The sequence below is a fragment of the Capsicum annuum genome, chromosome 12 (assembly GCF_002878395.1).
Source record: "Capsicum annuum cultivar UCD-10X-F1 chromosome 12, UCD10Xv1.1, whole genome shotgun sequence".
NCBI classification, from domain to species: domain Eukaryota; kingdom Viridiplantae; phylum Streptophyta; class Magnoliopsida; order Solanales; family Solanaceae; genus Capsicum; species Capsicum annuum.
In genome coordinates, this window is record NC_061122.1 from 2,441,195 (window position 1) to 2,512,376 (window position 71,182).

Consider the following 71,182-nt stretch of genomic DNA (forward strand, 5'->3'; position numbering starts at 1 on the left):
AAGACTATACTAATGTGGTCTACTCTCAAGAGAGAGGATTTTCAAGTTTTTCAATCTTTCATCATTCAAAACTAGTAAAAATAAGACTAAAGGGGCCTATTTATAATATATTACAAATGAAGATAAAAAGACCACTTTGCCCTTAATGAGAGGGGCTGCCATGGTGTGTAAATACACCATATGTAATTTATAAAATACCCTTAATGAAGAGGAAGCCAAGGTATGTTATAACTTGAATGAATGACGCCTTTTCAATGCTCTCAAAAACCGAGTATGGTTCATACTTCAAGGCTTGTGGTTCTCGGGTTAGCATCAATGTAGGCAACCAAGCAACCTTCCACACAAGAGATTGCTTTAAGTCATGCTCAAAATGATCCTTCCTTGCGTATCCTTGTGCTCTCAGGGTGACCAAGTCTTGAGCCTTTAGGTGTTGGCCTTCAAAGATGTCATCAAAAGCTAAGGTGGCCATTTGACTCGTATCATCCTCCCCATCTTGAAAAGGATTCGACCTCGAATCCAAACCTTGTAAAACTAAAGAAAGAACACACAAATACAAACTCCTCATGAAATGAGGGTTAGGGTTAGCACGACAAATCACCTCAACATTCCAAGGTTGCACATATTTAGAATATAACCAAGGATCCTTTGAACTAAATATTAAATAATTAATGAAAAATGCACAAAGAATTTGGTTATGGAATTTACCAAAAGTGATACTTTGCTTTTCATGCAAACCAAGCAACAAGTTGGGTGCACCATCATCATAAAATCTATATTTGGCACCGGGGTCAAACGGGAAGAGTAGCCATAGACACGGGTCTAGACAACACTCCCCTTTCCCGTGGTCTCTACCCAAACTAAATGGTGTACTCTCTACAATAGCATACATATTATCCAAAGCAAATAGAAAGTAAAGAAAGGTATCACTCAAGTCAACTTCTACTAAGGTGCCCTCATATGTGTACTCACTACTAGTTTCACAATCATCACCATGAGTACTCTCAACAATAAAATCACACAAAGTAGAAGGATAAGTAGTTTCCAAGACTACACATCCCTTACCCTTAAGAGTACTTTCATCTTCCAAGAAGTGATTTCCATCTTTAGTAGAAATGTTGTCACACCATAGTGGGTTAGCATATCGGCTATAGCTTCTAAGGCAAGCTACACCATTATTTTCACCACTAGGTTCATTAGAAGTGGTTATATCATCTTCAAACAAGACATTATACCTAAAGAGAGCATGATCTATTTCACGGGAAGATTCGGAACGTGTGAATTCATCACTCTCTAAAAGATCAATATCAAGTTTCAAAGAGATCTCAAGTGCAAGATTATCCCAAGAATAGCTCTCGAGTTCACTCCTATTCCTTTGATCAACATTTTCAACATCATCACACACTTGAGGTTCATTAATTACAATACACATCCTCAAGTGGTGGGTAATTTTCACACATAAGTTGATCAACACAAATTTCAGAAGATAATGTACTTTCATTCAACATAATGGTTTCAACACTAGGTGGACATAAATCGATCTTACAAGAAGAGTCGATTCGGTCATCAATAGGTCAACTAGTGTATCCACACTCACAATATGTACATCATCATCAAGTGGCAAAGAAACAATAGACTCACATGTAGGCAAGCTACAGCTCACACTCAATGGGCTACTAGCCACACAATTATCATTCACTTGTACAAAAGTGTAAGAGTTAGCCATTTTACCTTGAAGTCCTTGAGTAGATTCTTCTTTGTCATGGTGTGAAAGTCCTCCAAAAGCTTGGGCAACAACTTACTTTTGGCATTGTTCGTCTTCGCTTGCCATGTTGGTACCTACACAAATGTCCTTAAAAATAGAAGGACAACCAATGTTAGCACAGTTTGGTGGTAATCCCTTCACTTCGCTCCACACAACCTCTTCTTTTTCCACTCTCGGATTACCACCTTGCACTCCCTTACTCCTCTCAATCTTTTGTCTCTCATAATTATTTGGATTGGAGTAGGTAGGCATTTCTCTTCGTGGCTTGGGCAGCAAGTAAGTCATGAGGCGATTCCCCCATTGGTCTCTTACAACATTTGGCCAATTTTGTACGTTTGGAACTCTATGTTGTGCAAACTAATCGGCACCTAAGTATACATGACCGTATGTCAATGGAAGAATATCGCACCACCTCCTCATGGTATTCAAATTGGGAGAAGATAACCTTGACCCTCTCGGTAACCTTAAACTCGTCCAAGAAGTATGGAACAAGTAAAGGCTCACGAAACAACCCCAAGTAGTCAACTATGGATGGAACGATATAGTTACTATAGTACCTATCATTTAATACAAGAGGCAACCCGGTATCCCATAAATGGTCACCTTTCCGGAGTGTACACTCCTTCTCGGATCAACATTATAAAGTACACGAGTACCCTTCGGTTTTGGAGATGCATACCCTCTTCTTCTCATTGGACAACCTCCACTAGAGCTAGTATAACCATTCACACTACATCGATCTTGATAAGAAGTACTACAAGGTGGAGAATATGAATCTTCACACTCCTCACGTGTACTCTCATCATAGCTCTCATAAGCTTTGCGAACGAAAGGGTTATACCTAACACCAAATCTAGGTTCGGAGTGAGAATTGTAAGACTCCTCACATGCCCCAACGTCATCATAAGATCCATCATAAGGTCCTACATCATCTCCAAGTTCCCCATAAGTACTAGGCACTTCATTCACCTCATTTTCTTCCTCAAAACCGTAACTCTCAAATCTGCCCAAGTTTTGATCATGGCTATTTTCATAGCCTCCGCAACCTCCCTCAACTTCGTAGCCATAAAACCCCTCACTACAATCATAGTCTCCCATGTTGTAGTCACAATAATCCCCGGCTATCGAAGACATGTTCTCCTTATATTACCTTTTAAATCTACAAAATGAACAAACAAGATTAGTAGTAAAAGCTCCTCACCAACACTCGTATTCACTCACTTTTGTGATCCTCACAATTTGGAGCGGCGAATATTGAAAGTTGCTTATACTCCGGTAGTCAATAAGATGTCAATTCTACTTGGCGGCCGGAATAGATTCTTGTTTGATCGACTCAAGACACAAAATAAAATCTACTTAAGAACTTGAAACAAAGAAGTTATGACGAGTTAAAAATGAGAAAAGCACATAAATAACGAAGACACGAAAGAAACGGACTCAACAACTAATCTACAACTAAGTAGGTGATTACTAGTTTGTAATTAGTATTAGAACCAACAACGAAACTAAGGGACAATAAAAATGAAACTAAGAATCTAAAATTTTGAGCTCGAAAATATTGCGTGAACAGTAGCAGTGATGACGTGGCAGCCACGTATTAGTTCGATTTTATCAAGTGGTTATTCTCAAATGTTCAAGTCTTGGACAAAAATTAATTTGGATTGGTGGAATTTGTTTTAGGAGGGAAAATAAGTCTTGGGGCCTTTTTCAATTTTCAAGAGTTGACTTTTTCTTGTACTTCTCCTTAAAACATGGGTCCTTAAATCATGGAAAAGTGGTTGAGAAGTGATATAAAGTCTTTTGGTGGTTGGGGGTCTTTCAAGACTAACAAGTACATACACCTTTTTCCTTCACCTTTTAGGATCTAATATTCACTTTATGTTCTAACAATATATGAAGGAAGGTGAAGAACTTCAAGAACAACAACAACCACACCAAGAACAATAACAACAATCTTCAAGAACAACAAAAATTCCAATGGACAACTCCAATCCACAATAACAATATCTCCAACACTTGGCCAAGACAACTACAACTTCAACAAAATGGTTCTCAAGCCACCAAGTAACAACAATATCACGTGGTCAAGTTTAGAACATCAAGGAGAAACCACACGGCCAAAACAGTCCACCATAACAATGGTCAACAACAATGAGCCAATCTTATGTTCACAACAACAACTTTCAACAAGTTCAAGCTCAAGTTTAGATCTAGACTCAAAGTGTTAGTGGACAAGAAAACTAACACTAGAAACAACAACAAACAAGAACACTACTAGATCTAGTCACACAACAAACAAATCTCAGCAATGACACAACAAGAACACAATTTTGGCCAAGAACACAAACACGGACAGATTGTTATTTTTCTAGAATTTTCAGTTTTTAACACTTTTTTTTTTATTTTCTAACAAGCAAGCCCAAGATTGATCTTGTAGGAACAAGATCAAGCCATGCTCTGATACCAAATGATACGGGAAACAAAGCTAGAAACTGAAATTATAACTAAAGAGAGGAGATGAAGATGAAACAAGACACGGATTCAACACAAACACAAAGGAAATTGCATAAAAAATAAAGATAGATAGTGAGACCAAAATTATTACAAGATTAAGAACCAAGTATATTTCAACACTAACCCCTAATGAATGTAATAATCAAAACCACACTCTTACGGTAACCGCCAAGGTAATCGACTCACCTCAAGATCCACCGTTTCTAAGCAAAGAACAATATTGGCTTTTCCAAGCCCTATACTAAGGATGACTTTTCCAAGTCCTAACTAAGACTATACTAATGTGGTCTACTCTCAAGAGAGAGGATTTTCAAGTGTTTCAATCTTTCATCATTCAAAACTAGTGAAAATAAGACTAAAGGGGCCTCAAGAGAGAGGATTTTCAAGTGTTTCAATCTTTCATCATTCAAAACTAGTGAAAATAAGACTAAAGGGGCCTATTTATAATATACTATAAATGAAGATAAAAAGACCACTTTGCCCTTAATGAGAGGGGCTGCCATGGTGTGTAAATACACCATATGTAATGTATAAAATACCCTTAATGAAGGGGCAGCCAAGGTATGTTATAACTTGAATGAATGGCGCCTTTTCAATGCTCTCAAAAACCGAGTATGGTTCATACTTCAAGGCTTGTGGTTTTCGGGTTAGCATCAATGTAGGCAACCAAGCAACCTTCCACACACGAGATTGCTTTAAGTCATGCTCAAAATGATCCTTCCTTGCGTATCCTTGTGCTCTCGGGGTGACCAAATCTTGAGCCTTTAGGTGTTGGCCTTCAAAGATGTCATCAAAAGCTAAGGTGGTCATTTGACTCGTATCAGCTTCTATGCAGAAAATACCTAATTAACTAAAAGAGGAGTACTTACGTCTTTCCAGAAGTCAAAGAATCACCCCCAAGCACCCTGAAATTATCGAGACGCTCTTTCAAAGACAGCAACCATGTACAGGACAGATTTTTCTTTCCCACTACTCAAATTGTAGGCAGCACAACCTAATGTAAACCATTGAAGAGAAAAACAAATGTCAGAAGATGTTATCTTTATAAGAAAAATACTAAATTGCAAAATCAGTCGAATGAAGTGTTTTCTCCACTGAATTCATGGACATAATCTTGCATCTAGTAAGCAGTAGATTATTAATCATTTATGAGTCAAATACAAACAAAAAATGTTTAGCTAGCAAGTTCATGTCAAGAGTTACTTAAATTTTCTACTATATTTCTTTTTCTTCGATATAAATAACATTTCAATAAGTAAGTTATTCAATCTGTTACATTTTGTTCACTCCTCATTTACTCTTCATTTTCTGTTGCTTCCATGTGAAAGCTAATTAGGTGGTTAATTTGAGTCTTCCAATTTTTTTTCTTTTATTTTTTCATACAAAAGAAGCCTCTCTACTTCTTCGGAGATAGTGGTATGGACTGCGTACATTTTACCCTCCCCAGACCTCACTTTGTGAGAATACACTGGGCCTGTTGTTGTTGTTATACAAAAGAAGCTATAGTCACAAAAAAATCAGTCAATATACCACAACAGCATCTGGTGTAGGGTACATGTACACATTCAACTCCCGCAATCCACCAACATCTACTTGCTGATGCAAGACATAAAACTGTTGGGGATGCCCTTTGGATCTTCCTCAAGCTTGTTGGGAAAGACATAAGTCTTGGTATTTCTTTCTTTTTTTCCAACATATATTGAAAAAAAATATGAAAATACCACCATATAGATGCATCTAAAGGAATAATAGTAGCTGGAGAAGAAATCTGCGTACTTTCTTTTAGAATATAACTTCTTCAAGTAATTTTTTTATCCCCATGTCACCTGCCACCAGAAGCAAAATAAGATGAAAACATGAAGCAAGTGAAAAGTCAAATCTTTGTTTTCTGTGGTTCTTTGTGTTGCAATTTGTATACAACATTACTATTTTAGGGAAACATCTCTCACAACACAAATTTAAGGTTGTATACAAATTGTAATGTTGTATACACAAACATTACATCTCTCACAACACAAATTTAACATTAATAAATGTAGTCACAGCTGCTGCACAAGCACAAACACAAATTGTAATGTTAATTATACAACCTGGAATCAGTAAACTACGTCTCTCACAACACAATTAAAGTATGTAAGATCAGTGTTCAGGGCCAATCAAATTGCCCTTTGCCGACAGGTTAGGATTTATGATTAAATAGATCTAGTTGCAAAATTAAAGAGAAAATTATAAGAAAAAAGGGGAACAAAGGGCATTAAAATATATGTGCAAATGAGACATGATCCATCACATGCATGTAAAATATATCTTACAAGAGATTATGTGAAAGAGCAAAAGAACTAAAATTAAAGCAAAAACGCACAAACATTCAAAGGAATCGAGAAGTAATGGGCATAAAATCAGTGAAAGAAAGAAAAAAAAAGAGGAAAACATACCAGTAATAACAACAATGATACTGAATCTGCTAATTTTTCTAGTGCGTTGGCCTCTACAAATTAAATCACTATATTTAAAAGAACTCCAGCCATAGCTAACAAAAGCAGTGCAGAAAATGGCATGATGAAACACTAACAACAACATATTAGTGTATTCCCATAAATAAACTAAATTAAAAAAGAAAATCAGAAAATGAGGAGGATGAGAAGAACCTACCCTGAGTGTGTAGAATCACCTATTAGAGAAAATGGAAGAAGAAGCATTGAGGGACAGATAGTAAAAGCATCATTGATTAAACGATCGACCTTAAAAATCTGCATCAGCATTAATTTATACTCTTTCAATTTCAATAAAGTAAAGTAAAATATAGTATAGGAGGTACTTATTTTAAAAGTTTATAGCAATGAATTTGAATATTACTCCAATTCAGACCATGCTATGGTTAGAATTGTAGTGGCTAAAATTTGACAAAATATCACAAACGATCAACACGTACTACAAGCACTTATTGCAAACATGTGTTGGTAAATATCATACTCCCTTCGTCCCATTTTATGTCCTTCGTCCCATTTTATGCATCGCCTTGTGATTGAATATGGAGTTTAAGAATAGGTATTCTCATTTTATTATCTTTTTTTATTAAGCAGATCCATTAAAAATAAAGTGAGGATGTTGTCATTTAATATTTACCAAATAAAAAAAAATGATAATTTTTTAGATGAATTAAAAATGAAATAACGATACATAAAATGAGACAGAGGGAATATCATTGTTCTCCATCCCTCCGCCTAGGGTCTTCCACCGAATTTAATAAACTGTGAGAATAATTTCATACTCTCGTTCGAATTTATTTATCACTATTAATTTAATTTTTATAAATAAAATAAAGTCAAATTACCTATTACTTTTCCATTTCTTTTTATATGTTCTTTTATATTTTCGTGAGTTAATTTAACTAAATTTTAAAGTTAAATTATATTAGATTAATTAAACTTTTAAAACTCCATTTCTGGAAATGTGCTGTCTAGATTTCCTAGGAATGAATTGCATTTCTAAAATTGGGTTAAGCAATAAAAGAAGACCCTTTAGATAAAAGAGATAATATATAAATAAGACCCTAAACTTGACATTAAATTATCTTTGATCTTAAACTTTGATAGTGCACAAATAGGACCTTTAGTTATTCAAAACCTAAACAAATATGACCTCCAATTTAGCAATTTCATGCGTGAGTCTCACTCGGACCAACGTGGAAAGGTAATCCAATTACACGGTACCACATCGTTAAAAGGGCTGGCTTGGAGGAAGGTCATATTTGTGCAGTTCTGAATAGTTAAAGGTCATATTTGTTCACTGTCAAAGTTTTATTTTTTTGTGTTAAAACGACGTTGTTTTTATTATTATTATTATTTATTTCTATTGCAGCAGCACCGCACCTAGCTTTTTTCTAATTAAAAAAAAATAACAGCCACTAGCATGGATCGAACCTACGTAGTAGGCTGAAGCAAGCGCCCCAGATAAGCAAATAACATCACTGGGCTATCTAAGTGTCTTGTTTCATGTGGTTCAACATTAATATCCGTACATAAATATATATTTTCTACCTTATATATATACAACATCATTTTTTTACCGAGGGGGGTCGGGTGAACCCCATGGCAACCACGTAGGTTCGTCCCTGCGTTAATTTAATAACGTTAATCTAATAACATTTTAATTACATTAATTTGATATCGTTAATATAATATACTACTACTACTATCTTTAATGACATTAATTTAATAACGTTTTATTAAAACTATAATTTTTTTATTATTAGTATAGTTTTATATTTAATTTAATATTTAAATAAGTAATATTTAGATTTATTATATAACTTAAATTCGCCCTCTGCTTTATAATATATATACATACCCATGCGATTTTTTTCGTATGAGGCTGATCTACCTAATTAATAAATCTTCAATATTGCTCTTGTTCCGCAATGACAAAAGAAATTAGATGCCATTTTCATCTTTGAGCCGAAAATAATGAAAAAATAATAGTAAAAAGTCATTTAAAGGTCACATTTGTGCAGTTTTAAATAGTTAAAGGTTATATTTGTGCACTGTCAAAGTTTAGGGTCATATTTACGTATTATACCCTTAGATTTTTAGCTGGATGCATCCATTTTTGCGTGTTGAATACGCGTTTTGCCACGTAAGATCGAAGGTCATATTTGTGCAGTTTTAAATAGTTAAAGGTTATATTTGTGCACAGTCAAAGTTTAAGGTCAAAGTTATAATTTGGTGTCAAGTTTAGGGTCATATTTATGTATTATCTCTTAGATAAAAGTTGACCTATTTAATCCAAAGGGACACACTTTGGGTTGCATTGATGCTTGGTGGATTAATGACTGGCACTAGGGGTGTGCATCGGTCGGTTCGGTTCGGTTTTATGTGTTATTGGTTCGATTTATCGATTTTCGATTTTTAAATATGTAAAACCAATAACCAACCAATAAGATATTTTCTTATCGGTTTCGGTTTATCGGTTTTTGGTCCTTAACGGTTTGGTTTTCGATTTAACCAATAAGAAAATACTTATAAAATATAAATAGTAACAACTAACATAAAAAAAAAATGAAACCTTAATTACCGCCAAAACCTACGCAATGCATTTTAGTTTACAAGAATTTTCATACTTGAACTGAAAGTTAGTCAGGAAAAAAATTGAATCCTAATTGTTGGAAGCTATAAATGCTTGAAGTTTTTTATTACGATAATAGCCGAACTTTATATTGTGCCTTTGTTGTCCTGAATAGGTTAATACTTTATGAATCACTGAATTATGAATTAGTAGTGCATATAATCTATATACATACACATATCTATATAGAGAGAGACAGAGAGAAATTTAAATATATAACATAAATAGGGATAAAACAATAACTTAGTGTATTTTGGTTATCGGTTTAACCGATAACCCAATAAGCTAAAACCAATATCGAATCGTTTACCCAATAAAAATTTTTATAAAATCAATAAAAAACCGTTAACCCGATAACTCAATACCAATAACCCGATAACATTTTTATCAGTTCGATTTATCAATCGATTCAGTTTTTGCACAACCTGGCACCCCATGCTTCACATTACTAGTACATTGATTTGACAAGTCCAACAATAATCCTACACTCAACTCCACTCCTTATTATTCCACTCAGCCTGAAGCAGAATCAATAGCTTTGTTCCATACCATGTAGCAACCTTTCTTTTCTATAATTCAAGATTCATAAACTCAATAGGCTACTCCCTATTCAATACTAATATTTATCCACTATTAACGTGACACACAAATTAAGAAGCAATGAATAAACGAAATGTCTTAAACAATACAACAAATGATGAATGGTAAATACTTTCCCCATCCCAAATTATTCATCCCAAATTGAGATGGCATATCGATTAAAAAAAATAACTAATAACATGCCTAGTTTACCATAGTACTGTTATTAAATGATGTTTACATTTTAATTTGAAGAAAAAATAATTAATTCAACGGGTAAAACATGAAAAAAAAATTTATGTCTTCTTAATTAATGAACAAAGATAAATAAAATGGGACATTAAATTAAAAAATTTAAGACGAAGAAAGTATTTAACAGCAAAAATAAAATGGGTAAAAAATATTTTAAGTTATCTATTAATTTTTCAATAAAAAAATGAACAAATAAAGGTAGACAAAGGGAGTAATAGCTGTCGTTTTAACAAATTAAAATAGAATTAGTTGTTTGTTTCCAATGTTACCATTAGTTTTACTCTCTAGTTAATGGTTTTCTTGAGGGTGTGGAAATCACAAATGTGACAAAAACGAGGTCGGATGGTTCCTTTTACTAGAGAATACGACGAACCCCTTTCCATGATGCAGTTTGGTCAAACAAGATTTCAAGAGAAATGACAAGAAATAAACCAAAGTATTGAAAGTGACAAGCAGAAATGTAAATGGCGGAATTATCCGTCGTCGTCCAAAAAGTCTTACTTATACCTCAGAAAAGAGTTAACAAGTTGAGTTTATCACAGGAAGGAATATTTAACAAGTACATGGTAAATGCTGAACTAGAAAAAACATGAAAGACACCAAGGTCATACATCAAAAAGTATTACACGAATTCCTTTTAAACTAAAATGGATTGCCCGTATTTGCCCCATAAATACGCCTGAAATAGGTCTGTGATATACTGCGATGCAAGGAAGCTCGAGTCGGGCCGCATGCTCTTTTGATTGTAGTCGGGTATCGGGGTTTCAAAACAACTATCTTCTGTCGCCAGAACCAGGGGCGGAGTCCTCTTAGCTCAAGGTAGTCGGGTCCAACAACCTTTGGTTAATAAACTCCCTCGAAAGTGGTCCCTCACGTACAGAGGCCGACCTCAACTCACTGAAAGACCTCTTTTGCCCCAGACCTCACCCACAATTTTTACAAGTCTGAAATTGAAAAGGCTAATTTTGGAGTAAAAATGTCTAAATATTCTATACAACAAATGTCTGATTTTTGGAGTAAAAATGTATAATATATTTTCCAAAATATATTATACATTGGACCCAGGCTGCCTCTTGTATTTTACTTTTGGAGGCTGTTGGGAAGGGGAAGGAAACTTGTTGGAGACAAAAAAGAGAAGTCTGAAGGAAAAATGAAATGTCTTGCCTTGCTGTAGTTAAATAGGTACTTTTTCGCTTTATGTCGATACTGGAAAGAGAAGGTTTAGGTTTTCGAATATTTTTACTTCTTCTGTGTTATGGAAGTTCATCCGATCTCTTTGGTTGCTTTTGTTAGTAAAGTCAGTTTGATCTATTCCCTTTTTGGATTATTATCTTGACTACACTCCTTTTGCAAAGAAATGTTACATTTTCTTATGTCTTCTGTATTATTAATATGAGTATGTTATAATGAGTCTTCCAAGTTACAAGGAAACAACACATACTGCTAATTTTTAGCCGTCTTTGTTCTTGTGATTTATTCAACCTAGAGGGCTTCCTGTGCAGGCATGCTTTGTGTGTTCTTTGTCCTGTTTGTGTACTCTTTCGATGAAATCCCCTGGCGGTATTACTAGTGATATGATAAAATGATGGATAGTGTTACTGGGAGTTTGTTGAAGACATTGAAGAAGTAGTGAACTCAAACAGAAAACAAAGTAGACTTGGTTCCAGCTTTCAGTTATAACTGTTCGAATAGTTAGTTACGAAGTAGTTAACGACTAGTTGAGTTAGTTAGGCATATCACAAGCTAGTATATATACATAAAAATGTACATTGTTCTATTCATTCAATACAAGCATTTACTCTTCTCTCTCATCTTCTTCTCTCAGTTCTCTTCTTTCTCTTCTTCTACAAACACTATCAAACTCTGTACTTCCTCCATTGTTGAATAAACAAGAACCTTACTGCTATCTTGTATAATTACATGGTATCAGAGACATTACTCACTAGAATACTAGTAGAGCAGGGTCGATTCTAGTAGATTGAATCAAGATCAAGAAGTCTACAATCAAGGATTGTAGAGCTACTGCAATGGATAATCAAATTGTTCCTGTGAATATGGCTGAAACAAGCAGAGGTACTCCCAATTCATTGGATTACAATCATCCCCTCTTTCTCAGCCCTTCTGATGTAAGTGGCATACAAATCATCTCTTTTCAATTGACAGGAATTGAGAATTTTTCAATCTGGTTTAGATCCATGCGTATAGCCTTACTGGGGAGAAATAAGTTGGGCATAATAGATGGAACATGCTCTAAAGATAAGTTCTCAAATGAGTTGAGTTGTCACTGGGAAAGAGTCAATGCAATTGTACTTTCTTGGATCATGAATTCAGTTTCTGAAGAGTTACTTGGTGGAATCATATATGCATCTGTAGCTAGTGCAGTTTGGAATGAGCTATCTAAAAGGTTTAACAAAGTTGATGGGGCAAGAACCTTTAATCTACACAAAGATATAGCCACATTGTCTCAAGGAACTGCCTCAGTGTCTGTGTATTCTCGAAACTAAAGGATTTATGAGAAGAATTTGAGGCTCTTGTGCCTGCACCTGGGTGTGAATGTGAGAAATCAAAAGAATATATACTATATCTGCAGAAACTGAAACTGTTTCAGTTTCTTATGGGTCTGAATGAGACCTACACACAAGAAAGAAGTCAAATCTTACTTATAACCCCTCTCCCAAATGTGAACCAAGCCTATGCAATAATCATAAGTGATGAAAGTCAAAAATCTATTGCAAGTTAGGCTGGAATCTTGGGAATGAATCCTTCAGTTAATGCCAAGAACCTTGAGATAGCCATGTATGCGAGAAATGGTCCAGGTGAAAACAACAATCAGAAGTTCAAGAAAAATTTTAATCTGCAATATGATTTCTGCAAACTAAAGGGGCACACTAAGGAAAACTGCTAAAAGATAGCAGGCTATCCTCAAGATTACAAGGCCAAGAAGAAGTTCAAATATGAAGGGAACAACACAGCTTACAATGTGTCTTCAATGGATCAGGGTGGCTCTCATTCTATGCAGAAGTGGTCTACTAAGAATGCAGGACAGTCTCTAGTGTCTGATAGCCAGCTAGAGCAGTTGAGTCAGATGGGAAATGCTGCATTCACCAAGGAACAATATGGTCAAATCTTGCAAATGATCAACAAAAACAACTCTATCAACACACCTTGTGAGTCTGCAAATGTAACAAGTGCAGGTATTTCTGCTTGTCTAGCCTCTTTTGATTCTCAGATATGGATTATAGATACTGGTGCTACTAACCATATTGTTGGAAACTCGGACCTGTTACTTAAGAAGAGTGTTACAGAGTTGGAAAAACCAAAGAAGGTATATCTACCAAATGGTGACACTACAATGGTCACTCATGTGGGAACTAGTTATCTGTCAGAAGGAAATAACATCACAGATGTCTATCACATCCCACAGTTTACATGTAGCCTTCTATCAGTATCACAAGTAACTAAGGAGTGGAATTGCTCAGTGAATTTTTTTCCTGATTTCTGTGTTTTCCAGGATCTTTGTACTGGAAAGGTGAGGGGGATTGGTAAGCTTGATGGAGGACTATATATGCTTAGAGATCAGTCAAGGAAAGAGGTTGCAATAGCAACTAAAGCATCTAGTAAACCAGCTGTGGAAAGAACTCAAACTGAAGTACAACTTTGGCATCAAAGGTTGGGACATGCATCAACCAGTGTGCTGAAAAGAGTTATATCTCAAGAAGTTCAAGTAATAGAAGACAGAATAAAGCAATGTAGTATTTATCCTAGTGCTAAACAAACTAGGTTGCCTTTTCTGTCTACTAACAGTCAAAGTACATGTCGTTTTGTCTTGTACACATGGATGTTTGGGGACCTTACAAAGTAACAACTATGAATGGAAATAGATATTTTCTAACAGTGGTTGATGATTTTTCAAGGTACACTTGGATATTTCTGTTAAAACTTAAGTCTGATGTGTGTGTTTAGATTCAACACTTTCTTGTATATGTCAAAACTCAGTTTGACAAGGTTATCAAAGTAGTGAGGACTGATAATGGTACTGAGTTTGCCAACTCAATATGTAAAGAGTTGTTCCAGGAATATGTCATAGTTCATCAAACTACATATCCATATTTTCCTCAGCAAAATGGTGTTGCTGAGAGAAATCACAGACACATACTAGAAGTGACAAGAGCTAGCAGATTTCAGGCTGAAATTCCAATAAGGTTCTGGGGTTATTGTGTTCTAACTGCAGTATGTATCATCAATAGGTTGCCTAGTCCAGTCATTCAGCTTGTGGGTCCTTATGAAAAGTTGTATAAGCAACCAAATCATGATAATCTCAGAGTAATGGGATGCCTGTGTTATGCCAAAGTACTAAATGAACATGATAAGCTCATGTCTAGAACAAGGACATGCATCATGATGGGGTACTCTAGTACTCAGAAGGGATATGTTCTATATGATTTATCTACTAATATTTTTTTTGTATGTAGAGATGTGTCATTCAGGGAAGATATATTTCCTTTTAAGGAACTCAAGAAGCAGCCTCAGGCACCTCAACATGTTTTCCCTTTAGAAGATCAGTAACCAGTAACTACTGAGGTCATGCAGATTCCTATACAAGTCTCATCCTAAAGGACTATTACCTCAAACAGTCAGCAAGAGCAGCTACCACCAAAGGAACCTACTCTCAGACAGTCCATAATAAAGGTATACCAAAGGAGGTCAAGTAAAAGTCAAGGGGCTACTCAACAAGAGCAACAACTCCAGAGCATTCCTGCCACTACACAAGCTGCATCTCAACCAGTTGCATCTTAGGATCAAACAAGTCAACAAGAGAAAGAAAGTCATCTGCATGGATGAATGACTTTGTTTCTAAAAACACAAAGAAGGTATCTCATGCTCTTGCAAATCATGTGTCTTATGATAGACTTTCTCAGTCATACAAGAGCTATGTGATGAACACTTCATGTGTTACTGAACCTACAAGCTACTCTGAAGCCTGCAAAGACCCTAGATGGTTGGAAGCAATGAATAATGAAATAGAAACATTGAATTCTAACAACACCTGAAAGGTTGTTACCTTGCCTGAAGGAAAGAAGGCTATTGGTTGCAGATGGATATATAAAGTGAAGTATAAGGCCTCAGGTGAAGTTGAGAGGTTTAAAGCAAGACTAGTAAGTAGCAAAGGGTTATGGACAAAGAGAAGGCATTGATTACCAAGAAACATTTTCTCCAGTAGTAAAAATGAAGATAGTAAGAACTGTACTTGCAGCAGCAGCTAAAAATCATTGGTGTGTCCAACAAATGAATGTCTACAATGCTTTCCTAAATGGTGATCTTTATGATAAAGTGTACATGGATCTACCTCAAGGATTTGCTAGTGAGGGGGAGAATGCAGTATGTAGACTACTCAAATCCTTATATGGTCTTAAACAAGCACCAAGGCAATGAAACACCAAGCTATCAGAGGTTTTGGTAAGATCTCACTTCATTCAGAGTCAATATGATCCATCCTTGTATATCAGGAAGACAACAGAAGGCATCATTCTTGTACTAGTATATGTTGATGACATGTTGATCACAGGAGATAGTGTAAAGCTGATAGAAGAGACCAAGACAATTCTACACCAAAACTTCAAGATGAAGGATCTAGGTGAGCTGAGATACTTCTTAGGAATAGAATTTGCAAGGTCTGACAAAGGAATACTGATGCATTAGAGAAAATATGCTTTAGAGTTACTATCTGAGCTAGGCTTAACAGCAGCCAAGCCTGCAGCTACGCCTATGGACTACAACACCAAGCTAACATCTAGACAGTTTGATGAGCATGTTAAGCATAGACAGACTACTGAGGATCCACCAGCAAACCAAGGTGCTTATCAAAAATTGATTGGAAAGCTGTTGTACCTAACCATGACAAGGCCAGACATAGCCTTTTGTGTTCAAACACTAAGTCAGTTTCTTCAAGATCCTAAAAGATCACACATGGAGGCAGCACTCAGAGTAGTAAAGTATGTATGTGAAAGGACAACCTGGTCAAGGTGTGTTGTTGTCTAGTGGTTTAGATAATAAAGTAAGTGCCTACTGTGATGCAGACTGGGCAGCTTGTCCTCAAACTAGAAGGTCTGTAACTGGTTATTTTGTGAAGATTGGAGAGTCAGTAGTATCTTGGAAATTAAAGAAACAAAACACTGTCTCTAAGAGCTCAGCTTAGGCAGAGTTCAAAAGTCTGGCAGCAGTGACAGCTGAACTGTTATGGATTCTAGGTCTGATGAAGGAAATTGGAAGTGAAGCAATACTACTTGTGGATGTGTTCAGTGATAGCAAGTCTGCACTACAAATAGCTGCTAATCCAATATATCATGAAAGGACAAAGCATATTGATATTGATTGTTTCTTTATAAGGGAAAAAATAGTCCAAGGAATGATCCAGACACACTACATTGCTACTCAAGATCAACCTGCAGACATGCTGACTAAAGGACTGACAAGAGCTCAACAAACTCATCTAAATACCAAGCTAGGAATCTGTGACATCTTCACACCTTCCTATCTTGAGGGGGAGTGTTGAAGACATTGAAAAAGTAGTGAACTCAAATAGAAAACAAAGTAGACTTTGTTCCAGCTTTCAGTTATAACTATTCTAATAGTTAGTTACAAAGTAGTTAACAGCTAGTTGAGTTAGTTAGGCATATCACAAGCTAGTATATATACATAAAAAATGTACATTGTTCTATTCATTCAATACAAGCATTTACTCTTCTCTCTCATCTTCTTCTTCTCTTTGTTCTCTTCTTTCCCTTCTTCTATAAACACTATCAAACTCTGTACTTCCTCCATTGTTGAATAAACAAGAAGCTTACTGCTATCTTGTATAATCATAGAGTTTAACACTTATATAATGCCTTGATTTTTACTTCTTGAAGGTTTTTCTTTGGGTTACTACTAATTTGTTGAACTTCGTCGTAGTGAGATGACATATGTCAATCTCTTACTGGACCTGGAGCATTATACAGGTTACACTGGTCCCTCAGCCAGGCGAATATGGGATGTTGTATATTTAGAGGATTATCCAAAATGTGAGTTAATGATCCTTTCAATTTGTCTTTGTAGAATTACATTCCGAAGGAGACCATTGAAATGAGAAATAGACTTCTTAAGTTAGGATATTAAATTGTTGAAGTCTGCTGGTACTCATGCAAATTACTTTTTGTCGTGCTGTATTGTTTTTGCGAGCTATTCTTATGTTTTCAAATCCATTATCACTGTGAACACAGAAGTTACAATTCTGTGTGTAGATGCATCTGGTGAGATTTTCCAGGAGAAAAAGGTTTTATACAAGCTAATATCTGGTCTAGGCTCTTCAATCTCAATGCACATAGCTGCTGATTACTTGCTTGATAAAACTACAAATCTAGTTAGTTTGTATCTAATATGCAGCATGTTTCTCTTACTACTTGCCAAAAAGTGGCTAAACGATACTAGCAAAAGCCTACAACAGCAAGGCTGAACCTGTTGCATTTATAAAATTCTTTATGAAGTGTGAACTATTATTTTTTGGAGCACTTTAACAGGGAAACTGACTGCTTTTTAGCAATTTCAGTGGGGTACCAATCCAGATCTGATGTATGATTGTGTTCTACAGTATCCTGACTGTGTCAGAAACTTGTACTTTACTTTTCTCTTTATTCTCCACGCTGTTACAAAAGTGAGTTCACACTCATACACCTATATTTTGGTAACTCCCATAATGTTAACATTGTATGCATTTATTTATTGGGTCATCTACACCCTTCTTGACGTGCTATACAGGCAAAAGATTACTTGGAGCAGGCTGAGTATGATACTGGTAATCCTGAGGAAGACCTTAAAGTAGAATCCCTTATACAACAACTATTATACAACCAGAAACTGCAAGCTGCATGTCCAGTTCCGTTTGATGAAGCTAAACTATGGAAAGGCCAAAGTGGACCTGAGCTAAAAAAGCAGATTCAAAAGCAATTCAGGAATGTCAGGTTGCAATATTCATCTTGATTTCAGCCTTTATTTTCTTCCTTTGAAACGATTGACCAAACTGGCTTGGTTATCTAATGAACTGTTCTCAAGTTAATTTCGTAAAATTCAGAAAAAAAAGTTCTAAAGGCTATCATCTTGCTTATACATGCTGCACTAATCACCTTATGACTGTATTTTGAGTTGACTGCATCAGTACATTTATACTTCAGTCTATTTATGTACGCATATACATACACAAGATTTTTGGCTCTTTCTGCAGTCTTGTGTATGTTGTTCAAAAGTAGTAGTTGCTATGTTGTTTACCATATGACTGAACAATTTGGTATGCAATTTTCATGTTGCAGTGCTATCATGGATTGTGTAGTATGTGAGAAATGTCGATTATGGGGAAAGCTCTAGGTTCTTGGACTTGGAACTGATCTAAAGATTATCTTCTCAGTTGATGGTGAATCTCGGCATGATCAACATTGAGTTTTCTTTTGTCTTCCACCAGCAGACCTCTCTCTATCTAGAACAAATATGTGGTATTCACGCCTAGCTATGTTTCTAAGTCTCTCTCTCTAGTCTCATGTATTACTGCAGTTACAAAGAAATGAAGTGATTGCTCTGGTAAACCTCCTTAACCGGCTATCAGAATCAATCATACTTGTACAGGAAATGAGCCCGACATTTGAGAAGACAACGAAGGGGCTAAGTCTGCATCCAACTGCTAAACTGGTAAACTCGTGGAGAAGACTATGGGAAACAGTAGTAGGGGATAGGTAAACATCACTCTCTCTTGTTTGGGATTAATTATTTCATAGGGTAAAGTGGACCCCTAGTGATTATTTAGCTTCTGCTACCCTAGCATCACTGACTTAGCTTTTTACTCTTTGATGTAGTAATATTCAGTTATTTCAAATCTATAATGGAGCATCTAGATGCAAAACTCCCCGATAACATCACAACATATGAGGCTGCTGCATGTGGAAAGCTATGCCAGTTTGTCTCCGAAGGCATCTACACCTATGAGGTTATTATTATTCTTTCCCAACATAGATGCTGTCAATTTAGACAAGTTTGTTCGTCTCTGAGGTGTCTAGTTTTAGCTTGCATGCACATCTTACCTCACGCTATCACATGTGATGAATCACCTAGCATTTTATTTTTGTCTCTAATGGGATTTGAATCCTAATCACCCATAGATTTTCACTCACTTCAATGGCCACTAGATCACTCTCCTAGGTGACTAGTCTATTCTTCGACTTCACAAATTGTCTTCGAATACCAAGATATTCGGCATTCATTTCATTTATTGTCTCAATATGATATCCATTTTGGCGGATATATTTAAAACGCAATAAGTTTCTTGGGGATTTAGCAGAGAACAATGCATCTTCTATAATTAATTTTGTCCCCTTAGGCAGAAATATAGTAGCTTTTCCAGAGCCTTCAATTAATTTTAAATTATCAAAGATTGTTGTAACATTTGCTTTTCTTCTAACTAAGTGGGAAAAGTATTTCTCATCTTTAAAAATTGCGTGCATTGTCCCGGTATCAATTACACAAATATCGTCACGATCGATTATTGATCCAAATAAAATTTGAGGAGTATCCATATTCTTCAAGATGAAAATATAAACAAAGTAAATATTACAGCATTACTAGCACATAACGTATTGCACAAATTTTATTTATTTACAAGACTAGTGAGATACTACTTATAGAAATGTAAACTAATACAACTTAACATAAAGTAAAACAATCAGACTATTTCATGTCAATCACCAACAGGGTGAGTAACATGTTCTTTAGAAACTACAAAGAAATCTGAGACTTCTAAGTCCATGGGCTCAACATTATCTTTAGAGAGGAAGTTTGCTTCAAGTTATTATCAGCTTTCTTAAGGAGCGCCTGATAGAGCTTCACCAGATGTTATGGAACATGGTAGATGTCTATGTGTCAAATTAATGGTCATATGACCTCATTTTAATAAGGCAAAATGCCTACTAATCTTCCACCTTTTAAAGTTGTCAAGTTGGATAAACTTGTATCTCAGGCTATAAATAGCCATTTTCTATATTAAGAAAATTGGTGGAAAAAGACTACTCTTTGTTATTTTGTTACTTTCTTTACAAAATTTATATCACGTTATCAACATGAGTTTATGCAAAAACTTTTAACAACAATAAAAGATTAGTATTTATTTTTCTTAAATAATGTCAAATATATCCAATGCGAATTTATTGGCCTAAATTTATTGGGCAAAACTTACATGTCTTGGGCATCGGATGCCAAAGTACATTTGGATGCGATGGGTCTAGCAGAAATCATTAAAAATGATAATCAGGCATCAAATCAGGACCGAGCCAAGGACATGATATTTTTCCGTCATCATCTTGACGAAGGTTTGAAAATGGAATACCTCACTATTAAGGATCCACTTATATTGTGGAATAATTTAAAAGAAAGATACGACCACCTGAAATGGTCGTTCTTCCACAGGCACATTATGAGGGGACTCATTTGAGGTTACAGGACTTTAAAAATATAACTGATTATAATTCTGCGATGTTTGGAATTAAATCGCAACTAAATTTATGCAGAGAAAATATAATTGATCACGACATATTAGAGAAAACATTCTCTACCTTTCCCACCTTGAGTATGCTCTTGCAGCAGTAGATCGAGAAATGGGATTTAAAAAGTATTTTGAATTGATTGCTCATCTTCTAAGTTGCTAAACAACATAATGAGCTTTAATAAAAAATAATGAAAGTCGACCTCTTGGTACTACTCTATTTCCTGAAGTGAATGTTGCACATGTTCATCAAATCAAGTGTGAAAAAAGCCTTAACCCTAGTCGTGGTCGTGGAAGAATTTTAATCAATCGCCTTGCAATAAACAATGGCCCTCGACACCAACAGTGTAAAAAAATAGGTGAAGCTCCTGAAGCAGTGCCAATGGAAATTATATTCAATCAGATTAAAAAAATCGTTGTACGGTCTAAAACAATCAGCGCATATGTGGTATAATCGCCTAAGTGAGTACTTGAAAAGAAAAGGTTACATAAATGATGTCATTTGTCCTTGTATTTTCATTAAGAAAACGACATCAGGATTTGTCATACTCACTGTTTATGTGGATGCCATAAATATCATTGGAACTCCAAAAGAGGCCCAAAAGGCAATTGAATATCTAAAGATAGAATTCGAAATGAACGATCTTGAAAAGATAAAACTTTGTCTTGGTCTGCAAATTGAACATTTAGCAAATGGGGTCTTTATTCATCAAATTGCCTACACCGAGAAGGTTTTGAAATGATTTTACATGGATAAAACATATCCATTAAGTACTCCAATAGTTGTTTGATCACTCGAAGTGAGTAAAGATCCATTCCAACCTCTGAAAGAGGGTAAAGAAATTCTTGGTCCAGAAGTATCATATCTCAGCTAGTTAGAGCTTCGTACTGATAACGTGATATAAATAATGTAATGAAAGTAATAAAATAACAAAGACTAATCTTTTTCCACCAATTTTCTTAGTATAGAAAATGACTATTTATAGCTTAATACAAGTTTATCCAATTTGACAACTTTAAAAAGTGGAGGATTAGGAGGCATTTTGCCTTATCAAAATGAGGCCACATGGCCATTAATTTGACACTTGGACATCTACCATGTTCCATAACATTTCTACTATATAGAAATGTCATCATTCGGACGATCAAGGTATGGCCGTAAATATGCTAACTTTCAAGGGTAAAGTGATAAGCTTCTTTTTAAAACCAAACCACGACTTTCCTTACCCTTCTAGATATTTCTCTTTCTCTCTCTCCGCAGTCCGCACACAATCATACAATTCTACTTTCTCAAGCTCTCAAACAACAAATTCAGATCCAAATAACAAAAGAACACTAGCTTCTGAGGTATGATGCTCGGTGGTTCACTATTTTCTCGTTGTTTCTCTGTCTTTAAGCGGTGATCGATAAAACGATTCAAACGACGGTACAAGAAGTTACTGGTTTTAGCTTCGGATACGACTACCATTGGGCGTATTACTTGAATCGGTTTGACAAAGAGGTAAGTTTGCTAAGTGAACTATTTTAGAGGCATATTTTTAATAACACCCTTATACTTTTCTTATGGCATTCTTCCATGGGCCAACATCTGATGATTCTCATAAATGATAAGTTGTTCTTGCCATTATCATGTGAGATTTAGAAAGAGGATTTAATTTCCCTAAACTTGTATTATATCTCGGGGTTCCAAAATGACCCCAAACTATTGACAAATCCTTCCATACCTTGATATGGTAAGACCTATAGTTGGATCTTGCTAATCATTTAGATGGAAATCGATCTCTGACTAATTCAAATGTACAAAATGTAGTATAGTACCTTGTTAGTGTAGCTGTTTGCAATTTGTTCTCGGAACATCTTTTGATTGATCTTTCTAGATGCATTTGGGAATCAGGACTTCTTTTTGGTACTTTTCTTGGACACAATACATGAAAGGAAGTCATTTTCTTTGGTGGAATGATATTTATGGAACCATCACATGATCCTTCTCTAACTGTACTTTACACTTTGATAAGTAATAAAGACACCACAAACCTACAGTATGATTGGCATGTATCCTTAAAGGAACTCCTGTGTGCGAACTTATGGCAAGTGATTCTAGCAATTGCTGATCTGAGAAGCTTTAATCCAGGTATCACTTGAGCATACAAAGATGCTAAGGCATCTGTTGAAAATGCTATATTTTCTTTACGTCCTGGTTGCTACAGAATCATGCTTTCCTTCAGTACTGCATCCTTGGACATTATTTATTGAAGAATCTTTATTCCGAACTCACCTCTTCATAAATACTTATGTCAAGTGAAGTAGTGAAATGTGGTAATTGATTTATTGAAGAATCTCGTGATATTTATTAAAAGGGCAGCCCAGTGCACTAAAGCTACCGCTATGTGTGGTGTCAGGGGAAGGGCCCCACCACAAGGGTGTATTGTACACTGTCTTACCTTGCATTTCTGCCAGAGGCTATTTCCAAGGCTTGAACCCATAACCTCTTGTGATATTTATTAATTGTGGTAATTGCAGAAGCACATCCAACGCTGCAATAATTTTTCTTTAGGTAGAACATGCTACCAGCTATTGCAGGTTAGTTGGTGATTCACATTTTTGGTAACTTCTCGACAAACTTCTTATGGAGTCATCTGCTTACATTTCCCCTTCCCCTTTGGCAGGAGAGAAGTCTTGAAAATGAGATTCTCCTTCACTATATACTTGAGCTATCTGATTTAAGCACCTCTATATATTGCTGGACCAATTATTAGCTTCAACGCATTTGCTTCATAGGTAATCATGATTCTGAGTTTTCTTTTTCCTTGTTTATGCTCTTATACTTGTGCTGCTCTGCTACGATGTGAACAATATGTGCGAAAATGCTGTTGAATGCATTTTCTTCATTCTCCTCTATATTAAGGGTCATTGGTAGTGTCATCAGCGAGATATAGCAGAGGTGGGACTGATAAGAACTGTATACATATTGTGATTACAGTCATGCTCTTTTCTGCTACATCTTGAATCTGTTCTTACTGTCTGCATTATATATGCCCAATATGCCTGCTTGCCCCGGTGCAATGTAGAGTAAAATTTTGAATCAGCACTTGTTTTGATCCAGCACTATAACCTTCTTTTTTTTTTTTTTTGGAAGAGCACCGATCTCATTGTTGCTTGATGTCTTGTCATTGTAGCCTGATGCTTATGGAATCAATGACACATTTCTTTTATTACAATGCATTTGCCATTAGGTGAGGTTATGTAATTCAAACCATTCTGATTACTTTAAACTAAGCTATGATTTTATTCTGGGTGACTGATTTTTCTGTAAATTTGCAGTGGCACATGGAAACACTTATCTCCTTTGGACATCTTCATCATCGGGTATGGAGTAAGTGTTGTATTTAGAATTTTTGAGCTACTTTAACTCTTCGACTGTTCTGTTTATATTCATAGAGAAAAGCATAATGAAAACACCTACTTAAATTTATTTCTCATAAAAATGGAGAAGTTAGTGAAAGTTCCCTCTGGTAGTAGGTAAAATATCCCTGTTGAGAGGTATTATTCTGTAAGAATAGATTCCTCTCACTCATGATACGTGGAGCTTCAATTTGTGCTCTGTTGCGTCATTGACTTTTACAGTGCCGATCCTGTATTTGACTGTTTTCAACGTTTTGTTTGAATAACTATTATCCGCTTAATGAGTCTCTGTAATTCAGACACCAACGCATGCCACTATTTGCCATTGATTGTGTTCTCCTCTATATAAGATATAAGATGATCCTTTGGATTGCTGGTTTGCAGACGATAGGATGTACAATTCATGTAATAATCTTCATGACAAAACAGGTATTGAACTTCTTGTGGCTCAAGTTTTTTGTCCTTTGGCGCTACTTTCGCTTCTGGTCACTGGTAATTTTGTTGAACTTGTGCTTTTTCTCCATTACTTTTATTACTTTCTGTATCTTATTATCCTTTCGCTTCTCTTTCATTTTGGAGGCTGATGCTTATTTGTTTGGGTGCATAAAAATACATCGACATTAGAAATTGTTAATTATGCAGGCGTCTATTACCTTTCTAGATTTATTTTTTACTTACTATTTAACCACTTTCACTAATTACCTGATAAAGTAAAACAAGTTAAAACATAGTATGTGACTGAAATTGAGATTTGGATTTCTATAGATTTCCTTTTACGAAGTGTTTCATGGACTGCATTTTCTCCATTGTATATTGTGTATTGTCTTTTGTTTAACAGGTACAAGTACTTTTCTGTTTGTCAAGCTTCAGTAAATATTTTATTTCTATAGTTTTAATGAATTTTTATTAATTGATGGACCTTTTTTATGTTTTCTGTAATTCACATGTTGTTGAAAGAAATCACATGATTTACTGAACTAGCATTTGAGGAAGCTAAAATATGGTGTTTGATTGAGATTTGTCTGCAAACATTTCATTTCCCTTCCTAAATTTTAAATGTGATTTCTTATCCAATCCTTCAGGAAATCATCAGTAACAACTTGCGTCTAAAAGTTCTTGTGTTTGTTTTTTCCTTTTTGTGATTTCAGCAGACTGCATCTTGTACCATCAAGTGCTTGCATGACCTACATTTCAATAAAGATGAGTCAAAGATTCCAATCTCTTAAGTGGAGAGATTATGTGGTGATGATTTTCAAAGAGCACAAATCTGGGTGATGGTTATTCTGAATCTTTTAGCAAAGATGGGTGTTTAACTGCCACATAATAGCTTTACAAAACTGATGAAGTTTGCATTGGAGGTTTATGAAGAATGTAAGTCAATATTGTTATCATCTGAACTTTCTTCATTTACATTCCATTATTGCCATAATTGTAATTGGGAATTCTTTTGCTGGATCATTTACTTATTTTGGTCAGTGATGTAACGCTATCGGCCATTACCAGACAATTCCAGATATGTTCTGCAGTGACATGGGACTGTTTGATTTATTAATTCCCGATAGCCTCTTCTACCGAAAAAAGAGGCTGTTGTTTAGGTTGATCAATTTGTTTGTTTGCAATAATAAAGAAATTAATATAGCTATGTGAACTCAACCTGATACTTGTGCAGGTGAGAGATAGGTGAGAGATAGCAGGTACTCGGCGTAATGGTCTATATTTCCCCCAACTTCCACTATCATCACCAAAGAAAAGTTACGTGGACTCCAATCCACTAAAGAATGTTATAGTTATTTCAATCTTAATGAATTCCTGAAAATTGTGATTAAAAACTTGATAGCAACTGACTTCAAGTTGCTTAGCTAAACAGATTTCTTCAGTTGCTATTGAATAGGTTCAATATTTCTACTGTTCATGTTGGCTCATCCATTTGCTGGTCCACACATCCATTTCTCTCTCTCTGCCCCTACCCACCCCCAAGACACGTTTTTTGACGGGACTTACTACTGGGGCCTCTCAGCCCCCCTTGAGTGGTGTATTTGTTGCTCTCTCTCTCTCTCTCTCTCTCTCTCTCTCTCTCTCTCTCTCTCTCTCTCTCTCTCTCTCTCTTCCCCCAACTCCCTCTGATCCTCCAGAAATATCTTTTGATTGGACTAAGTATTATGATCCCTTATGCCCCCTTGAGAGTGCATTTCTTGAAGTGTGACATTGTGCCGGATATTTTGATTATTTTTGTCCGGCAACCTTTCTTCTGTAGTGCGCGGTTCGTGCAATCTGTTAAGCGGTTAGAGTTCTTGTTTAGCTTGGAGTTAATGATCTTACACTATGTGTTTTGTTTATCTTGATGTTAATGATCTTACATTATGTGTTTTCAGGTTGGTGAACTGAGAGATGTTTCAAATAAAGGGAATAATGCTGAGATAAAAGTGTTTCTAGAAGTAGAATTATGCTTGGTAGTACATCACTTGCCTATTTTCTTCCCTTTTGTGATTCGCGTGTTTCATGTTTTGTCCGTAGCTTTGTTCGTCATGTTTTACTTTTGTGATTATTTAGTTTTGCGAATTCTTGCAGGATCTGGGACCTTTATCTCCACCAGGAAAGGTCAAGGAAGTAATTCTTCTGTTTTTCAAACTTTATGACCCTTTGGAAGAGAAGATAAGGTATTACATCTCGCTTCTTAATAGCAGGAATACATAACTAAGGCAGTAATTTCATGCTTGAATTGGAGATCTCCTCATTATATTTTGTGAACACTCGGGTACATGGAATGCTTCTTTGTACTTTTAATCAATCTAGAGTTCTAAAACAGACATCATAGAGTACTGAATGTTACACTGTAGTTAGCATGAAATTACAACAACAAAGGGCCAAAAGAAGAAAGACTAGGTCAAAGCTTTTGAACTTAGTGAGGATATCATACTTTTGGGGTTAATTCTCCAAATTTAATGAATTTGAAACTTGGAAGTGTTGTCATAGTCCAATTTCTTTGGGCTGCGTATATGAGAAGCCCTGATTAGGTATTTTGGTCTTTCTCTGCTTGATTTCCTTTTTGTTTGTCAGGTACATTGGGGGAATGTTTGTAAACAGAAGTAGCAAGCCGCTGGAGATATTGACAAAGCTGAATGAGTTGGCTGGCTTTTTGCCTGATGAAGAAATTGATTTTTTTGAGGTTGGTTTTCTTGTTCTTCCTACCAATTTTTCTTTTAACTCTTAACGTATGATACATGATCTTTCTGGATTTGCTACTCACAGGAGATAAACTTTGAACCGATTGTGATTTGTGAACACATTGACAGTAATACGAGTTTTTGTGAGTGTGATGTAAGTGCAATCAATTGCCAGTTGGCACTTTTGGTTTTTTATGCTTTTGCTGGTGTTGTCGAATTTTCCGTAGTTTTTTCATTTTGTTTCTTCTGCTGGACTTATTAGCTATGTATCTTTTTGCAATACTATTTTGGCTCTGCAGATGGGAGATGGAGATATAATTTGCTTTTAGAAATCCCTTCGAAATCAATGTGGTGAACAATATCGCTTTCCTAAGGTTCCCTCTTTTTTAGAGTATGGGCACAGTCGTCGGCTATATTCTGCACACTATTATAGGACAAGAGTAATGAAAGGGGACCAAGGACAAGGCAGTAAAAAATGGGGAAGAAAGAATACTAGTTGGGACAGGTCACGGGTTCAAGTCTTGGAAACAACTTTTTGTTGAAATGCAAGATAAGGCTGCATACAATAGGTCCTTGTTGTCGGACCCTTCCTATGACCCTGCGCATAGTTATTTTTATTTTTCCAGCATGCGACACAGAGGAGTACTACATTTTATCTTTTTCATTTCCACCCATTATTTGCTTGCACTTTACACGAGCCATTATTTGTGTACATATCTAGCAAAACTGAATGAATGAATGAATGATCACAGTGAGTTGATTTTGGCACTTTACCCATTAAAGTTTCAATCTTTATCTGATTTCTGATAAATCTGAAGCTTACCAATTTCATTTCACTCCATATTCTTGTCATTTACACAGAATTTTGCTGTATTTTTTTGTCTTAGTTTGAAGCTCGGATTAGTGTCATTATGGTGTATTATTAGTGGTCAACATTATTACTCTTCTGGGTTGGAAGGAAAATTTCTTTTGGTTCTTTATACTTTCCCTTTTAATGGGGAAGTACATGGTTTTAATTTGAATCTTAATAGCTTGGTTCGTTGGTTATTCGATATGGGACGAATCTTAATAGCTCAGTTATTCGACCGCCCAAACTTTCACTTTGTTGGTGAGGTGATATTAGACGAATCTTAATCGCTCGGTTGGTTTACGGAGATCACTTTCTTTTATTCCCATGGGGCGACTTCTACTACAGTTAGTATAAGTTATGACCAAGAAATTGTGAAAAAAATCATTAAATTGGAAAATATATGGGTATCTCTTTTCTTGATTGGGAAAATAGTCGGAAAAGTTAATATTTTTTTTTCTAAGACTTGGATTGGTTGTCGGAAGGACACAATTTATGTTTATGTTTTACTGTGCGTATTGTAAAGAGCAACGTACGCCATATTCATACATTTAAAACCTTTGAATTGTTGATACGTCTGTTTTAATTTCAATTATGGGGCATCATATTTACTATTGCTATTGAGAGAAAACTTGAATGCTTTCATTAAAACTTTAAATAAAAAATTACACAAATACACAACTTGTGTTTCCAATATTACAAAAAAAAACTAACTCCCTAAACATATTACAAAAATTCCAACATATAGATAGAATGTTATGTATATGTTGGCTATGTTATGTATATTAATAGGGAGAGAGAGTAAAGTAATTAAAAAAGTGGGAGAGTATAATTACTTTTAAAAGAGTTGGTATTTATGTTATTTATACAAATTTAAATGCTTGATTTGTTGGGCCTGTGCTGATATAGGTCATGCCCCTTAGTGTAATGATACATAATACCTCTTCCGTGTTAAAATACTTATTATAATTTTTTTTGGTTGAAAGTCATCGGATTGGTGGCAAGGGGTCGTCAGCAAAGCAAGACTAAGGGGAGAAGAGGAAGGTCCAAATCAAAGGGCCGAGCCAGTGGCGGAACTACACTAAAGTCAGGGGGTTCATCCGAATCTCCTTCGGCGGAAAATTATGTTATATATACATGGTTAAAATTATTTTTTAGGTATATATATTAGATGTTGAACCCCCTTCGATTAGTTTTTATATTCACTAATGAACCCCCTTAGCGAAAATTCCGGCTCCGCCACTGGACCGAGCTGTTGCCAAAGATGAGTGTGCTTTTTGTCATGAGAAAGGACACCGGAAGAAAGACTGTCCGAAGTTGAAAAAGAAAGAAAAGAGACCGCAAGATCCGCAAGATGCAAATGTTGCAGAATGCAAAAGTGATGCAGAATCAGATGTTTCCTTAATTGTTATGCCTTCAATATCATCTTATCCAGATGAGTGGATATTGGATTCAGCATGTACCTATCATATGTGTCCCATTCGGGAATGGTTTTTTGAGTTTCAGGAACTTAATGGTGGGGTTGTCTACATGGGTAATGATAATATAAATATAAATTTTGTCCTTATTTTAAGATGTCTTTTTTCTATTATATTGATATGAGAAAAAAATGTAATTTATTGTATTTTTGGTTCGATTTTTGAATATCTACATTTTGATTTTAATTCTTGAACTTCTAAACTAATTTAATCATTAAATTTAATTGAACAAGTGTTTGATTGAGAATGCTCGAGTGATTGATCACTACAAAAAAAATTCATTTGTTATTGTAGTTACCAATGTAAATAAGCAACAATTAATATGATACGTGAATGTCATGTATCATCTAGTAATATGATATTTCCATGATTGTATGCAACGTACATTTGGAATCTTATGATATGTCCATGATAGTGATACACTGTAGTTAGTTTATATTAATCTTTAGAGAAAATAGCTTGTTACCCCCCCCCCCTCCCCTCGAACTATACCCGAAAGAGTTGAGACATACCTTTAACTTTAGAGGGGTCCTATTACGCCCCTAAACTATTTAAAAGTGGATTTATTAACCCCCCCTCCCCCCCCGACGCTGATGTGGCAAGAGAGTGTGTTTTACTCTCTTTAAAGAGAGTGAGAACCGAATTTTTAATTAAAAATTAATTTTTAATATTTCTTTTTTTTCTTTATTCATTTTTAATAATTCCTTATTCATTTAAAAATTAATTTTTAATATTTTTTTATTTTCTTTATTCATTTGCTTTATTCATTTTTAATTATCATTTTCTTCATCTCCAAGCATATAATCGATTGGTTTCGACTTTAAATTCGTCGAAAATTTTAAAATGGGTATTGTTCATTGATTCTAATTTCCAGATCGTCGGAATTTTTAAAATCGATATTTTTCATTATTTCCGACTTGAAGGTCGTTGAAAATTTTAAAATTCTCCATTGTTTCCGATTTTAAGGTTATTGAAAATTTTAAATTCGGCATTGTTCATTGTTTCCGAATTCAAAGTCGTCAAAAGTTTTGAAATTGGTATTGTTCGTTGTTTCCGACTTTAAGGTCATCGAAAATTTTAAATTCGGCATTTTTCATTGTTTCCGGCTTCAAGGTCGTTGAAAATTTTGAAATTGGTATTGTTCGTTGTTTCCGGATTTAAAAATCCTCAAAAAATTTCAAAATCGATATTGTCCATTATTTCTGAATTCAAGGTCATCGTAAATTTTAAAATGGGTATTGTCCATTATATCCGACTTCAAGGTCGTTGAAAATTTCAAAATTCTCTATTGTTTCCGACTTTAAGGTCAAGGAAAATTTTAAATTCGGTATTTTTCATTGTTTCCGGCTTCAAGGTCGTTGAAAATTTGGAAATTGGTATTGTTCGTTGTTTCCGGATTTAAAAATCCTCAAAAAATTTCAAAATCGATATTGTCCATTATTTCCAAATTCAAGGTCATCGTAAATTTTAAAATGGGTATTGTCCATTATTTCCGACTTCAAGGTCGTCGAAAATTTAAAAATTCTCTATTGTTTCGACTTTGAGGTTATTGAAAATTTTAAATTCGGTATTGTTCATTGTTTCCGAATTCAAGGTCGTCAAAAAATTTGAAATTAGTATTGTTTGTTGTTTCCGACTTTAAGGTCATCGAAAATTTTAAATTCGGTATTTTTCATGGTTTCCGGCTTCAAGGTCGGTGAAAATTTTGAAATTGGTATTGTTCGTTGTTTTCGGATTTAAAATTGTTGAAATTTAATAATTGATATTGTCATTGTTTCCCACTTCAAGGTTGTTGAAAATTTCAAATTCGATGTTGTTTATTATTTTCGACTTCAAGATCGTTGGAAATTTCAAATTCGGTATTGTTCACTATCTCGCTTCAAGGTCGTCGAAAAATTATTTGCACAGAAGTAGGAATAATAAAGTTTGAAAAGAAAAAGAGATGAAAAAAATAATGGTGAAAAAATGATAAAAACATATAAAAAATGGAAAAGAAAGTAAAACAAAATCAATTTTAAACAGAAAAACACGTGTCAAAATGCTATGGGCACGTGTATCACAGTCTCGTGGGGAGGGGGTGGTTGTCGGCGTGCGGGGGGGGGGGGGGGTAATAAATCCACTTTTAAATAGTTTAGGGAGTAATAGGACCCCTCTAAAATTAAGGTGTGTCTCAGCTCTTTCGGATATAGTTCGGGGGGGGGGGGGGGGGGGAGGGGGGTAACAAGCTATTTTCTCTAATCTTTATATATAACTTGATTATTAAGATTGATAGCAAAATTAGGCGTTGGGTCTGTGCAAAGCACGGAGATACCTATCTAGTTATACAAATAAATGAAGAGTTAATACATAAAAATGACCCTAAACTTGACATCAAATTATAACTTTGACCTTAAACTTTGATAGTGCAAAAATATGACCTTTAACTATTCAAAACTGCACAAATATGACCTCCAATCCTACGTGGCCAAATGCGTGTTCAACACGCAAAACTGGGCGTGTCCAGCTTAAAATATAAGAGCATAATATATAAAATATGACCTTAAACTTTGACAGTGCACAAATATGACCTTTAACTATTCAAAACTGCACAAATATGACATTTAAATGACTTTTCACTATTATTTTTTTATTATTTTTGGCTCAAAGATGAAAATGACATCTAATTTATTTGGTCATTGCGGAAAAAGAGCAATATTGAAGATTTATTAATTAGGTGGGTCAACCTCATACGAAAAAATCGCGCAAGTATGTATATATATTATAAAGCAGAGGGCGAATTTAAGTTATATAATATATCTAAATATAATCTATTTAAATATTAAATTAAAGATGAAACTATACTAATAATAAAAAAATTATAGTTTTAATAAAACGTTATTAAATTAACGTTATTAAGGATAGTAGTAGTAGTATATTAAATTAACGTTATTACAATGTTATTAAATTAACGTTATTAAAATATTATTAAATTAATGCAGGGGCGGACCTACGTGGTTGCCAAGGGGTTCACCCGAACCCCCTCGATAAAAAAATTGCGTTATATATATAAGGTAGAAAATCTATATTTATGTAAGTATATTAATGTTGAACCACATGAAACAAGACACTTAGATAGCCCAGTGATGTTATTTACTCTTCTTGGGCGCTTCCTTCAGCCTACTGCGCAGATTTGATTTTTTAATTAAAAAAAAAAAGCTAGGTGTTGCAGCTATAGAAATAATAATAATAATAATAATAATAATAATAATAATAATAATAATAAAAACGATGCCTTTTTAACACAAAAAGTAAAATTTTGACAGTGCACAAATATGACTTTTAACTATTCAAAACTTCACAAATATCCCTCCAAGTCAGCAGCATTTTAACGATGTGGCACTGTGTGATTGGATTACCTTTCCACGTAGGCGCGAGTGAAACTCACGCATGGGGTTGCAAAATCGGAGATCATATTTGTTCAGGTTTTGAATAGTTAAATGTCATATTTGTGCACTATTAAAGTTTAAGGTCAAAATTATAATTTGGTGTCAAGTTTTGGATCATTTTTATGTATTAACTCATAAATGAACTAACCAACTTTTAGGAAAGAGCCGTGGCGTCATTGCTTTTTTTTTTTTGGCTAAGTTACCAATAGGTTGGGCTCCTAAGTATTCTTTCATTTTTAATTAAAAAAATAATATAAGTATATATCTTAGCTTATCATATCTATATAAATTTTTATTTTTATAAAGTAATTAGAAAAATTCTAACTAATTATGTATATTTTTTAGATGTATTGGGAACTCATTATTTATCTCGACAGACTCATAATCGAAAAAATATATCGGGAGCTAATTATGTATCATTAGAAAGAAAAAGATGTATCTTTGTTGGATATATTATGTTTTTCCATACATAATCAAAATCGAAAAAAATGTATCAAGAGTTAATTATATATCTCAACTTACCCAACATCGAAAAAAAATACATCAGTAGCTAATTACGTATATGAAAGAATGTATTTTCATTGGATGTATTATGTATCTCGACTGTCCTTAATTGAAAAAAATGTGTCAGGAGCTAATTATGTATTTTCTTTGTTGAATATATCGAAATATAATTATGTACTTCGACAGACCCAAAATTGAGATTTTTAGTAATTATACGAAATATCGAGGTTTTCTGAAATTAAACTCCAAATTATCGGGATTTATATTGTTTGCCCCATCTAAATTGTGATGCGTTTGTTAAAGTGGGCCAATAATGGAGTGCACTTTTATGGGTTTCCTCTTCTTGGGCTTGAGATGTACTTAGAAGCCCAAGCTCATCTTGGATGACCAATGAGTATGGAAAGCCCAAAATATTGATAACTTGGGAAATAAATTTGTAAAAAGTCAAAACTGTAAATAATGGGTGTTTTCTATTTATTTATTAAAAAAAAAAAACTAATATTCCATCAAACAGAGTATCTAGTGTCTAATTGTTAAATAAGTGTGGTTTTAATTTGGTTGTGAGTACTGAAAGCCTCTAAAAACTGACGAAATGCTCTCAAAATCAATTCACTTGAGTGAAGCTCGATACAGGCTGTGACGTAGATAAGTACAACATTGGAATTTCAAAAAATAAAATATATATTTTTTTATATAATATCATATTTCTAATATTCACATATGTAACTCAATATGTCAAAGCCCAATTAATTGTTTGGAAGGGGAAAAAAAAAACATTTTGTCTTGATGTTCTACTATAATGCCCTTTTTCTGAATTGCCAAATCCTATATTGTATGCTTGTTTGGACCGTTAATACCGTGATGTGACAAGGCCAACTTTGGTAAAACAAGATTTCAAGAGAAATGGCAAGAAATAAACCAAAGTATTGAAAGTGATATATATATATATATATATATATATCATGAATGAAGAATTCACCTAAATAACCGTTCACTTAATTGATTAAACTAATATATTTAAAGATTATCCATAGAGAGGCCTCTTATATATATATATATATATATATATATATCCAAAATTTTATGTTTTGAATTTTGTTTTTTTAATCAATTGCATGTCCAATTTTAAAAAAGAAACAAATGCTACTATATGATATCCTACTTAAGAAAATGGCTAAATACTTCTTTTAATTTCAGTTTAAATAGTTCACAATGCTCATAATTAGGATTTCTGTTAATAATCTCTAAATGTTGTTACAAGTTACAAAATAGAAGCTACGCGCACCATCAACTATGTAATCACAACACTCTACAATTAAAGAGGAATTGAATGTCTATACACTGACAATTTGAATATCAAAAGTAATATTTGTAATGAACTAAGGGTGTGTTTGGTATGATGAAAAATATTTTCTGAAAAATATTTTCCTATTTTCCCTTATTTGGTTGCCATAAAATATTTTCCTTGTTTCCACAACAACTCATTTTTCTCAATTTGAGGGAAAATGACTTCCCTTATGAATCAAGGGAAGTCATTTTTCAGAAAATGATAAATGTGACTTATGACTCCATCCCCACCCCGCTTCCCCATCCTAACAACACTCATATTCACATGACTTAAAAAAATCACATTTCTCAAAAAGTTACATTATTCGGAGATATTTTTCACTGTGTTTTGCTTCAATTTTATACTGCTTGAAATAGAAAATAGTGAAGCCCGAATTTTTTTCATTTCCAATGTTCGTTGAATGTATTGTTATTTTCATATGCATAGAGGAAGACTTACCTATGTCACTTTTACTAATTGCATATTTCATTTTGTCATCGATGCAACTTGTTTTACGAGGTTGAATAATTTTGGCGTTCCGTTATATTTCTATTGATTGTAGTATCTTGAGATTGTCCTGACAAAATATTGAAAAGTGTCTCCTATATTTGCTAATTAATAGTTGCTTAAATTTAGTGACTGTAATATTTTAGTATTCGATATTGATATTATTTGTTATGCTTAAATTAGTTCTTACAAATTGTTGAGTTGCTAGAGGCACTGATATATTAGTTAACAGTTAGTAGTATTTTCTAAAAAAAAATAAAATTCACTTACCAATCAAACACTAGAAAATATTTTTCTAAAAAATAGTCTCTACTCACCAACCAAACACCAGAAAATATTTTTTGAAAAATATTTTTCACTCATCAACCAAACATGAAAAAATAAGTAGAAAACCAACTTATTTTTTAAGAAAACATTTTCCATGGAAAATATTTTCCGTCTTACCAAACACACCCTAAAAGTCTAATTTCTCCAATACAAAAAGTGTATATAGCCACGGTCATATTTGTTCAAATTAAATTAGGCCAAATCAACAGGCATATATCAAATGATAACGACTAAACATCTCTTTTTCAAATATTACCATCTAGTAAAAAAAAAAACTCTCTACCTTCCATTGCAGGAGTATATTCTACCATTCATAAATCCGACTCTTAAGATTACATTGAATATATTATTATTGTATCTTATACCTAAGAAAGCGTTGCAGCAACTGATGAGAAGAATAAACTCTGGGAAGAGTACTGAAAATACGAACTTCATTGGAATTCTAAAATGAATAATTAGAGCTTAAACTGCAAAAATTTAATACAAAAAATAGGATACCCTATTTGTGGTAAAAAATTTGGATAATGTTGTCCATATTATCAGTATTTGTTGCCTCGACAAACTTCCTATAAATTCATACAGTAAAAATGAAAATAGAAATCACTAACACAGGTCAAATTTTCTCTAATCTTCTTTCGGTTTGTCAATTTCATTAGTTGGTGCTTCGTTCCTTCGTTCTTAATCTCTTTCTTTTGCTGTATTTTTTATTTTTCTTCACACTTATGTTTTTCATTCATGTAAGTGTTTCAATTTTTAGCAGACTTCTTCTAATTGTCTTCTTACTTCTCTGAAATTTATGATTGATGTCATAAATTGTATTTTTTGTCAGACCCCCCACCAAGTATATAAGTTTTTGCATGCATTACTCAAGTATCTAAGTTTCGACATATTTATTACATTGTCTTAACAAGTATTGGCTTTAGTTCCCTATTTTTTCTGTGGTATATATTGTTACTAACTCTACTTTTGGAGTTTGTCCATTTCGAAGAATCTGAAATGTTTGATTGAACCAGAATTCGGTAGGGCTCGAATGCCGCGAAGCTTCGGGTGGTACGGTTACAGATCCAAACAAAGCAATGGTACACAGAATTAGTCACCTTAGCAGAAAGAAAAAAGCAAAAGGTACTCTCTTTTGACTCTTTTTTCAAATCTTTCAGCTGGCTTCCTACTTTATTCATTGTCTTCCAGTTCAAAAGGCAGAGAAGAACAACGAGATTGAGACAGAGGATGAATATCTGTCTTTAGATTCCGCAAGAAACTCCTTCTTTCAAGCTCTTAAAGGTACTAGAGACAATTTTTTCAAAGTACAAAGCAATTCACCTCACATTTTGTGTAAGCATTTTTTGTTCCTTTTTGTGGGTTTTTGGTTTGCAAAATTCATTGGAATAGAATGTCAAGATGGGAGGTTTGGGTCGGGATCTCTATTGAAGAAACCAGACAGGCGAAGACCTGCTTCATTAGATCTAAACAATGATGTGGTAAATACCTGTCATTCTTCTTCTCCGCGTTTTGGAGTCATGAAGAAGACTCCCATTACGACTAGCCGAGTTGGTACATTTCCAAGTCCAAGAACACCAAATTATCGTCATTCCAATATTGGGATTCAAAAAGGGTGGAGTTCAGAACGTGCGCAATTAAATACTGCATTGCTGCCTTATAATAATGGAAGGGCATTACCTTCCAAATGGGAATATGCAAAGAGGTGGGTTTTTAGCCAGGTCTCGAGAGCTGGTTCTGTTAGAAATTCATTACAGAAGCAGCAGAGGCGGCCTAAAACCAAAATCGGGCCTCTTGGTCCTCCTGGTCTAGCTTACTATTCATTGTATTCTCCTGCACCACCTGTTTTTTAAGGGAGGAAATGGTGGTAATCTGTTAGCCAATTACCCTTTTTCAACCGGAGTGATGACAAATGATGGTTTGCCAATTCATTGTGGAGGCAGCCGGGGCAGTGGAAACTTTCATGCGTGGCAAGGTCCGTTAGTGTGCATGGATGCTCTGAATTGGTCTGTTTATCGACCTTGCTTATTTCCCAAGGTACTGATTTTTCTGAGTTCGTTGGGTTTTGCACCCTCACGTATGACCTCTTTTGTGATTTGCATCCTTATTTTATAATTTGCACCCTAACCTTCAACCTTTCTTGCAAATAAAAGAAACTTACTCTTTTTTTAAAAAAAATTCACGAGGGCAAAATTGAAATATAAATATTTTTTTCTTCTGAAAAAAGGCACAAAACAAGAAAAACTGCTAAATAAAAATGATTTTCTCTGTCATTATCATGGAATCAGGATTCTTCCTAACTCCTTGAAGATTATGGGTAACTCAAGAAGCTTTATGTCAAAACCACATAAAAGTTTAGCCTCACATGACAATTTCAAACTACAACTCAAATATCCACTTTCCGCTTGACAGCTTTTGACATTGCATATATAAACTAGATGAATAATGCCGAGGTACATAAAAATGCATTGATGATTTTTTTGTTGTTGTTGGATAATCAAGTAAAAATTTAAAAACTTTGATGTGCTCAGTAGTTTGATCATCAAGTGCATAACGAGGTCCTGAGGAAGTCCTAGCTGCCTCAAGAGTCAGGAGTTCCCATTCTTGGGATACCTAAGGAAATCCTTGAAAAAGATCATATATGAATTGACTAAATATAATGACAAGCAAAGGGTATTGTAGTACAGACCAAACGTGAATATGCTAACCATAGTACCCTCAAGTAAATTAGATAATAATTGAAGAGACATTCCCAACGAAAACAATCAAGAATCCTATTCAGATTAGTATTCTTTGGGCATGAAGGGCCAATTGACAGTTTATGTCTATTGAGTTGATGTAAAAACTTAGCTTAAGGAAACATTTGTAGCATTCTCAACCCCATATCAGCTTTGAATGGTGAACTTGTATTATTAACACCTTTAAATAGGAAACCAGTATCCATGAATCCAATTTGAAGGGAGTTTGATAGTCCTCACATAATTTTTTTTTGTCTATTTTATTCCTAATTAAAGTTTTAATGACCTTACAAGCTTTCATTCATTTTAGTAAAAAAAAAATTTATACGAGCTTATATTAAATATCATACAAAAAGTGATGAGTCATAAAATAAGTGATAGTGATACAATAGAAGATCTTTATCTAATTAAATTCAAAATTTGTTCTCTTCTTTTATGTGAAAATAGTAATAAGAGAGACCTTATTTTTTAGTTCTTACAAGAAATCGTTTGTCCATTTTATCTCTAATTAAAGTTTTAATAATAAAATTCCACCCATAGAAGGAACATCCATAAAATTATTTGTTCATCGGACCTTTTAATTAGTTAATTTATCAGTTTTTTTTTTGTTTAAATTCTATGTTATTTTTAAAAAAATATATTTATATTCCAATTTTGTCTTCGTGGAAAATATAGAAAAAGAGTAGTTTCATTATTTTACAAGCCTAGGGTGCAAATCATAAAATAGAATAGAATAGGGTGTAAATCACAAAAGAGGTCATATGTTAGGGTGCAAAGCGCAACGGACTCGATTTTTCTTCCCAGTTGACTGCTTGTTTGCTTAATGTAAATAATATGTTACCTTACTATTCATTGCACATTGATTTGCGTTACAACATCATAATAGTAAAATGTAGCATTCTTTTAGACGATAATTCCTAGAAGAAAGAGGTAATATGCAAGAAGATTACAAATAGAGCCCATTGGTTAATTGGTTGCAATATTTGATTGTTCCTTTGAAAGATTGAGACCTACATTTCCACTATTAAAAGCACAGCTTACTTCTAAGGTCTCTACCAAAATGGTTAACCAGCTTTTTGGTTGGAGATTTGATGTCGCTGAAAGTGCACCCATTTTCATTAACGGGATGCACTGTCAAGAAAAGTGACCAGAAAAAAAGAAACAAAAGTTCATTTTCTGTTATCATTAGAAGTTTAGTAGTTAGATATATGATCAAGCTCAACTCAAATTCCTTGAATCTTTGCTACAGATTGTTGTAGCTTTTTATGTGCAAATACCCCTCTGATTGGCATAATGCTTTTTCCTTTAACTAATTCAACAACCCTCTTCAGATGTACTGCAACCATACTTTGATCTTGTGTAGCTATTGTTAAAAATTGCTTGAAGTTGTCCAAACACCTACTTGTGGGGAAGTTCCTACCTTTCAAAATTGGCAGTGATGATAATTTAGCCTTGAGAGAGATGGGAGAATCCTCATCATATTTTAAGCCCAGAAAGGAAGAATGAAACATCGAAGAGAGGATTTTCTGTAAAGGGTGGTTGCCCCATCTCTTCATGTCCATGATTTCTTCTCAATTAATTGAAAACCAAGAGTATTTTCAGAAGAAAAAAGAACAAGAATATTGATTTTCGTATGTATATATATATTTGGTTAACTTCATTTAAGCCAGCAGATGGACCATTGTAATACCATTAAAATGCTTATTCCATTCATAATTTGGTGTATTACCCCTCTTTAATGTGTCATTATTTATTTTCGTAACTTTTAGATTTCCATAAACCTTATGTTACAGTGAACTCTTTGTACTTGTACTAACTAATGTTGTTCTTAATTTATTGCAGGTTACATCCATTGATTTGATCAAAATATCAGCAAGTCGATGTATTGTATATACAAAAAAAATGATATCTGTGTGTATGCAAGAGGACTAAACAAAATCAATGCAGATCAAATGACACATAGCGTATGATGTTTTTGATTGGCTGGGTGATATTGCTTACATTGGAGTTCCTCGGATGAGAGAGAGACCAATTGCTGATTTGGTTGATGGTCTTAAGCAGCTTGATGCAGAGGTTCATTGTTTCCTTGGTATGAAATGTCCTCCTGTTCAAATTGTCAGCAAAGGAGGTCTTCCAGGAGGGAAGGTGAGGATTACAAATTCTATTATGCCAGATTTATAATTTTTAAAAAAATATCTTAAAACTGTAATATGAACAAATAACTAGGTTGCAGAAGCAGAGAAGACTTTGCTTATAAAGTTAAAGTAATCTATTGCTGGAAGAAATTGTTATAGTCTAACCTATTTCTAGGATACATTCGAGTACATATCCTGGCTAAGTAAGCCATTTTTGAATGCTGTAAATTTAAAGGAAATGATATACAGTTTGAGTAGTAGAAAATGCTCTTTTCAGATGTCTTATGTGCAAAAATGAAAATCTTATAAAAAGTACATAAAACTAAAAAAAAGCTTGTAAAGGGATAGAAAACCATTTCTCCTGTGAATGTCCAGTGCATTAGATATACAATTTTTCCTATTTGATTAAAAGGAACTATTCTGTTCTGATAGGTTAATATTCCGGCTTGGAAGAGATCCAAGGTGATTAGTTTTTCACAAAATACTCTCTCTTCCCTCAGTTGTTGTTTGTTGTGATTTTCCATCTCCGTTGTCACTGGATTAAGTTCATCTGCAACACCTTTGATGGATCTTATTCTGCAGGCTTGCACTAAAGCTTCCCCATATGAGGGACCTTTCAGGGATGATGCTCCATCATGGTGTTGGGCTCCTTTTGAACCTGAAGGGATTCTGAGGTGAAATTCCATATATCTTTTTTCCTTGAAGTCATGCCTGCACGCGTGATATTACAATAGGTTCTCCAACTAGAACTAAATAAAATATTTTATCTCTGGATTTCTACTAGCTTGATGAGTAAGCTTTTTAAAGTCTGATACCTTTGATGCTACTTACTAATGTTCAAGTTTTCCTGTCTGGTAAATTCTTCTACTTAGGGCTACAGCTCCATTACTGCTATTCTCTCTATGGTCCTTGGAGTTCATTTTGGACATGTCATTCATTCATATGAAGGTTTAAGTCAAAATCTTCTAGACTTGACCGTCTCACCAAATTATAGCAAAGTTACTGATATTCTAATTTTGGTGAATACCAGGATCGCTCATCCAGACTTTTGCATTGGGTTGGCATGGGCATAACTCTTTTGGTTTTAGGAATTATTCTCCACCTCACAGATGGTAAAATTCGTAGTGTATGACATGGACTACCAGATCTCTTATCTTACTCATTTTTCCTCTAATGGTGCTGAATGCTGCTATTCCTTTAAATAAGCAACTGTACACAGTCAGCTATGTCTGTGTAACCTCAGGAGCAGCCGCGTTAGTGTTCCCTGCTTTCTACGTTATGGTACAGTGGTCTTGTCCAAAAATCTGGTCACTTGTTTTTTGTTCCTTGCTACAAGTTGAACCGATCAATTTGGTACATTAAATTTTGAAGCTCTAGACCTTTACGATTAAATCAGACTTCCCTCCGAAATGCCAAGGCATTCATTAGAAACAAGAATAGCAAGGTTCAAGTCGATGGAAAATGTCCCAACCTTTCTGGCTTCAAGTCTTATTTTTTCATCAATCAGTTTGGATGATATATAGCGGGAGAATGAGAATGTATATGGAATTTTGAAGAATGTGTCTTTTTTAGCAAGAAAAGAGTTGAATGACAACATTCTGATGCACGATCACCATGCAAGATTCATAACTTTCTTATTCTAATTCTTTTCGTTTTGGAATGCAGATTGACATTTTGAACTGGAAGTATCTATTTCTGCCACTAGAATGGATTGGGATGAATGCCATGCTTGTTTATGTAAAGGCCGCTGCAGGAATATTTGCAGGTTTTATCAATGGATGGTATTATGAAGAGCCTCATAACACGCTGGTATTTCTTTCATCTCTTTCATTAATCTTCTCACTGTGATATGCTGCAGTCCATTGCATACAACTATCGGTTCGAACCAAAGTTAAAAATTATGAGTTTGAATTTGAAATCCCTTAAAACATTGGTTACTGGGTTTGAAATTTGTAACTTATATGGTGACTCTCTCAACACATAAACAAAGTTCGACCCAAAGTTGCTAAGTCCGGGTGAACATGACCTTGTACTTGTGCACTACCTCCCTTCTGGCTTTCTGCAACCAATTGGTCAGAACAGAACCCAGAACTTAAATAGGCCACACTACAAGTGTTGCTTCTGGCTTGAACAATCTTTGACAGATAAATCTGAAACTAAGAAGTGTTGTTTTTCCAGTAGGAGTTCATAGTTGTCTAAGTAAACTGATTGAACTCAACATTTGCAGATATATTGGATCATATTCGGTAATAGTTTACCTTTGTTTTATCCTACTTTATTAGTTTTTGTATAGATGTGGTTTATCTGTGAATATTTTGTGAGCGGAAGAACTTTTGTTTGGGAAAAACACCCTCAAGCCACTTCTTCCTTAATCAGCGATGAAAAGAAATGTTTGCTAACATTATGAAAACAGAACTGTTACTCAAGTATGACGCATTGAGAAAGCTGATGCATAAATGAAGCTTAGAAAGTTAAAACGAAGCATAAATTAAACATTTAAATGGACGATTACAAAACAGTAGCATTAATCTTTCCAATCCACAATCTGTCTCGCTTTTCTTTCTCTCTCTATTTTTTTTTTAAAAGAAATTGTTTAACTTTGCCAGCATAACAACTCCCTTGCACTGCCCCATTGCCATCTTTAGATGGATTGATATCGAGAGGCCTCTTTGATTGATATTGTTTGATGATTATCTGATTTCAGTTGTATCAGTTCTCTTATCTACCTTGAGAAATAGTTATTGGGAGCATGTAATTTATTGTGACAAGCTTAACTCACTGTGTAGAATGGCGACCATCGGCATGGTTATAATGACACAGAGGTTAAGATATGGTGTCTTCCTTATTTTCTCAGAACAACATTGAGATTGTGAAAACTGATGGCATCTTCGTCAGCTTCCAGTTAATAGCTTTACTTGTGCGGCACCATAGAAGGAAACTTCCTGAATATGATCATGTGGTGCCTGAGGAATAGCAGAAAAGGTATCATATTGTGTTTTGACAAAAAGGTATCATTATTTTTTTGTGCTATAGAAACTGAACATTTCTGTCTGATGCCTAAGACAGTTAAAGAGCTGTTACAAAGCCTGCAAGAAAGAAAATTAATAGAGAGATCAAAATATTGTTGCGTGCCATTTCAGCTTGCTATGTTTCAGCTTGATGTTAAGGTATAGAAGTCTTGTTAATCTTTATCAAGTAAAAGTGATTGTCTTATATTGTGATTTGACTCTTTTCTTTATTTTGCAAATCATGGCATCAACACACATGATCACAGGGGTCCAACATATGGCTATAGGGTTTTAGTGGTTCTTTCATTTGAAGATAATGAGTCCCTCTAAGATTGGCACAAGTTTTGCTAAATTAATTGTAGAGGGCAATGATCTTGGTGGTCGCTGCGAGGAAGATCATGGGTTCTTTTGTGCTGGCAGTTTTCTGCTAAGATCAAGCTTTGCCATATACTTGAATGTGTGCTTGTACGGGTTAACAATACATCTGATAATTCTACCAGTTATGGCTCGGGCAACTTTAATCCAGTACCGCTGTTCTATTCTGGTTCATTGTGGTTAACTGCAAACATTGGTATCTTCTAGCAGTTGATTATTCCTTGCTCTATTCTGATGTAATCACGCTAACATGCTCGGTAAATTCATTGGAAGTTACTTGAGTTTAGAGACTCCATATGTCTTAATTAAGACCACCTGAAAGAGTTAATTTAAGTTTTTAAGAATAATGTAATTCTTGTAGCATACACTGAAACACATAAATAGTACTCTATTGTTGCAGTCTGCAGAATGTATAACTAAGGCAAAGGTTCCTACTTTTCTGCAGAATATAAAGAACAGAACATGTCCTTCCCGCCAATATAATCCAAAACACATGTTCTTTTTTCTGTGTACAGAAGTATGAAAAGACCGTTTATGACTTAATTGGGTCTAACTTTTGCCCACAGAAACATGGAAATCTCCTCTATGATTAAAGCGACATCTACAACACGAATCTTTAGCACAGAACAATTTCAGCTAATACATCTCAAGTTTTTACATGCATCTCTCACACATATGTTAATACTATCTCAAGTTTTACATGCATCTCACACACGTGTCCATTACTGTTGCATCATTTTATTTTACTATACGCGTTGCACGGGCATACTTTTATATATATATATATAGAGAGAATTTTTATTAAGATCTACTCATTTCTAATGTGCTTAATTTTCCAGAATACAATAAATTAAATCAAAGTTGTTGAAAGAATTTTGAATTTTTGAATTTTTCTTTAGGATTGAATAAGCATAGTTGATTGAAACACTAGCACGAGTCATGAGATGATAAGATTTTCGTTGCATTGACAACTTGACGGTGAAAATATAAAATCATGATCGGTTTTTGAATGTCTTCTTTACTTTCATGAACATTTTTATAACTGCAAACATGCAAGTCGAGTGGTGATTGCGATGGAACAATCATTCCGAAAGCACACTCAAGTTAAACTTTGCATGGAATGAAAAGGAAGATCCCAATCGTCTACTGATATGTTCAGTCGAAAGCAATAGATTTAGTGGAATTGCAAGCTCATCGTGTTGCATGCAGACACCATTAAAAAATCATGTGAATTTATGACTTACGTCCATATTGGACTAAAGTTACCAAAGCAGAGACCTCAAAAATTAGCTTTCCGTTAAAAGATTTTCTAATAGAAAGTCTGTTTGAAATTCCAAAAGCATGCTCAAGTCATATTTTGCATGGAACGAAAAGGACGATCCTAGTTGATTGTGTTCAGTCAAAAGCAATGGACTCAATGAAATTGCAGGTTTATCGTGTTGAATGCAAAAACTATTGAAAAATCATGTGAATTTCTGACTTACGTCCGTACTGAACTAAAGGTACCAATGCAGACGCCCCGAGTTACAAAATTTTTGATAGAAAGTCCGCTAGAAACGTTTTCGATGAGCCAATTCCATTAGAAATTTCCCTTTGTTTTTACTAGTATGATAAAATTGAAAAATCAATAAGACTCCAATTTTTATTTTATTTTCTTAAAAAAAAAAAAGAGTTGTAGAGGGGGGGGGGGGGGGGGTTTACATGGTCAACTTGTTGGGCTAATGACCATCTGACAATTCAAAGTCAAAGAAGGGACTCCTAGAGTTTGGGCTTTTTGCAAAAACCGAAGCCAAACAAATACACAAAATGAACAAAGTTTGAACCCAAAAGGAATGTTGGAAATGTTCTCAAATTAGCAACTCATACTATAGCCTACTGTACCTAAAAAAACTTATAATTATAAAACAAACATATGATTCAAATTACTGATTTCTTTTTTTTTTCAAATTTTTTTTTAGAAAATGTATACATATATAAAAAGTCAATAGTAAAAATTCAAAAAGGCTACAAATTAAACAAGTTTTATTTGCTTCTAAAAAAATATACTTTCCTGATTTTCCCCAAACATCCCCTACTTACGGAAAATTTTACAATGGGAGAGTCACAACCAACAAAAGTTGTGTGACCCTCCATTAATTTTTTTGACACATAAGTTGAGGCCCCTATCTTTTTGATTTTATAATGAAAGCAATGAATAAGAGAGAGAAAATATATTTATATAATTCATATGAGTCTTAATTGGTAAAATAAATTGTGTTAAATAAATATAAGAAATTAGAAAAAGGAGAATTATATGACTCTTGTATGCAAAAACGTGTACGGTAAAGGTAAAAATATAATTTTTTTCTTTATGATTTCATAAAAGCCCATGTAAACTTTGATAATTATTTGAGATAAAAATTACATCAAATTTTATGTATTGATCCTATTTTTATTAATAGATATTTCATTCGTTTAAATTTATGATTTTTATTTAAAATTAAAAAAAAACATATTTTTGTATTTAGAACAATAACATTTCTCATGAAATATCATAAATGAGATTTGAGAAAGATAGAGTATATGCAAATTTTATCAGAGGGGGTGGTTCATCTTTTTTATTTTATTAATAATTTAATTATAAAATAATATATAATTTTTACTCCCAATTAATAATTTATAACAACACAAATTTTCGGGTTATAAAATACTATATTTTATGTCAATCCAAATTTTTTTTGTTTTCTTAAATATGTACCGAGTCAAAACTTTCACATAAATATATAAAATAATATTTCAATGTTTTAGATTAGTAGAAAAATAAGTATTTAACTTACGCATAAAAATGTAAATTCTATTGGAAAACAAACTCAAAACCATTTTTAAAGTCAAACACTGAATTTTAAACATAAATGAAAAAAATTATTTTGAAAAAAAAAAAGATACTCACATTTTAATATTTTATAACCAAGAAAATCCTTATAAATATTGATAGATTGAGTTTCATTGCATTTTAATTATAAAATTGAATAAACAAGGCATATTATCTATGTGTCATTTTTACACATATTTTATATATTTTAGTTTATGTGAAAGTTTTGACTCGATATATATTTAAAAAATAAATAATTTTGAATTGAGATAAAATATAGTATTTTATAACCCAAAAATTTATGTTGTTATAAATTATTAATTGGGAGTAAAATTATAAATTATTAATAAAATAAAAAAGATGAAGCACTCTCTCTGATAAAATCTGCATACACTCTACCTTTCTCAAGTCATTTGTATCGCCGAGATTGGTAAATACCTTTTACCTCTACCGTAAAAACCACAAATCCACTTGTCCTATTTTCTTTACTTATTGTATAAGCAACAGAGTCATCCAGTACTTTGGTAGAAAAATCGTCAAAAGTCATTTGTATCGCCGAACTCTCTCCTTTCTATTGATGATAAAGGTCAAATGTATTCGACCAGACAGTATTTCCCATGGACGAAATCGATGCCTTAATATTTTTATATTCAACTTCATGACGTGCACGATTTTCGACCACGAATTTGATAGTCAAGTTTTGAGCATATAGAGATGAATTAGGCCATGGTGAAATACTAATACTAGAAGATGTAGTGTGGCCTTTGTTTGATTCACTCTTGCTTTGTCAAAGGAAGTTTCTACCAAATACTTGTGGAAGATTATTTTTTGGACTTGTCAAACAAGATTGCTACTTGTTCAAACAAGTTGCTACTTGTTCAAACAAGGTTTCTACTTGTTCAAACAAGTTGCTTCTTGTTCAAACAAAGTTGCTACTTGTTTTCATTTTCATCGCTATAAATAGAGGCCTTCTTTCTCAACTGTAATACACATCAAATTACAAGAGTTCTCTTTCATTCTCTTGTATTTATTCTTCCTTCCTATTATAGTATTAAGTTAAGAGAGTTAGTGTTGGGAAATACTTTGTGTTAGCCCTTTCTTTTGGAGTGATCTTGTGAGGTTTTCTCTTGGGATATTTGGGTTAATTAGAATGACTACTCTAATTTTGTAATCTCTCTATTGTACTCTTGTTGATATACTGAAGTAGTTCCTCTCCGCTCGTGGACGTAGGTCACACTGATCGAACCACGTTAAATTTGTGCCTCCTTTATTTTTTCTTAAAGTACCATTACTATCAACTTGTTATTGTCTTTGTTATTGTCATTATAACATTATTTGGCTAAATTCCGCAATAACCAGGTTCTCGATCCTAATAAATTGGTATCAGAGCCGGATCTAACCAAGTTATTTTTTCAGTAGCCAAAATAACTATAACAAAGACTTACGTTGAGAAATTTGATCGAAGTGCAAACTTCGGGATGTGGCAATTAAAGATGGAAGCTATCTTAATTCAGGATGGCTTAGATATGGCACTAGAAGGAAAGGAGAAGAAGCCGAAAAAAATGACGGATGAAGAATTTGCCGTCATAGACAAAAAGGCAAAATCAGGTATTATTCTAAATCTCTCAAATGAGGTTTTACGTGAAGTATCTGCAGAAACCACAACGAAAGGCATGTGGTAAAAACTAAAAGCCTTGTATATGAAAAAGACAGTGGAAAATCGACTTTACCTGAAGCAAAAGCTTTACACATTTCGTATGATAGAAGGTACCTCTATACTCTCACATCTTGATGATTTTGATTCTATTCTTATGGATTTGAGTAATATAGACGCTGAAGTTAATGATGAAGACCAAGCCGTCTTATTACTTATTTCCTTATCCCAATCATTTAAGCATATTAGAGATACTATGCTTTATGGAAAGGATAATATCTCTTACAAAGAAATCAAATCTATCTTAAAAACAAAGGAACAAATAGATAGAGGTATTACTGGGGAAAGTAGCGCAGCCCATGGGGAAGGATTATTTGTAAGAGGTAGATCTAATAAGAAAGAATCAAATAGTGAGAGGTCTCAATCAAGGTTAAAGTCTAAACCTAGAAATGTTGTGTGCAAATACTGTCATAAAAAAGGTCATCTCATTTTTGAATGCTATAAGTTGAAAAACAAAGAAAAGCGTAAGGAAAACAAAAATGAGCACCAAAATGCTGACTCCGCCAAAGCAAGTGTAACTGCTGATGAGTCTGAAAGAACAATATTCTTAGCAACTAATAATAGTTTTAAATCTAACGATGAGTGGATTTTGGATTCTGGTTGTTCTTATCATATGTGTCCCAATTGGGATTTGTTTAACACATTCTAATCTGTTGGAGGTGGAGTTGTCTTGATGGGCAACAATACTCCCTGCAAGCTTTTTGGTAAAGGTATAGTTCGAATTAGAATGCATGATGGTGTGATGAGAACTCTCACGGATGTTAGATATGTTCCCGACTTAAAGAAAAATCTCATTTCATTGGACACTCTAGAATCTCTTGAGTGTAAATACACAGGTAAAAGTGGAGTTTTGAAAATATCTTCAGGAGCTCTTGTGATCATGAAAGCACACAGATCAGGTACGTTGTACACTTTATTGGGATCCACTTTTATAGGTGCTGCTACAGTTTCCACTTCAAATCAACTTGATCCCAGCATCACCAAATTGTGGCATATACGATTGAGGCATATAAGTGAAAAAGGTCTTTCCATCCTCAGCAAAAGAGGTCTACTGTGTAGACAAAGTATTGGAAAAATGGAGTTCTGCGAACACTGTGTGTTTGGAAAGCAGAAAAGAGTCAGCTTCAAATCTCCAGCAGTTCATCGAACAAAAGGTACTTTGGACTACATTCATTTAGATCTTTGGGGTTCTTCTCGTACCCGATCAAAAGGTGGTGCCACATATATGTTAACTTTCATTGATGATTATTCAAAGAAGGTTTGGGTTTATTTTCTGAAAAACAAATGTGATGATTTCTTAACTTTCAAACAATGGAAAGTTTTGATTGAAAAACAAACAGGAAAACAGGTCAAGCGGCTTAGAATAGATAATGGCTTGAAATTTTGTAATGACGAGTTCAACGAATTTTTCAAAAATGAAGGAATTGCTCGACATCGCACAGTGAGGATGTCACCTCAACAAAATGGTGTTGCAGAAAGGATGAACAAGACTCTTTTGGAAAGAGCCCGTTGTATGATTTCAAATGCTGGGTTGACAAATGCTTTTTGGGCTGAGGCTATCTCCACAACTTGTTATATTATCAACCGTGCTCCTTCTGCACCTTTGAACTTCAAGACTCCAGAGGAAATATAGTTAGGTACACCTGCTAATTATTTTGACTTAAAAGTTTTTGGTTGTCCTGCTTACATGCATGTAAATGATGGAAAATTAGAGCCAAGGGCTAAAAAATGTATTTTCCTTGGTTATGCATCTGGGGTGAAAGGATACAGACTTTGGTGCCCTGATCCCATGTCACCAAAATTTATAATTAGCAGAGATGTAACTTTTGATGAATCCTCCATGTTAAATTCTAGAAAGGAATCTTCTAGCTCTTGTACCAAGAACAAAGAGCATAATGTGTATAAACAGGTGGAGGTTGAGCTTGGCATACCTTCTGAGCCAAGCTCATCATCAACTGTGGAACAAAATATAGTTGAAAATTCAGAAGTTGATCCAGAAGTTGTGACTTCAGAAGTTGAACCAAATGAGTGTTCCATAGCAACACATAGACTAAGAAGATAAATTCTCAGACCAGAAAGGTATGAATATTATGTTGCATTTGCTTTTTCAGTTGCACAGAAAACTGAAGAAATTGGAGAACCATCAAATTATTCAGAAGCAGTTTCTGGTGCTGATTCAGCCAAGTGGCTGATTGCAATGAATGAAGAAATTGAATCTCTTCATAAGAATGGTACTTGTTCTCTAATGAAGCCGTCGTCAGGAAGTAGAATCATTGGTTATAAATGGGTCTTCAAGAAAAAAGATGGAATTCCAGGGGTTGAAGATGCAAGGTATAAGGCACGATTAGTTGCAAAAGGCTATAGTCAGGTACAAGGAGTTGATTTTAACGATATTTTCTCACCTATTGTTAAACATAGCTCTATTCGTGTCTTGCTTTCCTTAGTTGCCATACATGATTTGGAATTAGAACAGCTTGATGTTAAGACAACTTTCTTACATGGCGAACTTGAGGAACAAATACATATGCATCAACTTGAAGGATTTAAAATTGAAGGAAAGGAAGATCATGTTTGCTTGTTAAAGAAATCCTTGTAAGGATTAAAACAATCTCCAATACAGTGGTACAAGAGATTTGATTCTTTTATGTTGGGTCATGGTTATTCAAGAAGCATGTATGATAGTTGTGTTTACTTTCGAAAGTTAAATGATGGTTCATTCATTTACTTGCTATTATATGTTGATGACATGCTTATTGCTGCTAAGGATTTGACAGAAATTCACAATTTAAAAAGTCAGCTGAAAAGTGAATTTGAAATGAAAGATTTGGGAGCAGCTAAGAAAATCCTTGGCATGGAGATCAGAAGAGATCGAGAAGCCCGCAGACTATTCTTGACCCAGAAGAAGTGCTTTGAGAAGGTTTTGGAGAGGTTTGGCATGAAAGAAGCTAAACCAGTAAATACTCCTCTTGCTGCTCATTTTAAGTTATCAGTTGCTTAATCACCACAGTCAGAGGAAGAAGAAAGTTATATGGCAAAGGTAGCGTATTCTAGTGCAGTTGGCATTATTATGTATGCAATGGTATGTACACGTCTGGATATTTCACATGCAGTAAGTGTGGTAAGTCGATATATGGCTTATCCTGAAAAAGTACATTGGCAGGTAGTGAAATAGATTCTCAGATACTTGTGTGGTACCTCAAACATATGTTTGGAATTTGGTAAAAATACTAACACTTTAGTTGGTTTTGTAGACTCAGATTATGCAGGTGATCTTGATAAAAGAAGATCACTGACTGGCTACGTGTTTTGCATTGGTGGTTGTGCTATCAGTTGGAAAGCTACATTACAATGTGTAGTAGCTTTATCTACTGCCGAAGCAGAATATATGGCAGTGACCGAGGCTATCAAAGAAGCCTTATGGTTGAAGGGTCTATTTGCTGAACTTAGTCCACACCAAGGTGATATTATTATATTCTGTGATAGTCAAAGTACCATCCACTTGACTAAAGATCAAATGTATCATGAGAGGATGAAGCATATTGACATCAAGTATCATTTTGTTCGAGAATCTATTATTGAAGGAAAGGTCTCTGTTCAGAAGATCAACACTAGAGACAATCCTGCAGAAATGTTCACAAAGTCTCTTCCAGTCAGTAAGTTCAAGCTTTGCTTGAGCTTGATTGTTGTTTGTGAAGAATGATTTTGCTCACACGGGCTTTTGCGGAGAGGAAGCAAATTTACTATATTAACCAAATTCAGGCCAAGGTGGAGATTTGTAATGTGGCCTTTGTTTGATTCACTCTTGCTTTGTCAAAGGAAGTTTCTACCAAATACTTGTGGAAGATTATTTTTTGGACTTGTCAAACAAGATTGCTACTTGTTCAAACAAGTTGCTACTTGTTCAAACAAGGTTGCTACTTGTTTAAACAAGTTGCTTCTTGTTCAAACAAAGTTGCTACTTGTCTTCATTTTCATCTCTATAAATAGAGGCCTTCTTTCTTAATTGTAATACACATCAAATTACAAGAGTTCTCTTTCATTCTCTTGTATTTATTCTTCCTTCCTATTAGAGTATTAAGTTAAGAGATTGGTGTTGGGAAATACTTTGTGTGAGCCCTTTCTTTTGGAGTGATCTTGTGAGGTTTTCTCTTGGGATATTTGGGTTAATTAGAGTAACTACTCTAATTTTGTAATCTCTCTATTGTACTCTAGCTGATATACTGAAGTAGTTCCTCTCCGCTTGTGGACGTAGGTCACACTGACCGAACCACGTTAAATTTGTCCCTCATTTATTTTTTCTTAAAGTAATGTTACTATCAACTTGTTATTGTCTTTGTTATTGCCATTATAACATTATTTGGCTAAATTCTGCTATAACTGGGTTCTCGATCCTAATAGAAGATGTGATTGATTCAATAGAGAATTTGGGATAATAATTCTTAGAAGACGTAAAACCAGTAATATATCTAATAAAAACAAAATGAGAAGGCCCTTTAACAAGGAGAAAAAATGCAGAAATTCCTATTATAACACACCAGTAACAATTATCATGATTTTTTTCATTGGTTCTCTCTTCCTCCAAAGACATGACACAGAGAGCTAATAACAATAACAAAACCCTAAAATGTATTTAGAGAAAAGTAGAAGGAAAGTTGATGAGCTTTGTGTATTTATAGATAAACACGGACCCAATATATATTATTTTCATGTCTGAACTTATGTGACATAAATACACTTATAACAACTAATTAAAAGTGATTTAATAAAATCACTAAAAAAATACTAATTGTGAAAATAATAATAATGAAAAAAATTCCTTATAATGCATGCATGCATCCCAATTAAGTTCACCTTAAATAGTTTCCTTAAACATGGTCACAATAAGTTTCCTTATATTACATGTCTCACTTCAGGTACTTTGACGACTCCAAAATAGTTCAACGGGCGGATCCAGGATTTTCAGTGAGGGGTTCAGTAGTACATATACGGACTAGTCGAAGGGGGTTCAACCTCTACTATTTATACATAATTTTTTTTTTTACCATGTAAAAATAGTATAATTTTCCGACGAAGGGGGTTCAGATGAACCCCTGGACCCTATGTATATCCGCCACTGCTTCAACCTCAAGTGTAAGTATCTCAACTTTTTAAACCTAACTAAAGATGGATTAATCTCACCTCACAATCCATTGTTTCTTGATAATTGGTTTCTGAGATCAAGCGTTACGACGCTTCCTTCTTGTTGTCACAGGTTACACTATACCATTTTGACAACAATGCTTGAAAGAATCTGTTAGGACGAAGGTTTTTTGATAAGGCAGATGAGTGAAATAAAAAATTGAGGATTTTTTGCTATTTTTAGTTGTGTGTTAGCGTATGGATCGACGGGTGCGGTCTTCGAAATGGGATTTGAACAAACTTCTTGAGCAAACCATTGATGACCTATTATATGGGATGTGTTAGTTTAATTTGGAGATCAGGTGACAGATATTTTTACTAAGGCATATGAGCGAAATATCAAAAAATGAGGAATTTTTAAAATTTTTTATGGGTGTTAGCCTACGCAGAGGTGGATGGGTGCGGTCTTCGGAGTAGAATTTGGGTGAAACTTCTTGGAGGGCCCATGGCGATGATCGATAAAATGGGACGTGTTGATTTGGAAGGGTGGGCGAAAGTTTTTCTTAAGGCATATGAGTGAAACATCAAAAAATGAGTGTTTTTTGTTATTTTTCTTGGGTGTTATCCTATGGATCAATTGCGAAAAATTGACAAAAAGGGCACTTTTCAATACTATTTAGCCAAATACCCACTTAATTTTTTTATTTAATTTTTAGGTTTAGGGTGTAAAAAGTGGAGAAAAGTGAAAAAAGTGGGGCCCCACACGTGGGCCAAGGGACCAATTCATCATTTTTACAACTTTACAAATCTATAATCTATAATCTATATCTATATCTATATCTATATCTATATCTATATCTATATCTATATCTATATCTATAATCTATATCTATAATAATAATAATAAATTAAAAGTGTGAAGGGTCTTAGAAATGTTATTTGAACATTTTGCCCTTCATTAAAAGTTTTTGCTTTAGAGAAAAGCGTCTTTTCACTATTTTTCCTAATATTTAAAAATTAATGAAATATATTTATGATAAAATCTTTCCTTATTAGAAGTCTCGGGCGAAACGGCGCGAACGGGGCATTTTCGGGCCAAATCGGTGTGCTATAGCCCACGGTTTTAGGGGTGGGCCCAGGGTCCAGAAATGTTGTAGGCTGAAAATTGATCGAGGCATGCCAAGGAGGTTGGGGATCATCCCAGTGTGGTTTGTTTAAATTTTCGTGGCCATTTGGGTGGACATACGGGCGTAACAGCGTGAATGGGGCATTTTTGGGCCAATTCGGTGTGCTACAACCCACGATTTTTTGGGTGGACCTGGGGTTCGGGCATTCTGTGGGTGAAAAATCAACCGGAGTGTACCAGAGAGTTTGGGGATCATCTCATTATTGTACGTTTAAATTTTTGTGGCAGTTTGGTTGGACAAACGAGCGATATGAGGTGAACAGGGTATTTTTCGGCCAAATTATCGTTCTATAGCCCACAATTTTGGGGTGAGACCCGGGTCCGCACGTGCTGTGGGATGAAAATCTATTGGGGCATGCCTGGGAGGTTGGGGATTGTCCCAGTGTGGTTTGTTTGAATTTTTGTGGCCATTTGGGTGTAAAGCGGGCGGAACTGCGCGAACGGGGCATTTTCGGGATAAATCAGTATGTAATAGCCCACGATTTTAGGGGTGGGCTCGAGGTTCGGGTGTGCTGAGGGCCAAAAATCAATAGAGGTATGCCAGGGAGGTTGGTGATCATCCCAGTGTGGTTTGTTTAATTTTTCGTGGTCATTTAGGTGGACAAACGGTCGAAACGGCGTTAAAGGGGCATTTTCGGGCAAAATCGATTGGCTATAGCCCACGGTTTCGTGGGTGGGTCTGGGTTTCGGGTATACTGTGGGCGGAAAATTGACTGAGGCATACCAGGAAGGTTGGGGATCATCCCAGTGTGGTCTGTTTAAATTTTTTTGGCCAATTGGGGGGCCAAATAGGTGAAATAGCATGAATGAGGCATTTTTGAGCCAAATCGGCGGGGGTGTGCCAGGGAGGTTGGAGATTATTCCAGTGTAGTTCGTTTAATTTTACGTGGCCACTTGAGTGGAAAAATGGGCAAAGGGGTGCGGACGTGGCATTTTCTGGCTAAATTGGTAGGCTATATCCCAAGGTTTTGGGGTTCGGGCATGTTGTGGGCCAAAAATCGATTGGGACATGCCAAGGGGCTTGAGGATTGTCCCATTGTGATCCGTTTAAATTTCCTTGGTCATTTGGGTGGACAAACGTGCAAAACGACGCAAATGGGGCATTTTAAGGCCAAATCGGTGTATTGTAGCCCACAATTTTTGGGGTGGCCTTGGGGTCCGGGCATTTTGTGGGCCGAAAATCAATTAAGGTATGGTAGGGAGGTTTTGGATCATCCCAGTATGGTCCGATTACATTTTCGTGGCCATTTGAGTGGACAAACATGAAAAACAGCGCGAACGGGTCATTTTTGACCCATATCGGTGTGCTATAGCTCACGGTTTTGAGGGTGGGCCTAGGGTTTGGGTGTGCTGCAGGGCAAAAATTGACTGGGATGTGCCAGGAAGGTTAGGGATCATCCTAATGTGGTCTGTTTCAATTTTAGTGGCCGTTTGGGTTGACAAACGGGCAAAACCGCACGAATGGGGCATTTTCATACCAAATTATTGTGCTATAGCCCACGGTTTTGGGGTTGGACCAGGGGTTCGGGTGTGTTGTTGGCTGAAAATCAACTATGGCGTGCCAGGGAGGCTGGGGATCGTCTTAGTGTGGTCATTCTAAAATTTCATGGCCAATTGGGTGGACAAATGGGCGAAATGGCGCGAACAGGGCATTTTTGAGCCAAATCGGTGTGCTGTAGCTGACTGTTTTGGGGGTGGCCCAGGGTATGATCGTGCTGTGGGCTGAAAATTGACTGGGGCATGCCATGGAGGGTGGAGATCGTCTCAGTGTGGTCCGTTTAAATTCTTGTGGCTATTTGGGTAGAGATCATCTCGGTATGGTCCATTTAAAAATAGCTATCGGTGTGCTATAGCCCATGATTTTAGGGGTGGGGCCGGGGTTCAGGCATGCTGTGGGCCAAAAATTGACCGGGGCATGCCAAGGAGGTTGGGGATCATCTCAGTGTAGTCCGTTTAATTTTTTGTGGCTATTTGGGCGGACAAACAGGCGAAATGGTAGGAACTGGGCATTTTTAGACAAAATTAGTGGGTTATAGCCCACGGTTTTGGGGGTGGGCCTGGGGTACAGGTGTTTTTTTTTGCCAAAAGTTGACCGGTGCATGCCAGGGAGGTTGGAGATCGTCCTAGTGTGGTCCGTTTAAATTTTTGTGGCTAGTTGGGCGGACAAACGGGTGAAATGGAGTGAACAGGGAATTTTTAGGCTAAATTGATGTGCTATACCCCACGGTTTCAGGGGTGGGCCAGGGTTACGGGCATGCTGTGGGCTAAAAATTGACCGACACATGCTAGAGAGGTTGGGAATCATCCTAGTGTGGTCCATTTAATTTTTTGTTGCTATTTGGGTGGACAAACGGTTATAACGACGTAAATGGGGCATTTTCGAGTCAAATCGATGTGCTATAGCCTACGATTTTGGTGGTGGGCCCAGGGTTCGGGCATGCTGTGGGCTAAAAATCGACCGGTGCATGCCAAGGAGATTGGGGATCGTCCCAGTGTTGTCCGTTTAAGGACAAATAGAGAAACGGCGTGAATGGGGCATTTTTGGGCCAAATCAGTTATCTTTAGTCCACAATTTTAGGGGTGGGCCTGAGGTTCGGGCGTGCTGTAGGCTAAAAATTGATTGGGGAATGCTAGGGAGGTTGGCAAACATCCCAGTGTGGTCCGTTTAAAATTTGATGGCCATTAGGGTGGACAAATGGGCAAAACGATGCAAATGGGACATTTTCAGGCCAAATCGGTGTGTTATAGCCTAGGGTTTTGGGGGTAGGCCCATGGTCCGGGTGTTCTGTAGGCCGAAAATCAACTGGCGCATGCCAGGGAGGTTGGGGATCATCCTAGTGTGGTCCGCTTAAGTTTTTGCGGCTATTTGCGTGGACAAACAGGCAAAACGGCGCGAACATATCATTTTCAAGATAAATCGGTGTACTATAGCCCACGGTATCGGGGGTGGGCCTGAGGTCCAAGCTTGCTGTGGGCCGAAAATTGACCGGGCCATGCTTGGGAGGTTGGGGATCGTCCCAGTGTGGTTCGTTTAAAATTTTATGGCTATTTGGGTGAACAAACGAGCAAAACGGCAGGAACGGGGTATTTTTGGGCCAAATCGGTGTGCAATAGCCCATGGTTTTGGGGATGGGCTCATAGTCCAGGTGTTCTGTGGTTCAAAAATCAAATGGAACATGCCAGGGAGGTTAGGGGTCGCCCCAGTGTGGTCCGTTTAAATTTTTGTGGATATTTGGGTGGAAATATGAGCGAAATGGTGTGAATGTGGCATTTTTGAAGCCAAATCGGTGTGCTATAGCCCACGATTTTGAGGGTGGTCCTGGGGTATTAGCATGCTGTGGGCCGAAAATCGATCGGGGAATGCCAGGAGGATTGGAGATTATCCCAGTGTGGTATGTTTATTTTTTCATGGCCATTTGGGTGGACAAACGGGCGAAACAGCGCTATCGGGACATTTTAGTGCCAAATCGGTGGGCTATAGCTCACGATTTCAGGTGTGTGCCCGGGATACGGGCGGGTTGTGGGCCAAAAATTGACCGAGGCATGCCAGGGAGGTTGGTATCATCCCAGTTTGGTCCGTTTATATTATCGTGTCCATTTGGGTGGACAAACGGGCGACATGGAATGAACGGGCATTTTCGAGCCAGATCGGTGTGCTATAGCCCATGGTTTTGGGGGTGGGCCTGGGGTCTGGGCGTGCTGTGGGCTAAAAATCGATCGGGGTGTGCCAGGGAGATTGAGGATAGTCCCAGTGTGGTTCGTTTAAATTTTTGTGGCCAGTTGGGTGGACAAACAGGTGAAACTGCACAAATGGGGCATTTTAGGGCCAAATTGGTGTGCTATAGACTATGGTTTTGGGGGTGGGCGCGGTGTCCGGGTGTACTATAGGCCAAAAATTAATCGGGGCGTGCCAGGGAATTTGGGAATCGTCCAAGTGTGGTCATTTTAATTTTTCATGGTCATTTGGGTGGACAAACGGGCAAACCAATGTAAACGTGGAATTTTTGGGCCAAATCTGCGGGCTATAGCCCATGGTTTAGGGGTGGGCCCGGGGCCCAATCATTTTATGGGCTAAAAATCTATTGGGTCATGCCAGAAGGGTTGGGGATCATCGCAGTATGATCCATTTAAATTTTCTTGCCCATATGGGTGGACAAACGGGCAAAACGGCCTGAACAAGGCATTTTCAGGCCAAATCAGTGAGCTATATCCCACGATTTCGAAGGTGGGCCAGGGGTCCGGGCGTGCTGTGGGCTGAAAATTGACTAGGGCATGTGAGAGAGGTTGGGGATCATCTCAGTGTGGTTCGATTAATTTTTTGTGGCCATTTGAGTGGACAAACGGGTAAAACGGCGCGAATGGGGGAATTTTCGGGCTAAATCGGTGTGTTATAGCCCACGATTTTGGGGATGGGCCATTGGTCCAGGTGTGTTGTGGGCCAAAAAATTGATCAGGGCGTGCCTTGGAGGTTAGGTATTGTCCCAGTGTAGTCCGTTTAAACTTTTGTGGCTATTTGGGTGGACAAACGTGCGAAACGGAGCGAATACGACATTTTTTGTCCAAATCCGTGTGCTATAGCCCACATTTTCGGGGTGGGCCTGGGTTCCGGGCATGTTGTGGGCCGAAAATCGACTGTGGCATGCCAGGGAGGTTGGGGATCATCCCAGTATGGTCCGTTTAAATTTTTGTGGCCATTTGAGGGGACAAACGGGCGAAATGGTACAAACTTGGAATTTTGAGCCAAATTGGTGTGCTATAGCCCACGATTTTAGGGGTGGACCCGGGGTCCGAGCGTGCTGTGGGCCAAAATTCAATTGAGGCATGTCAGGATGGTTAAGGATCATCCCAATGTGGTCCGTTTAATTTTTCGTGGCCATTTAGGTGGACGAATGGGTGAAATAGTGCGAACGAGGTATTCTCGAGCCAAATCGTTCTACTCTAGCCCACGATTTTAGGGGTGGGCCCGGGGTTAGGACGTGCTGTGGACCAATAATCAATTGGGATATGCCATGGACGTTGGGGATTGACCCAGTGTGGTATGTTTACTTTTTTGTGGCCATTTGGGTGGTCAAACGTGCAAAATGACGCGAACGAGGCATTTTTGGGCAAAATTGGTGGGCTGTATCCCACGATTTCAGGGGTGGTCTGGGGGTCTGGGCGTGCTATGGTCCAAAAATCGATCGGGGCATGCCAGGGAGGTTGGGGATCATCCTAGTGTGGTCCATTTAAATTTTTATGGCCATTTGGGTGGAAAAACGTGCTAAACAACACGAACGGGGCATTTTCGGCCCCAATAGGTATGCTATAGCCCACGGTTTTGGGGGTGGGCCTGGGGCCCGGACATGCTGTGGGCCTAAAATTGAATGGGCCATGGCAGGGAGGTTTAGATCATTCTTGTGTGGTCTGTTTAAATTTTTATGGCCATTTAGGTGGACAAACGGGTGAAACGGCGCGAACGGGGCATTTTTGGGCCAAATCAGTGTGCTATAGCCCACGGTTTTGTGGGTGGGCCTAGGGTTCGAGCGTGTTGTGCGCCAATAATTAATCCCAGTGTGGTCAGTTTAAATTTTCTTGGCTATTTGGATGGACAAACAAGCAAAAAGGCACAAACGGGGCATTTTCTGGCCAAATTAGTGTGCTACAGCCTACGATTTTAGGGGTGGGCCCGGGTTCCAAGCGTCTTGTGAGTCAAAAATTTACCGAGCATTTCAGGGAGGTTGGGGATCATCCCAATATTGTCCGTTTAATTTTTTTTGGCCATTTGGGTGGACAAATGGGTGAAACAGCGTAAACGGAGCATTTTCGGGCCAAATCAGTGGGTTATAGCCCACGGTTTCGAAGGTATGCCCTTGGTCCGAGCATGCTGTGGGCCAAAAATTAATTGGGGCATGCCATGGTGGTTGGTGATTTCCCAGTATGGTCCTTTTAATTTTCATGGCCATTTGGGTGGACAAACATACGAAACAGCGTAAACGGGCCGTGTTTGGGCCAAATTGGTGTGCTATAGCCCACAGTTTTGAGGGTGGGCTTGGGGTCCAGATGTGCTATGGGTTGAAAATCTACCGAGGCATTGGGGATCGTCCTAGTATGGTCTATTTAAATTTCCGTGGCTATTTGGGTTGACAAAGGGGCAAAACGGCAAAAACGGGGCATTTTCAGGCCAAATCAGTGGGCTATAGCCCACGGTTTTGGTAGTGGGCCCAGGGTTCGGGCATTCTGTCAGCCGATAATTGACCCGAACGTGCTAGGGTGGTTGGGGATTATCCCAATATGGTCCGTTTAAATTTTTGTGCTATTTGGGTGAACAAACAGACCAAACAACGCAAACGAGGCATTTTCGGGCCAAATCGGTGTGCTATAGCCCACGGTTTTGGGGGTGGGCCGGGGGTTCGGGCATGTTGTGGGCGAAAAATTGACTGGGACATGCCAGGGAGGTTGAGATTGTCCCAGTGTGGTCCGTTTAAATTTTTGTGGACATTTGAGTGGACAAACGGGCGAAACGGGAGGTTGGGGATCGTCCCAATATGGTCCGTTTAATTTATTGTGGCCATTCGGGTGGACAAACGGGAAAAATGGCGCAAACGAGGCATTTACGGGATAAATTGGTGGGCCATAGCACACGATTTTTTGGGTGGGCGCGGGGTCCAAGCGTGCAGTGGGCCAAATATCAATCAAGGTGTTCCAGGCGGTTGAGGATCGTCCCAGTGTGGTTCGTTCCAATTTTCTTGGCTATTTGGGTGGATAAATATGCGAAACGGCACGAACATGGCATTTTTGGGTCAAATTAGTGTGGTATAACCCACGGTTTTGGGGGTGGGCTCGGGGTTTGGGCGTGTTGTGGGCAGAAAATCAATCGAGGCATGCCAGAGAGGTTGGGGATCATCCCAGTATGGTCCGTTTAATTTTTTGTGTCCATTTGGGCGGACAAACAGGCGAAACGGTGTGAACGGGGCATTTTCGAGGTAAATCGGTGTGCTATAGCCCATAGTTTCGGGGGTGGGCCTGGGGTCCGGGCGTGGTGTGGGCCAAAAATTGACCAGGGTATGCTAGGGAGGTTGGGGATTGTTCGAGTGTGGTCCGTTTAATTTTTCATAGCCATTTGAGTGGACAAATGGGCAAAACCTTGCAAACAGGGCATTTTGGGGTTAAATGGGTGGACTATAGCCCACGATTTTGAGGGTGGGCCAGGGTTCGAGTGTGTTGTGGGCAAAAAATTAACTAGGATATGCCAGAGAGGTTGGGGACCATCCCAGTATGATTCGTTTAAATTTTCATGGCCATTTGGGTGGACATACGAGCGAAACGGCGCGAACGGGACATTTTTGGGCCAAATTAATATGCGGTGGGCCTGGGGTCCGGGCGTGTTGCGGACCAAAAATTAATCTGGGCATGCCAGGGAGGTTGGGGATCACCCCAGTGTGGTCCATTTAAATTTTCGTGGCCATTTTAGTGGACAAACGGGCGCAACGACGAGAACGGGGCATTTTCTGACCAAATCGATGTGCTATAGCCCACGGTTTTGGGTGTGGGACTGGGGCCCCGACGTGTTGTGCATCTAAAATCGACCAGGGCATGCCAGAGATGTTGGGGATTATCCCAGTGTGGTCCGTTTAATTTTTCGTGGCCATTTGGGTGGACAAATAGCGCTATTGAGCATTTTCGAGCTAAATCGATGTGCTATAGCCCACGATTTTGGGGGTGGGCCCGGGGTTCAGGCATGCTGTTTGTCGAAATTCAACCGGGGTAATCCTGGGAGGATGAGGACCGTCCTAGTGTGGTCCGTTTAAATTTTCTTGGCCATTTGAGTGGACAAACCGTCGAAACAGCGCGAACGGGGCATTATCGAGCCAAATCGATGTGCTATAGCCCATGGTTTAAGGGATGAACCTGGGGTTCAAGCGTTCTATAGGCCAAAAATTGATTGCGGCATGGCAGGGAGGTTATGGATCATCCCAGTGTGGTCCGTTTAAATTTTTGTGGCCATTTGGGTGGAAAAACATGCGAAACAGCACGAACGGGACATTTTTAGGACAAATCGGTGTGCTATAGCCCACAGTTTTGGGTGTGGGCCCGGGGTTCGGGTGTGTTGTGGGCCAAAAATCAACCGAGGTATGCCAGGGAGGTTGGAGATCTTTCTAGTGTGGTCCGTTTAAATTTTTGTGGATATTTAGGTGGACACACAAGCAAAATGGCACGAACGGGATATTTTTGGGCCAAATTGGTGTGGTATAGCCCACGGTTTTAGGGGTGGGCCCAGGGTACGGGCGTGTTGTGGGTCGAAAATCGACCGAGGCTTGCCAGGGAGGTTAGAGATCGTTCCAATATGGTTCGTTTAATTTTTTGTGGCCATTTGGATGGACAAACAGGCGAAACAGCGCGAACAGGGAATTTTTGTGCCAAATCAGTGTGCTATAGCCCATGGTTTTGGGGGTGGGTTCGGGCTCCGGACGTGATGTGTTCCAAAAATTAACCAGGGTATGCTAGGGAGGTTGAGGATCATCCTAGTGTGGTCTGTTTAATTTTTCGTGGCCATTAGGTCAAACAAACGAGCGAAACTGCGCGAACGGGGCATTTTTTGGGCTAAATCAGTGTGTTATAGCCCACAGTTTTGGGGGTGAGCCCGTGGTCAGGGCGTGCTTGGTCTAAAAATCAGTCGGGACATGCCAGGGTGGTTGGGTATCATCATAGAGTGGTTTGTTTAAATTTTCATGGCCATTTGTGTGGATAAACAGGCGCAATGGTGTGAGCGAGGCATTTTGGGCCAAATCGATGTGCTATAGCCCACATTTTTGGGGGTATGCCCGGGGTATGGGCGTCCTGTGGGTCAAAAATCTATCGAGCCATGCCAGGGAGGTTGAAGATCATCCCATTATGGTCCGTTTAAATTTTCGTGGCCATTTGGGTGGACAAACTTGAAAAACGACACGAATGAGGCATTTTTGAGCCAAATCGTTGTGCAATAGCCCACGATTTTAGGGGAGGGCCGAGGATCTTGATGTGCTGTGGGCTAAAAATCAACAGGGGCATGCCAGGGGGGTTGGGGATCATTCCAGTGTAGTCCGTTTAAATTTGTGACCATTTGGGTGGACAAACATGCAAAACGGTACGAATAGGGCATTTTTAGGACAAATCGATATGCTATAGCACACGATTTCAGGGGTAGGCCCAGGGTTCGGGTGTGATGTGGGTCGAAAATCGACCAGGGCATGCCTGGGATGTTGGGGTTCATCTCAGTATGCTCGGTTAAAATTTTCATCGCCATTTGGGTGGACAAATGGGAAAAATAGTGCAAACTGTTTATGTACAGGGCAAATTGGTGTGTTATATCCCACGATTTTTGGGTTAGGCCTGGAGTTCAGGCGTGCTGTGGGCCGAAAATCGATCAGGGCATGCCAGGGAGGTTGGGGATCATCCCTGTGTGGTTCATTTTATTTTTTGTGGCCATTTGGGTGAACAAATGGATAAAATGGCATGAATGAGGCATTTTTGGGCCAAATCGGTGTGCTATAGCCTACTGTTTTGGGGGTGGGCTCGGGGTCTGGGAGTGTTGTGGGCCAAAAATCAACTGGGGTGTGCTAGGGAGGTTTGGGCTCATCCCAGTGTGGTCCATTTAAATTTTTGTGTCCATTTGGGTAGATAAATGTGCGAAACGGTATGAACGAGGTATTTTTGATCTAGATTGGTATGTTGTAGCCCACAGTTTCGGGGGTGGGCCTGGGGTCCGGGCGTGCTGTGGGTCAAAAATTGAATGGTGCGTGCCAGGGAGTTTGGGGATCATCCCAGTGAAGTCTGTTTAAATTTTTGTGGCCATTTTTGTGGAAAAATGGGCAAAACAGCGTGAATATCGCATTTTCGGGCCAAATCAATGTTTTATAGCCCACGGTATTACGGGTCGTCCCAGTCTGGGAGTGATGTGGACCAAAAATCAACTGAGGCAATCCAAGGAGGTTGGGGATCATCCCATTGTGTTCCGTTTAAATTTTTATGGCCATTTGGGTGGACAAAAGGGTAAAACAGCGCAAACGGGGCATTTTCGGGCCAAATCGGCGTGCTATAGCCCGTGATTTTAGGGGTGGGCCCAAGGTTCGGGTGTGCTTTTGACGAAAAATCACTGTGGCATGCCAGGAAGGTTGGGTATCATTCCAGTATGGTCCGTTTATATTTTTGTGGCCATTTGGGTGGAGAAACATCTGAAACGGCGCGAACGATGCATTTTCGGGCGAAATCGGTGTGCTATAGCCCACGGTTTTAGGGGTGGTCCAGGGTTCGTATTTACTGTGGGTTAAAAATTGATCGGGGTATGCTAGGGAGGTTGGAAATAGTCCCAGTGTGGTCTGTTTAAATTTTCGTGGCCATTTGGGTGGACAAACGGGCTAAACGGAGCGAATGGGGCATTTTTGGCCCAATCAGGGTCCTATAGCCCACGGTTTTAGTGGTGGGCTTGGGTTCTAGGCGTTCCATGGACGTTGGGAATCATCCCAATGTGGTCCATTTAATTTTTCGTGGCTATTTGGGTGGACAAACCAGTAAAACTGCGCGAATCGAGTATTTTTGTACCAAATTGGTGTGCTATAGCCCATTGTTTTGGGGTTGGGCTCGTGGTGCGGGCGTACTGCGGGCCAGCAATCAATCGGGGCTTTCCAGGGAGGTTGGGGATTATCCCAGTATGGTCTGTCTAAATTTTTATGGCCATTTGGGTGGACAAACGGGCAAAACTATGCGAACGAGGCATTTTTGGGCAAAATCAGTGTGCTTTAGCCTACGGATTTGGGGGTGGGCCTGGGGTCCGGGCGTGCTGTAGGAAGAAAATCAACCGAGGCATTCCAGGGTGGCTGGGTATCATCCTAGTGTTGTTCGTTTAAATTTTCGTGGCCATTTGGGTGGACAAACGGGCAAGACGGCGCGTATGGGGTATTTTTCAAGCCAAACAGATATGCTGTAGCCCATGATTTCGGCGTTGGCCCTGAGATCCGGGCGTGCTGTGGGCTAGAAATCAACCAGGGCAATCCAGGGAGGTTAAGGATCGTCCCAGTATAGTTTGTTTAAATTTTTGTGGCCATTTTGGTAGACAAACGGTGCAAACGGGGCATTTTCGGGCCAAATCAGTGTTCTATAGCCCACAGTTTTATGGCCATTCGAGTAGACAAACGGGTGAAACTGCGCAAACGAGGTATTATCGAGCCAAATTGGTGTGCTATAGCTCACGGTTTTTGGGGTGGGCCCAGGGTTCGGGCGTGATGTGGGTCAAAAATTGACCGAGGCCATTCAGGGAGGTTGGGGATCATCCCAGTATGGTCCGTTTAAATTTTTGAGGCCATTTGGGTGGACAAACGGGTGAAACGGTGCGAACGGGTCATTTTTGGGCCAAATCGATGAGCTATAGCCTATTGTTTTGGGGGTGGGACCGGGGTCTAGGTGGGCCCAAGGTTCGGGTGTTCCGTGGGCTGAAAATCAACAGAGGCATGCCAAAGAGGTTGGGGATCGTCCCAAAGTAATCTGTTTAAATTTTTGTGGCCATTTGGGTGGACAAACGGGGCGAACGCGGTAATTTGGTGCCAAATTGGTGGGCTATAGCCCAAGGTTTTGTGGGTGGGCCTGGGGTTCGGGCATCTTATGATCGGAAATCAATTAGGACATGCTAGGGAGGTTAGGGATCGTCCTAGTGTGGTCCGTTTAATTTTTCGTGGCCATTTGGGTGGACAAATGGTCGAAACAGCGGGAATGGGGAATTGTCGAACCAAATTAGTTTGCTATAGCCCATGATTTTGGGGGTAGGCTCAGGGTTCGAGCGTGTTATAGGCCCAAAATCAATCGGGGCCATCTAGGGAGGTTGGGTATCATCCCAGTATGGTCCGTTTAAATTTTCTTGTCCATTTGGTTGGAAAAACGGGCGAAACTGCGTGAACAGGGCATTTTCAGGCCAAATCAATGTGCTATAGCCAACGGTTTCGAGGGTGGCCCCGGGGTCCGGGCGTGTTATGGGCCGAAAATCGATGAGGCATGTCGGAGAGGTTGGGGATCATCCCAGTGTGGTCCGTTTATATTTTCATGGCCATTTAGGGGGACAAACGGGCGAAATGGTGCAAATGGGGCATTTTTGGGCCAAATCAATGTGTTATAGCCCATGGTTTCAGGGGTGGGCCCAGGGTCCGAGCATGCTGTTGATTGAAAATCAACTGGGGTATGCCAAGAGGGTTCGGGATCATCCAAGTGTGGTCCGTTTAACTATATGTGACCATTTAGGTGGACAGATGGGCAAAATTGCACGAACAGACAATTTTTAGGCCAAATCGGTGTGCTATAGCCCACGGTTTTAGGGGTGGCCCTGGGGTCCAGGTGTACTGAGGGCCGAAAATAAATCGGGGCATGCCAGAGAGGCTGGGGGAACATCTTAGTATGGTCCGTTTAATTTTTTGTGGACATTTGAGTGGACAAACCACGAAACGGCGCAAATGGGGCATTCTTGGGCCAAATTGGTATGTTATAGCCCACGGTTTTGGGGGTGGGCTTAGGTTCCGGGCGTGCTGTGGGCCGAAAATCGACCAGGGCATGCTAGGGAGGTTGGGGATCATCCCAGTATGGTCCGTTTAATTTTTCGTGACCATTTGGGTGGATAAACGGGCAAAGCGACGCGAACGGAGCATTCTTTGGCCAAATCGGTGAGCTATAGCCAATGGTTTTGGGTGTGGGATCAGGGTTCGGGCATGATATGGGCCAAAATTCAACCGGTGCATTCCAGAGAGGTTGGAGATTATCCCAGTGTAGTCAGTTTAAATTTTTGTATCCATTTGGGTGGACAAACGGGTGAAACAGCACGAATGAGGCATTTTTAGGCCAAATCGGTGTGCTATAGCCCACAGTTTTGGGGGTGGTCCCGAGGTCCAGGTGTACTGTGGGCCAAAAATCGATTGGCGCGTGCCAGGAAGGTTGAGGATCATCCCAATATAGTCCATTTAAATTTTTGTGGCTATTTGGGTGGACAAACGGGGAAAACGATGCAAACAAGCTATTTTTGGGCCAAATCGGTGTGTAATAGCCCGCGGTTTCGGGGGTGGGCTCGGGGTCCAGGCATGCTATGGGCTGAAAAACAACTGGGGCGTGCCAGGAAGGTTGGGGATCGTCCTAGTATAGTCCGTTTAAATTTTCGTAGCCATTTGGGTGGACAAACTGGCAAAACAGCGTGAACGGGGAATTTTTGAGCCAAATCAGTGGGCTATAGCCCACGGTTTTGGGGGTGGGCTCGAGGTCAAGGCGTGTTGTGGGCCGAAAATCAATCGGGGTATGGCAGGAAGGTTGGGGATCATCCCAGTGTGGTCCGTTTAATTTTTTGTGGCCATTTGGGAGGACAAATATGCGTAATGGCACGAGCAGGGCTTTTTTGCTCCAAATTAGTGTGTTATAGCCCACGATTTTGGGGGTGGGCCTCGGGTCCAGGCGTTCTATTGGCCAAAATTCAATCGGGCCATGCGAGAGAGGTTGAGGATCATCCCAGTGTTGTCCGTTTAAATTTTGTGTCCTTTCGGGTGGACAAATGGGTGAGACAGCATAAATGGGGAGTTTTCAGGACAAATAGGTGTGCTGTAGCCCACGGTTTTGGCAGTAGGCTCGGGGTCTTGGCATACTGTTGGTTGAAAATTAGTAGAGGCCTTCCAGCGATGTGGGGGATCATCCCAATATGACCCGTTTAAATTTTTGTGGCCATTTAGGTGGACAAATGGGCGAAACAGCGCGAACGAGATAGTTTTGGGCCAAATTGGTGTACTATAGCCCACGGTTTTGGGGGAGGGCCCGAGGTTTGGGCATGTTGTGGGCCCAAAATTAATTGGGGTATGTCAGGGAGGTTGGGGATTGTTCCAGTATGGTCTGTTTAAATTTTTGTGGACATTAGGGTTTACAAACGGGCAAAAAGGCACGAATAGGGCATTTTTGGGCTAAATCGATGTGTTATAGCCCATGGTTTCGAGGGTGAGCTCGAGGTTCAGGTGTGCTATGGGCCAAAAAATCAACCGAAGCATGCCAGGGAGATTGGGGATCGTCCCAGTGTGGTCCGTTTAATTTTTATGGTCATTTGGGTGGGCAAACTGGTGAAAAGGCACTAACGGGGCATTTTTGGGCCAAATCAATGTGCGATAGCCAACGATTTTGGGGGTGGGCCCGGGGTCAGGGCGTGTTGTGGGACAAATATCAATCGGGGTGTTTTAGGGAGGTTTAGGATCATCCCAGTATGGTCCGTTTAAATTTTTGTGGCCATTGGGGTGGGAAAATTGGCGAAACGGAGCGAACGAGGCATTTTCTACCTAAATCAGTGTGCTATAGCCCATGATTTTTTGGGTAGGCCTGAAGTACGGGCGTGATATGGGCAAAAAATCAACTGGGCTATGCCAGGGTGGTTTGGGATCATCCCAGTGTAGTCATTTTAAATTTTCATGGCCATTAGGGTGGACAAACAGGTGAAACGATGTGAACGGGGCATTTTCGAGCCAAATCAGTGTGCTATAGCCTACGGTTTTTGGGGTGGGCTTGAGGTCCTGACGTGCTGTGGACCTAGAATTGACCGGGGTGTGGGGGATCTTCCCAGTGTAGTCCATTTAAATTTTTATGGACAAACGGGCGAAACTGCACGAATGGGGCATTTTCAGGCGAAATCGGTGGGCTATAGCCCACAATTTTGGGGATGGGTCTGGGGTCCAAGTGTGCTGTAGGTCAAAAATTGACAGGGCATACCAGGGAGGTTGGAGTTTATCCCAGTGTGGTCCGTTTAATTTTTTATTGCTATTTGGCTGGACAAACGTGCAAAACGATGCGAATGGGGCATTTTCGAGCCAAATTGGTGAGCTATAGCCCACGATTTTGGGGTGGACCCGGGGTTCGGGGGTCTTGTGGGCCAAAAATCAATTGGGGAATGTTTGGGAGGTTGGGAATCGTCCAAGTGTGGTCCGTTTAAATTTTCGTGGCCATTTGGGTGGACACACGGGCGAAAAGGTGCGAACAGGGCATTTTTGGGCCAAATTGGTATGTTATAGCCCACGGTTTTAGGGGTGGGCCTAGGGTCCGGATGTGCTGTGGGCGAAAAATCAATCGGAGCATGGCAGGGTGGTTGGGGATCGTCCCAGCGTGGTCTGTTTAATTTTTCATGGCCATTTAGGTGAACATACAATGCGAACAGGGTATTTTCGGGCCAAGTCGGGATGCTATAGCCCACGATTTCAGGTGTGGGCTCGGGGTCTGGGAATGTTATGGGCCAAAAATTGATCGGGGCATGCCAGGGAGGTTGGGTATAACCTCAGTGTAGTTCGTTTAATTTTTTGTGGCCATTTGGGTGGACAAATGGGTAAAATAGCGCGAACGGGGCATTTTTGGGCCAAATTGGTGTGCTGTAGCGCACGATTTTGGGTGTGGGCCTGGGGTCCGGGCTTACTGCGAGCCAAAAATCAACCGTAGCATGCCAAGGAGGTTGGGGATCGTCCGGGTGTGCTGTGGGTCAAAAATCGACTAGGGCGTGCTAGGGAGGTTGGGGATCGTCCTTTCATAGTTTGTTTAATTTTTTATGGCTATTTCGGTGGACAAATGGGTGAAAAGACATGAACAGGGCATTTTCGAGCTAAATCAGTGTGCTATAGCCTACGGTTTTGGGGGTGGGCCTAGTGTCCGGGCATTTTGTGGGCCCAAAATCGACCGAGGCCATCCTGGGAGGTTGGAAAAGGTCCCAGCGTGGTCCGTTTAAATTTCTGTGGCCATTTGGGTGGACAAACTGGTGAAACAGCGCGTATGGGGCATTTTTGGTCCAAATCAATGTGTTGTAGCCCACGGTTTCGGGGATGGGCCTGGGGTTCAAGCGTGCTGTCGGACGAAAATCGATCAGGGCATGCCAGGGAGGTTGGGGATCATCCCAGTATGGTCCATTTAAATTTTCGTGGCCATTTGGATGGACAAATGGGCAAAAGGGCGCAAATGGGGCATTTTCAGGCCAAATCGGTGTGCTATAGCCCACGATTTCAAGGGTAGGCCATGGGTTTATGCGTGTTGTTAGTCGAAAATCGACTGGAGCATGCCATCGAGGTTGGGGATCACCCCAAGTGTGGTCTGTTAAAATTTTTATGGCCATTTGGATGGACAAACAGGCAAAACGGCGCGAACGGGGCATTTTTTGGTCAAATTGGTGTGTTATATCCTACGGTTTTGGGGGGTAGGCCCAGGGTTCGGGAGTGCTGTGGGCCAAAAAAATTGATTGGGGAGTGCTAGGGAGGTTTGGGATCATCCAAGTGTGGTCTGTTTAAATTTTTTAGGCCA

The 71,182-nt window shown here is 37.9% G+C and overlaps 2 protein-coding genes, 1 long non-coding RNA gene and 1 pseudogene across 19 annotated transcripts; 3 read left to right on the forward strand and 1 right to left on the reverse strand.

Annotated features, from left to right (window-relative positions):
- Nucleotides 1–4,136: 4,136 nt before the first annotated feature.
- On the reverse strand, nucleotides 4,137–7,216 carry LOC107856127. Of its 3 annotated transcripts, none has more exons than XR_001670483.2 (4): nucleotides 6,929–7,216; nucleotides 6,712–6,764; nucleotides 6,053–6,102; nucleotides 4,137–5,270 (listed from the first exon to the last, which is right to left on the reverse strand). It is a non-coding gene; the product is annotated as an uncharacterized LOC107856127 (long non-coding RNA). The 3 variants fall into 3 exon arrangements; XR_007048095.1 differs by lacking the exon at nucleotides 6,712–6,764 and having other exon boundaries at nucleotides 4,137–5,052; nucleotides 5,146–5,270; nucleotides 6,929–7,197; XR_001670482.2 differs by lacking the exon at nucleotides 6,712–6,764 and having other exon boundaries at nucleotides 6,929–7,202.
- Nucleotides 7,217–15,457: 8,241 nt separating this feature from the next.
- Nucleotides 15,458–18,994, forward strand: LOC107856125 (annotated as a pseudogene).
- Nucleotides 18,995–21,938: 2,944 nt separating this feature from the next.
- LOC107856126 (ubiquitin C-terminal hydrolase 12) lies at nucleotides 21,939–29,863 on the forward strand. Of its 11 annotated transcripts, XM_047400551.1 has the most exons (13): nucleotides 21,949–22,290; nucleotides 22,830–22,920; nucleotides 23,310–23,369; nucleotides 23,456–23,567; nucleotides 23,966–24,022; nucleotides 24,111–24,155; nucleotides 24,621–24,683; nucleotides 25,343–25,562; nucleotides 26,564–26,641; nucleotides 26,760–26,848; nucleotides 27,249–27,357; nucleotides 27,441–27,509; nucleotides 27,655–28,132. In XM_047400551.1, exons 8-13 carry the CDS (start codon nucleotides 25,554–25,556, stop codon nucleotides 27,682–27,684), a joined length of 384 nt encoding a protein of 127 aa, XP_047256507.1. In that variant the 5' UTR covers nucleotides 21,949–22,290; nucleotides 22,830–22,920; nucleotides 23,310–23,369; nucleotides 23,456–23,567; nucleotides 23,966–24,022; nucleotides 24,111–24,155; nucleotides 24,621–24,683; nucleotides 25,343–25,553; the 3' UTR covers nucleotides 27,685–28,132. The 11 variants fall into 11 exon arrangements, with proteins under 11 accessions (XP_047256508.1, XP_047256509.1, XP_047256507.1 ...); XM_047400548.1 differs by having other exon boundaries at nucleotides 21,949–22,920; nucleotides 25,340–25,562; XM_047400547.1 differs by having other exon boundaries at nucleotides 22,830–23,369; nucleotides 24,111–24,162; nucleotides 25,340–25,562.
- Nucleotides 29,864–36,397: 6,534 nt separating this feature from the next.
- LOC107856130 lies at nucleotides 36,398–44,501 on the forward strand. 5 transcript variants are annotated; one of them, XR_007048100.1, is made up of 9 exons: nucleotides 36,436–36,892; nucleotides 36,959–37,051; nucleotides 37,160–37,804; nucleotides 40,348–40,650; nucleotides 41,073–41,102; nucleotides 41,223–42,449; nucleotides 43,427–43,622; nucleotides 43,707–43,807; nucleotides 43,915–44,501. XR_007048100.1 is itself a non-coding variant. In XM_016701128.2 (2 exons), the coding sequence occupies exons 1-2, from the start codon at nucleotides 36,847–36,849 to the stop codon at nucleotides 37,618–37,620; spliced, it is 708 nt and encodes a 235-aa protein (XP_016556614.2). In that variant the 5' UTR covers nucleotides 36,439–36,846; the 3' UTR covers nucleotides 37,621–40,341. The 5 variants fall into 5 exon arrangements, 1 of the variants encoding a protein (XP_016556614.2); XR_007048103.1 differs by lacking the exon at nucleotides 41,073–41,102 and having other exon boundaries at nucleotides 36,398–37,051; nucleotides 41,223–41,314; nucleotides 42,306–42,449; XR_007048099.1 differs by having other exon boundaries at nucleotides 36,441–37,804; nucleotides 41,223–41,314; nucleotides 42,306–42,449; nucleotides 43,703–43,807.
- The last annotated feature ends 26,681 nt before the right edge of the window (nucleotides 44,502–71,182 follow it).

Excerpts from the sequence above, each read along its gene's own strand:
- LOC107856126 (XM_047400552.1), top strand. Across the intron at positions 26,849-27,248 it reads CCTTTGGAAGAGAAGATAAG|GTACATTGGGGGAATGTTTG; the intron begins GTATTACATCTC and ends TTTGTTTGTCAG. Across the intron at positions 27,358-29,188 it reads AAGAAATTGATTTTTTTGAG|TCATCGGATTGGTGGCAAGG; the intron begins GTTGGTTTTCTT and ends TTTGGTTGAAAG.
- LOC107856130 (XM_016701128.2), top strand. The coding sequence starts at position 36,847 with ATGGTACACAGAATTAGTCACCTTAGCAGAAAGAAAAAAGCAAAAG. Across the intron at positions 36,893-36,958 it reads CAGAAAGAAAAAAGCAAAAG|TTCAAAAGGCAGAGAAGAAC; the intron begins GTACTCTCTTTT and ends ATTGTCTTCCAG.